Below are 70,165 nucleotides of genomic sequence, written 5' to 3' on the forward strand. Positions count from 1 at the left end.
TTCATGACAAAATCTCTCTTGTTCCCCTTGGAATGGCTGCGGGCAAGGGGAGACTAAAGCAGCATTCAGCCTGGGCAGTGGGCTAAACCCTTAGGTGATGCTTTGTGCTGAGCACAAACACACAGCGAGGGCCTGCAAAGCCAGCGGGGTGACAGAGACAGATGAAAACGGAGCTGAATTCCTGCTGTTTGATGTGGCACTGGAGGCACAGAGATCCAGGACAGCCAGCAGCCGAGGGGGAGCTGTGCCGGGCGCTTACCCCTCTCAGCTCGGCCTGTGACCACGGGACTGCTCTCTGCACGGCCACGGGGCTGAGATTTATTTGTATTTGTGGCAGCACCCAAAGGTTCCTCTGGGACCACTCTGAGGGCTTTAACAACTCCTGTTAAAAAAAGTACAATAGCTGAGCAAGAACTAATGAGAATAGTGGAGAAAGTGTGTGTATGCACTCACAGAACGCTGTGCACCCACCCTGGATCCTGGCAAACGGGCACAGGGATGGGTCTTTCTATTACATCAGTTATATACACAGAGATAAAAACATGATGTCATTTGTTTTCCTTGTGGATTTATTTCATAATTAGGAATGACACTTGAAACATTATCCTCTTTGACTCTTTCAGAAGCCTAGAGATTGCAAAATATGGCAAAAGTGGGATCAGTTAAAAGGAAATTAAATTCTGTATTTTTTACTTTTTGATAAGTATTATTGTTAAAGCATTAAAAGTATTGTGTTGCTTTTTAATTTTATTTTTGAATACTGGAAATGGAAACCATGGGACAGAAAGCTTTCTGATCACTGGAGGGTCAGGCTGGTATTACCAAATGAAATGCAGCTGAATTTTAGTGGGATTTGTGTCTCACTTTTACATGAAATGTCAGTGCAAATGACAACTCGCTCAGTGCCCAAAGTAACCAGGTACTGGAAAGAGGAACAAGTTTTAGGTAGACTATTTAAAATTACTTTAATTTAGCACTTCCTTAACTTAACTGGCTAACTAAGAGTTTGAATCTAGAAAATTTGTACTGAATCATTGGTACCTGCCCTTTTTAGTTAGGATATTAAATACCGCAACAGTATACCTTGGATTTTCCAAAATCCTACATTTGATGAGTCTTCCACCACTAAGGTAAATAAATTTGATGTGGACTTCCAGCATTAATTATTTCAGGTCAGATTTTTTTAATACAAAGCAAAATACAATGCACACACATCTTAAAAAATATTTGCAGGTATGTTAAAACAGATGTCACATGCTAAACCCACTATTGTTATCCAAATTCATGTATGAAGTCACAGGTTTTAATACAAACTTCTTCCCCGTGTGAGATTAGCATGTGAAATTGCTCACCTGACCCTGTGAACAGGCTCAGAAATTACCATCTCAAACAGACTGAATATCTTCAGCTCCAGTTTGAAGGATCAGACCATGAGAGAATTACTTGAGTTGGGATTACCTCCCTCTCTTACTCTTTCCATATTCTGCTGCACTGTGGAGGTTTGGAAATTCACATTTTCTAACTAAGGGACTTGAATTTTTCACTCCAAAGACAACGTAATAGTGCCCAAGCCTTTCTCAGTCTACAGCTTATTCTGCTCACATAGCCAGATAATAACAAAATGTAAATAATGCTCATTACCTTATATGATATTTTAAGAAATTTTATCTCGCTGTGTACATTGGTGTTCCACAAAGCTGCCAGTACTGGGGTTTGTTATGATGACCACACACATACAGCCAAAACTTTCAAAACTTTGGGTAAATCTAATGTAGATACATCAGACTAAAGCAGCCAAATATATCTTGTGATGATGGCCTTGATTAATTCTGATTGCACGCTGATGTGAAAATCAACTGCACCAGGAAATAACTATAAAATATTGAGATTTTTCTGATTTACTTTAAAAGATAAATTTACACAAAGATGAAGGTAAATATATTAACAATCACTTAGCTTTTAAGAATATTTTGTTATGGATAGATGAGACAGGGAAAAATTTGTACATATATAACAAGCAATGCAATCTGATTCCAAAGTCATCTAGAAAAATACTGAATACGCAAGGACAAACCATCCCAAAGTAAAATCCTCTGTTTGCAAAACAGTTCTTTAAATATTTCTAAAATGATCATGTTATGTCATAAGAAATACGGTATTTGCACTTGAATATGCAGAATTATTTACCCATAAGAGTACCTATAGCAGATTGCTGAGAAATCAGCGTAGAGTTAATGACATACTTTACTTTTTCTGTATCACCCTGCCTATTCCTAACTTTGTGCACTCAAGCGCTGCTCTTAAATAAAGTCACCACAAACAAGTTTGCTTTGATCTGCTCCCTTTCTGCTGTGAGACAAGTCTTTCCTATTTAATCTGAAAAATCACTCACCTTTTGGTATTACTTAACAGGTGTTTCATCACCACTTACAGTAAAACCCCAGCACTTTTTATTTAATGTATACTTACGTCTAGTGTGCAGACCTTAGTTTTGGGTACAATGAAGCCACCATGAACATCCAAGAGTGTGTTCCTTTTCTATGAGTCTTCCTTCCAGGCTGCCTCAGTAATGTGTTTGGCAGCTTTTAGAACACATCAAGATTAGCGTGTCAAAAACTGCCTTAACTAACGCTGACTTTACTTTAAATACAAACTGAACTTGTCTTGATTAGCTCTCATCCCTGCTCCTAAGCCCTCCCCGCTCTGACATCACAAGCCCTTCTCCAATACCATCCCTTAACCAGGCTGTAAAAACATAATTACACGAAGAGCACTACACTGAGCTGATAAACCTATTTCACATTTAACCTGCTAAGCCGTTGTTAGCTTTTAAGATGCTTGATGCATTCACTTAAAATCTTCCTGTTCCACCAAGAAATACAAGATGAGGTTTGGAACTGCTTGGCTCTCCCCTGTTGTGTTACCTATTCATACAGATTTTTAGGAAGGATGCACTTCTGACTTGGCAAGGAGTTATCCCAGAAGTGTGATACCCCAGAGCGGTGTATCCAATGGGATTGGGGGAGCTGCAAGGTGGAAATCCTGTTAAGCATATTGTGAGGCTAACACAGGGATCAGTTGGTTATACTGCTCAAGCCTCCAATTTACTCCTTAATTCTCACTGGCCATGAGTTGGCTCTCAGAACCAATGCCTAGAAATGGCAAGTTTGGAAATATCAGGGAGTGCTTAGCTTCTTCCAATGTCTGTGTCAATTGATGGGATATTTGTTAATCCTTAATCAGATGCCTAAAATTCATCAGGTGCTCACTGCAACGACAAAATATTGCCCCTTGTTCTCTCTGAAACACTAACACAGTGCCTAAACCTGGGGCAAATGGGCTCATTCCTACTGAAAATCACTCTCAGGGAATTGTTATCATTAGCAAAGGGCTGTAATTCTGTTCTGCTTCTGCACAACCTCACACAAAACAAATTCTTTTTTATAACAAAAAAGATATTGTTTTTAATGTGGGATTATTTAAGTGACTGTGACTGTAAATATTATTGTTGTAAATCCCATCGTGGCAATTTTGTTGCTGCCTGGACCTTCTTTATACAGAAGGAAATCACATCAAAAATATTGCTTTAAAAATCTTCTACTGGGTTTTAAAAAAAATGTTGGGGTCTTCCTTTTAAAAAATTAAATTATTAGAGACGAGTTAAAATAAACCGAGAATAATTTTCATGTGGTTGTGCAAATCTTTGCATGTGCAGGCAGACAAGGAAACAAAGGAGCATTCTAGGCTTAAAGATAATTTTCACCTTGTATTCAGTCCACTCAATCTGTAGCTGCCTATGACTTGAAATGTAGTGGGTAGATAGTCCTGAGAAAAGTTCTTTTACTGGGATGAGGCTGAAGCAGATGCTGTATAAGATGTGGGGTTGCCCAAACAAATAAAAGTAAAAACTTCCATCAGCATCCATTTTTTCATCAGATGTTTTAGTCTGTGTGAATCACGTTTCAGGAAAACCACAAAAAGTTCATTATCAGAAAAAATGACTTCCTGAGGCAGAAACAAACCCAGCAATATAATAAGGTTATATATTTATTTTTCCTGTTTTACCTAATGAGGGAAGTTTGGAAGGAGAGACACTGCTTCAGAGCATCTCTGGCATGTAGCCCTTGGATTCTGGCACAGCAGCAGGATTGCTGCGTGCTGTAGTGAACTGTGACAAACACAGTTCATAAAGATGCTTCAGTAGTTCCTCTCCAGAGAAAAGCAAGTTGTTCCTGACTGGATGTTGCAAGCCTCAGACAGGAGTGCATTTCTGAACCTCACTGTGGTCTGTGTGTCCCTCAGCATTCCTGTTCCTGCTGGGTGTCTTCACCTTAAAATGGCAAACCTCCAAAGGAGGGAGAGAGAGACATGTAGGAAATGAGTTATGAGAAGAAGAAATTAATGAGTTTTGGGCAGTTTGGGTACTATTCTAAAGCTGAATTAAAACCAAGGAGATTCTCTCAATTCATTTCCAAAGAAATGTTAACTGCTACCCATCTTTCTCAATTCCTGAAGTACCAGGATCTACCCTTATGCTCCCTTTTGACAAAATCTATGGCAGACATAGCTCAGCTGACAGCATTTATGGTCTTCAAAAATGGAAGGTAAAAATTGTATTAGACAAATTTATTGTCTAATATTTAATAATTGTCTAATAATTAATAGTTCAAGAATTCTGTTAGCTATCAAAATGTAGTGCTGGAATGGATTTGTAGAAATAGAGAACCTGCTAAACTAGAGCCTAAGCAGGTTTTAATCCATTCTTTCTAAACACTGTTTGTCCTATGTGAGGAAGCTGTGAAAGAGTGATAATCCCTGTTTCTCCTTATCAAGTTTACTGGAACAAGATAAAAATCTAGTTGTCTCCACTTTGATGGAGATACATCATGAAATGAACTGATACAGAACTTGATAAATGGCTTATTTATCACAGGTCAGCCTGTCTTTTTCCAACATGAAATCTGTGTTCAGACATATCAGATTCTTTAGCTAAACCTCACTTCCTGCCACATTTCCCCCAGAAAGGTCTAATCTAGAAGAGCACAGTTGCCACAAGCAAAGTAAAGAGGGTGTTCTGATGGATGGGGTAGGAAATCTGGGACCAGTTCAAGAATGAACTTGAACAGAAGCTGTGTCCTAGGATTAGAAACAAACACCAGACTTTGCAGTGACACACTGCCTTAGAAATGGGGTCTTGGTCAACAAGAAATTGAAAAACAACCAGAGAAGGGAACAAGCAAACCTGTGTGACTGTCACTGCAATGGACTGGCTGCACAGAATGTCCTTCAAGCTGGAACACTCCTTGGGAGTTGATTTTTTCCCTGATCCCCTTGGTTGCAGGGTAGATGATTTTGCTCCTTCCTGAGTTGCAGGACACTGAAAAGTGCCCACCTTTGTTGTTCCCCTGTACTAAATTCACACTGACAAGGTCAGCAGATACTGCAAAGGGAACAGGTTGCAACATGATTGGTTGTTTAGTGGAAAAGCATTCCATTTACTTCTGTTCTTGAGAGAATTTGGAGAGACTATGTGGATTACACAGCTCTCTTGTTCCTAAGGGAAATCTGGAAATTAATCAGGGAGAACTGGAGCCAAACTTCGGGCAAAACTGAAACTGCTCAATTTTGCTTAGTGTGGCTGATCTTAATTCCAAAATTAATTCCAATGAGTGAACCTCTGGGGTAGAACCCTCAAGTGTTAGCAAATACAGCTAACCCTTGAAAATTCCTTTAAATTCCTTTGAAAAGTCAATTGACCAAACATTGTAGAAAGAATACTGGGTTTTATGTGACCTTGGATCCAAATGGTTTAGAAGCTCTGGATTTAAAATCATACAAGTTGAGGTTTCAAAGACCTGAATTTTTGTTTGGCTAACATGGTGTAAAACAAGACTGATAGGTTTTGGTCAAAACTTTCAAACTGGCCATGTGCTGAAAGAGAAATGTATTGGTAAAATTAAATTTTAATGAAAGCTGCACTGGGCCGTGTTCCTGTAATTTATGAAATTTCTGGACATAGCTTTTAAATGGGAGTAATAATTAGTGAAGCAAATCACAATACACATAAGACCTTTAATGAAAGTATTTTATGGTACATATGTTGTCATATTTGCTTGTTTAATGATTTTTTCATTACCTTTTGTATGAGTTTAGGGTATTTTTGGATGTGGAAAGACAAGTTATGACAACATTGCTATCACATTCAAAAATAAAAGTGTTAAATAAATACTCTTTTTTAAAGTAACTTTTGAAACAACAGCTACAGTACAGGGATTGGATTCTATCACTAAGGATGACCCTAAAAATGGTTTATAACTAGCTCCTATATCTGCATAAATTTACTCTCTCTGGCAACACACATTCAGGCTGAGGTTCCACAGAGTGCAATGGGGAGTTCTGCTGAGCTATCCAGCTCCATTGTACCAGATGGTACCGTATGGAGGTAACACTGATCCTGTGACTCTGTTGATTTGTAATTAGGTTTCTAGTAATTAATATAGTTTGCAGGCCTTGCATGAACTCTGCAGATTGCCCATTCATGTAAATGATTAACTGAAAGGGGATTAATCCTGGCAGAAGTTCAACCAAAAAGAATTTTCCAGGCTGAAAATCTTCTCTATCAGTCTAGTATATTGTAATAGAGACTGAAAGTTAAGTTTGCATTTGTGTAGATCCATTTTAAAAGGAGGAACTTGATATCTGAGTGTTAAAAGTATCTGCACCATGTGTAAAAATGTACATTTGCTGCAATAGATCTATAAGTCACTTTTTATGGATTTCAAAATGCATATTCAATATGACATAGTAGTTGGAAAATCTACTTATTGTCACTACTATTTAATAGAAGGTAATGTAAATTCTGGCTTTAAAAAAATTTATGTGGTTTAGAATTCTACAGTTTGTGTTTAGCTGCCCATGCTGGAATATGCAAAGGTTGGAATTCTTATAGCTATAATAAATCAGTGACAACAGGGGCTGTCACACAGCTCTGCACACAACCAGTTCATCCAGCACTAGCCCTTGCAAGACTGTCACAGAATCCCAGGATAATTTGGGTTCAAAGGAGCTTTAAACCTCCTCCAGTTCCAACCCCATGCCCTGGGCAGGGATGCTTTCCACTCTCCCAGGTCGCTGCAAGCCCCATCCAACCTGCCCTTGAACCTGGCCTTGTCCTGCCCAGTGTGCAGCCCCTTCAGGTCAGGCAGGCATTCCCTGGGGAATGGTGCTCCCAGCCCACTGTGTGTGCAGTCTCTTCTGGAGGATTTTGTCAACCCTAAAGCCAGTCCCTGGGGCTCTGTGGATCACTTGGCTATAAAGAAATCAGCATCAAATCAGTGGTGACACGTTTGGCACAAGCAGCGCAGCATCAGTGCCAGCTGAGGGTTCCCAGCTGTTCAGGCAAGGCTCAGTTCCCTGCCTCAGTTATGAGGGCTCAAAGTCAGAGGATAAATGGAAGGGACAGAGCAGGAGAGAGAGGATGGAAGGAGCTGTGGAGAGCATGGTTTGGTGCATGTGGCTGTAAAAGATGAGGGCAGCAAACCTGGTGCTGAACCAGGCCACTCTTCCCTTACCCTGCCTTGGCAGCAGCTCCTGGCACGGGTGTTCTGAGTCAGCACAGCCCAAGAGTGAGACACCTGCACCTGCCAAAGTCAGTCATGGGCAATGAACATTTTTCCAGCCCCATCAATTCCTTGCTCCATGCAACTGCCCCCAAGAAATCGAGTCAAGCTAGAGAACCCTGCAGAGGGAAAGCTGGGGAAGGGAACTGCCACAGAAGCAAACAAGCACAGTGTTATTAAGTGCTGCAGGACTCAGATTATCCAAAATCTCTAACAGATAAATATCCCAAATCATTACATTCTATACAAATATTGGGCTGAGTGCCTCCCTGATGTAACTGTGATTGTATGACAGCAAGGATAGGTTTAGTCCAGTGTGTTTAGACTGTATTATTTTAACCAGATGCTTGGGGGTTTGTTCTCCTTTAGTGGATAATAAGGGCCATCCAAAACAGTTGCTGATTTGCTTGGGTTTCATTGAAAGAGACACTGCTAAAGGGAGAGGAAATCCCCAAAATGATACTCAGTGATTAACCACATAGAATATAGGATTTCAGTGTTTGCAAATCCTTTTTTTCAAATGAACTTGTGGCACTAATCCTCTAATGGCATTATTTCTTTGGAATATATGCCGGATTAAGGAGTCACAATGAGGCAAAGTACAAAAATCCACATTAATCTCTCCCCGATGGATGCTGTGTGGGATGCAACTTAAACTATTTTGTTCCAAAATTGGTTCTGTTCCTAACCTTGCCCCAGGTCTAGACAGAGGGAAGGGTAGATATAAACAAGTGTGACACTGAGCACTTGGCAGATGGTCACAGGCCATTTAACTGGATAGAAAGGGGAAGGCAACTATTATTTTTAAACTCCAAAAGCTAAGCCTGCCCTGTGCTGCCCATGACATGCTGCAGGAAGCAGACACAGGGCTCTGACAGGAGCAGGACACCTGTTCAGGAGTGTGGCAGGGAGGAGATGGACAGAGCAGCTCACAGGGCACAGCAGGGCCTGACTGTCGTGATATAACGTGATATAATGTCCACAGCACAGCCTGGGCCTATTGCAAAGCGCTGCTCGTGTTTACATCCCAGTGCAGCCACCTCACTCTCCTTACCCTGCTTTTTTGGGAGATAATCTTGTTATTACCCCTTCCCTCATAACTAATATTAAAAAAAGTAAAGATTTGCTTTTTAGGAAGAGGAGACCAGCTCACTGTGTTTCCCTTTTCATTGCATTGCAGGGATGCTGTCGTAGTGCCCTGGGGTATTGTCACTGTCATTCAACAGCCCCAAATGGTGAAAGAGCTTCTGAATTGGCAACACATCACCTGAAATACTGATGTCAGAGTATGTGAGTTAGTCCAGCCTAACCACTGTAACTGGTGCTTAGCATGCTTAAGGATTTCCCCAGTTTCACAGGACAGAGATTATCAAATATTCCCATTCCAAGTTCTCACTGAACTGCAGTGGGAATGGAGAAGTCTTGGGCCAGGAGAAGCTGGGACATGTTCAAAAACTTGGGTTGCTTGGTCTCTGCTTCATTCCCAGTCATTCTGTTATTCAGCACAAGCAAAGAACTGTCAAATTCTGTTCTTTACCTACAGAAATGCTGTGATTTTCCATTGTCTGCATAGCTGAGATGCCTGACACATGAATTAGCACAAATTCCTGATGTGGATAGAGGTCTGTAGTGAGATGCTGATTTCAGAAACTGAGACAGGACAGCCACCCCTGGTGTCAGAAAACTGTAAAGCCAACTTGGAGATCCTTTCTGTTTGGGAACAGAAGCATGGCCTCCTTTTCTGCAGAGAAAGATGGTTGATCACAATGGTTTTGTGCATTTCTAGCTGTTGTAAATGTTTCCCAGCATGGTACCTCTCATGGGCAAGAGGATTTTCCTGAAACTTTAAGTTTTTCTTCTCATCTTACCCTGTTGACTCCTTGCAACACCTCATTCCTTTGTTTAGTTTCACATGGAGTCAAGCCTGTCCTCAGGCTGGTGTCTGCTCAGCTGCTTGCAAAGGAATGGTTGGTTTTGTTTACCAGCTTTATCATTCCCCACTAAAATCACTCCAGTTTGCATATGTCTTTAGTGTGTACAGACCCGTGGATGGTCCCTTGTACTTAAGGAAGTATAAATTATATTGCACCAGGTGCAGACAAAGGTGAGCAGGAAATGATGAGGGAAATGGAGAGTTTGGCCCATGAGGGAAGAAGGGCTTGGCTGGTCTAGCCTGCAAAAGGGAAGACCCCATAGACTGAAAAGGATTATCAGGGCTAAAGAGATTTGGCATAAATGGCCATGAGTGGTTAAGACAGAAATTATGATGTTAACCATTGAGGAAATCAGACTTTAGGACAGACAGACAGACAAAAAAAAAAAAAAAAGTATACTGGAGTCTGAGGTATATCTAAGGTGTGTCCAATGATTGCGTTGTAATGCTGTATGATGGTGTTGCCCAGAAGATGATTGTGACTTCTTCTCTTGTGTCTCCTGTTGCCCAAAAATGATCAGGAGTGTCCGTCCTCCCTTTTTCTTACTGAGCTGTGCAACATCCAGCTGACAGCAGGGCTCTGCTCAGCCCCGGCACTATTGAGGACCAGCATGGACAAAACGGGTGGGAAAACAAAGGGCTTTTCTTCAGGTACTCCTGTAATCTGATCTCTGCGATGACTCAGCCTCTTCTAACAACAGCTGTCTCACAAACCATGCAGTGGTGGGAGAGCAGCTGCTGCCACTTCCTGATTTCTTCCTTGGGAGAGATCTAAGCTGGGACATGATCAGAGCGTTTAAATGGACTTGTCAGTCCCAGGAACGGCAGACTTTGGGAGAGGGTACAGAGGAATAAAGGCACCAGGAAAGAGCCCACAAGCCACTTATGCAGAGCTGCTGCTATCGAACTGATGAAGACAGAAACTTGTGACAGAAAACTGCACGGAAAGTTCCTGTTAAGGAAAGGAGGGAGGTTTTGTTTACATGTCATGGCTCACCTACCTCACAAACCCTGAAAGTGCTGTAAAAACTGAGAAGTGTAAAAGGGATCCTCAGGTGTACCCATGGAAAAGACAGGTATGTTCTTTGTTTAAAATAATGCCTTTCTACAGCAGGAAACCACAGCCAGGGAAAGCAGGATTGTAACTGTAACTGTGCATGTACATCGAGGTACATTGGTTTGTATAATTTTTGTATATCTAAGGAATACAGATGTGACAACACATTAATGCCAAATTTTAAACTGTGCCTCAGCTTTTTGTGGTTGTAAGTGCTGTGCTGTTGAACACTTGTGTCATGGCTCTGATGTATGGTTGGATGGAGGCAATGGTGGCAAATTCTCAGTGCATCTGCCATTATGAAAAATTATAAGCAAGAGTAAACGTTACTAAATCTAATTCTGTTTGCTGATCTCCTGAAAGATGACCAGAACTGCCAGGATCCACATGAAGAGGACAACCCAAAGAGTTCTCCATTTGGCTTTGTTATAAAACAGTTCCAAGGAAAGAAGTGTGCTCCCGAAGAAAGGAAAGAGCAGCCTTCAGCCATCAAACAGTTCTTCAAAGGCTTTGACTTTGGGAAATCTGAAGGCAAGGACAGCAGGGAAATTGAAGAAACAGAAATAAACAATGCTGGAGCTGATGATCAGAGTGAAAAGCAAGATCTCCCTGTAGAAGGTAAACCTCTATTTGCTGCCTACAATTTGTCCTCTAGCCAGGTTTTACTTCTGACTGGAACATTATCAAGGATGTACCTCGGATCTGATAGGTGCTAAGCAAGGAGTTAGAGCCACATTGCTGAGGAAGGGTAAAGCTTTTGGGTGATTTCTCTCTTGGTCTGCAATGTGAGAGTCAGTGCTGAAGGCAGCTTGTTAGTTCCAGAACTTATTTGGTTTTAGAGCCAAGCTTTGAGCAGTAGCTTGGCTTGTTGTGTTTAAGAGGGGTCTCTGTCCTGCTGTCCTGCTAAAGCAGTCTGAAGACAGCAGGAGCAGATGTTTCCCATCACTTGGCACTGGGCAGGGGGAGGGGAAGGGAATGGGAATCCCTCATGGATGTTATTTTGCACGCACAAGGATACTCTTTACATCCACTCCAGAGAAAATGGAACTATATTTCAAAAGGAGATGGAGGGTGAAGCTTAGAACCCCATCCTTTGTCCTAAAGGGTCTGGGTCAGTTTGGGGAAATGATAAGAGGCCAGCTGCTGAGAGTGGATTGCTATTTTCTATAATTTTTTGCTTTGCAAAGCCCACTAAAGCAGGAGTTACCTTACACAGGTGTTGTATGAAAATGCAGCAGGAGCTTTGTACTGATTTGATCTATAATGATCTTATCAGTGAGGTCGTTGGTCCACATTGATGGAAAACAGACCCTGCTTTATTGACAGATTTCATTCATTTCCTAAAGTCTTCACCTAGCAGCCTCAGGCAGGTTTTACACCTTGTGTTTATTAGCAGAGGTAACCAGGGCCCTATTTCTTTGTTGCTCAGATGGACTTTCACATCTTGCTTCTGAAGCAGAGTCACCATCTGGTGAGCAGAGATTTAACCAGTTCATGGAGAAACTGGGAAGGAAACCCAACAGCAAGAATCTGGACCTAAATAATTGTGCACTAAGTGCAGCAGATGTAACAGAGCTGGGTAAATGCACATTTTATTCAACTAATTCATGTATTTCTTTAATTTTTATTTGCCTGTTCTATTATTCTCTTCCCTTTCTTTTATATTAACATTTCATCTACTAGTCCCAGGTCCCTGAGGGATATTCATTAATAGATTATATAAATTATATAATGGATATATAAATATTGAAGTCATCCGTGTCTGTGAAGCAGATGAATGTCCTTAGATTCAAGATACAGATAAGAAAAGTGAGGTACAAATTGTCATGGCTTTATAATTCTGTATTAGTTGTAGAAAACATCTCAATATTAAGGATGTATTGGTATCCAGGGTATGTAGAAACATGCACACAGAAAAGCTTTTTCTTTTCTTTCCTTACAGCTTCTTTGCTGCCCTTTCTCCCAGAGCTGGAAGAGATCAGCCTGTCCTGGAATGGTTGTGTTGGAGGGACTTTGAAAGCCCTCACTGCCCATCTCCATCACGTGAACCTGTTAAAAGTCCTCCGACTTAACAACTGCAGGCTGACAGCTGAGGATGTCATCTCCTTAGGTACAGGATTTCATTTACATTTACTTCCAGACAGCTGGGGCTAATGTAATCCACCTCATCTCTTCCTACATCCTCCTCCTCCTGCTTCCACACTGGACAGAGCAAACTCCTGTTGTGCAGCAGTGGAAACTTGGGCTTATGGGTGACCTTACACCTTTAGGTAGCTCTGCAGAGTTCGTTCTCAGGGTGTGAAGCTTTCACTCTCAGAAGGGAAGAGAATCCAGTCCTATTTGCAGGAAAGAATATTTTTAATTTGGATTACTATTTTTTGCCTAGAAGCAGAGTCAGTCACAATAGGGTCAGTTTAGGTCTTGGAGCTGCAGTACAGGTGAGTGGTCATCATTAAAACCCCAATGGTCTTTTGGGAGAAGACTTAAAACCAGAAGTGCTGCCTCAGAGGTTTATGACTTGATGTTTTTCAAGTTTGGGAGAAGCTTATTCCTCTGCTTACTTCTTTGTTTGGAGTGCCTGCACCCTGTTTTCTACAAAGCATGAGATGTAAAGGTTTTTTAGGTGCTGTTGCACACTCAGGTTCTGGCATGGAGTCACCTCTGGGCCTGGAGTTTACCCTGGAGTGGATCTATGGTTTGTATTTAAAAGAAGGGCAAACACAATCAATTAGGAATTACAAAAGTTACTGCTTATTTTGTAAGTTCTAAAATGGGTCTGAATTTTAAAGCTGGGGTTTGTTTATGTCTTTCATATCCAAGCCTTTTCCAGGAAAGGTAGATCAAAAGTGAGTCATGCAATGTCTTGGGGAGGAAATAAGCATCTCTGCAAAAGCTGGTGAAAATAACTGCTCTGGTTTTCATGAGTGTGAAATCTGTATTTAACTTTCTAATATTTTTTCAAATTTATTTTGCTCTTTTTCAAACCCTTCTCATAGATTTGGGGTTTGTTGTTTGGGTTTTTTTTTCCTGTCTGAGTTTTGTTGGTTATTTTTCCAATTGATTTATTCTGGCAGGTTCTTCAGTGTTGTTTCCTTCCCAGTTCAGTTTAGCTTCTTCTGGGACAGACACAGAATTGATCACAGAACTTGAATTTCCAGTCAAAATGTGATGCCCTTGACACGTGGTATAGCAACAGTCAGTTTGCATTGATTTTGTCTGTGATTTTGAAAACAACTTGTGTATTTAGACCAGTCCTGGCTGTGTGACCTTGTCCATATCTCTCTGCAGAAATGTGGGCTCAGCACATCCTGCTTAGAATCAATGTCTGAAATATAACCATAACATGAACTTATTCTGTGTGGTTTCTCAGAGCTGTGAGAGGTGATAGGAAACCATTCCTGCAGTTATATTCCTTTCTTTATCTTCTGGGAGGAAGATGTGTCTGGAAATCTGTAGTCCTCATGTCAAACAGAAACAGGCTATGCTGCACTTCTCAACTGTAGAGCATTTCTCAGTATTCAACACTGAGACAATAGATTAAAATAAATGAAAAAAAAAATTAAGATGTATCCTTTCCTCTCAAAGCTGGATACTCACTTATGGAAATAATTATTTTTCTATTATAAATCTCTTGTGAAAAATTAATTATGAAAAATCACACAGACATGAAAGGATGTTGCTGTTAAAATACAATTCTCAATTATTAGACTTTAGATCAAAAATTGTGTATGATACTTTGAAATTGCATTTGCATATGGTCTGATTAATTGATCTTTTTTGGAAATGAGTTTATGCAAATATGCTCTGCGTCCCTCCTCTACAAAGGGGGTTAGGAAGTTGGATTTTACAGTGGGATGTTAGTATTTCAAATAAGCACTAACACAGTTCACACTGGCAGGTGTTAAGCCTCAGAAAGGCTGATTTTTTTCTGAATATAGTAAAAGTCAGTTCTGTCTGCCTTGAAATCATGGGAAAGTTAGTTTGAGTCAAAACAAAGCTCATCTTGGTTTCTTATGAAGTGAGTCAGAAATTCCTGTCAGAAATGAAAATTTCATGTTTCAGAAATAGTTGTGAGAGGAATTCTTTCATTGCCTCCAAAATGACCTGTGGACACAGTGCAGAGGCTGTTGGAAATTTCCCAAATCAAACAAAGCAGAACTCTATAGGACAGTAAATTCAGACTTGTCACTTACATTGATTTCCCTCTAGACTGAACTTTCTGGTCCCAGCACAGGCCAAACAGCCAGATGAAGGTTTGGGAACCTGAATAAGTTTCAGGTTTGTTTGCACTGTGACAATGACTTGTGATCTATGTTGCTCCTTAGACAATGTGAGATTTTATACAACATTGCTGCAGAAGCAATAATTCATTTCTTTAACAATTTTCCTGGCAAGACATTCATCATAAAGTATTTGAGTATTAAGTAGCTGACCTTCCTCTTTAATATATTCCAAACCTGTATTTTTGTTTGCACTGAAATTGATACATGGAATGAATCATTCTAGACTTCTGTTGCAGGAGAGGCATTTGAAATTGTTTCTCAGCTCGAAGAACTGGATTTATCATGGAACAGTAACATAGGTGGAAAACTATCACTGCTGACAAAAAAACTTCAGGAAAGATGCAAATTAAAGTGTCTGAAAATTACGGACTGTAACCTGACAGCAAAGGATGGAGAATCCCTTGGTATGTGTACATCGAGCTGGATTGAGACTGGCTTCACAAAAATTTATTTGACTTAGATAATGGCTGTATTTAACTCAATATTAGTCAAAAATTAATTTATTTCAAGCTTTGCATTGTAACAGTATTTATAATGTGAGGATTTAAAGCACTTCCTTCCAAAGGAGAAAGTTTTTCTGTCTAATCATATGAGGGAGGGTTGAGGAGACCTAAACCACAGCCTGGCTGCCTCAGTGGCCCAGGGTTTCTGGATCCTTTGAGACCTTCAGCAAAAAATGTGTGCCAGCATTTCCAACCCTAAGTGCTTAAAATTAAGCAGCTGAATATGTAATTAGCTGTGGGATTGGAAAGAAGGTCTGAGGATTGGGAATTTAGGCTCATTGGCAACCACTGACCACCCTTCCCTTCTGTTCTCTCACCATAGCAGCTTAATCCTGTGTGGGATTTTTATCTCATTGTGTGTTTTAAAAGGTGTTTGTTCAGTAAAGAGAATTCCCATGGCTCTCGTCTCCACTGCAGGAGGAGCCCCATATGTAACAGATATTCCCATATATTTTCATTAGAAAATTTTCTTTCTCTTTGTATCTCTGCTTTTTATTGCTCTGTATTTTTCTAACAGTCGTTATATTTTTTCACCTTTATTTGTATAAATGTTTTTCAGAGATTTTCATGATTCCTCTCCAGTCTTTATTTTACTGTGTTGTTTAGGTAGAACAGGAACTTAGCAAGTCTAAACCACACTGACAGGCAAACCCAGGTCACGTCTTCCTGTTTATCATGGTGCTGTATTTTCTATAGTTCCTCTGTATTTATTCTAGACAATTACCAGTTCCAATTTTCTTCTGGTTTTTTTTCCCCAGCTGAAATTCTAGATGTGATCCCAAACCTCGAAGTATTAGATCTCTCTATCAACAAAAACATTGGCTGCAGCATGAAGGTTATTGCTCAAGATCTGAAAAATGTGCCAGGCTTGAAAGAGTTAAATTTGCACATGTGTGGATTAAAGCAAGACAGCCTCCAGAGCTTAGGTTAGACTTAATGTTCAGAAAACTTTTTCTGAATAAATTGTACATCTGAAAACCATTTAAGAAAGGCAATGAGGTGGGATTTTGCTGATGGTTTGGCAGTAGTAATGGGCAATCATTATTTGCTGTTTGAAGATTGGTAAAAGACTACAGGGCCTTTCAGCAGGAGCTGAATTTATCTGCTCTGAGCTCAAGCTTGTGAAAGTCAGTGGGGAGAGTCACCCTCCACAACATTTATCTGAGACACAGCTCAGGGCTGTGGCTCCCTGGACATGCTTCCCCTTTCCCCAGACAGAACATAGACAAGGACACAGACAGGCCAGCTAACTCTTAACAAGCTAATCCTGCTTTCCAAAGGAAACCCAAATTCACCATTATCACTTACAGAGTGTCCAGTGAAGCCACATGAAATGGGTTCATTATCTGTGTCTCTCCCTAGTGGATGTGACAAAACAACTGGCATCAATTAGCACATCCAGCTGTAATTTCTGCAAAAGGCTGAGGATTGACTGGATGTAGGGGATGAGCTGGCCTCACCTTCACCTGCTCTCCCAGAGAAGAATGGAGCTGCATGGACAGGGAGGCTTTGCTGCATTACTGGGTGTCTGCTGTGATTATGCACTGAAGCTTAGCCCAGGAGCTTTGCCTGCAATACCTTGTGCAAACTTTGACGTTGAGGTAAATTGGTGCCAAAGCCGTGAGTTGGGCTGTTGTGGCAGCCAGTGACCAGCTTGTTCCCTTTTCCATTTCAGACACTGCTCTACAGCACCTTGCAGAGCTAAGGAAATTAGACATCTCCTGTAACAGAGAGATTGGTGGTGGCTTTAAAGCCTCAACAGCTCATTTGGCCAGCTTGACAAATCTGGAAGTGCTGGATCTTCACCAGTGCTGTGTCACAGAAGAGGACATGACTGTTTTGTGTAAGGACATGTTGAGGAAACTTGTTAAGGATCTTGGTTTTGCCTTCTTAAAATATTCAAAGACATAAAAGGTTCTACCTGGTGGAAAAGCTGATCTCAGTACTTTTTTCATTAGGCAGCTCTGAAAATGCAGTGTGGGGAGAGCTTTCTTGGTCAATATGGAATGGTTTTTATTCTGAACAAGAGGAAATCTCAGAGTGTCTGTTCCCATGTGGAACTAAGAACCTGAATCTGCCGTGGTTCAGACCCACAATGGGAATGTGGGAACTGCCACCAAGCACTGCTTATTTTTGATAATCAATAATTTTGGAAATATCCAGGGATAGTTCCCCCAGTGGTATAAGTTGGATGGATTAATGGTGGGTATGTGCACAGAAATGTAACTGCCTAGAACTCCCTTGGTGAGCTGCACACCAAGCAGAGGGTGATTTTAGGAGATCTTGCATTGCTGCTACTGTGTACTTTCTCTAGCCTGAATTGATGCAACTATAAACACTATTACAAAGAAAAAGACATTTCCCAATCAATTTGTGAGACAGTTTTTTTTTTCTTTCTGTTATCATAACTTGGTTTTTACTCTTAACAACAACAAAAAAATCCCATGACACAAAGCCTATATTGCCCACTTCCTATTTTCCATGACAAAGAATATAGCTTGAAGAGTTGATGATGATGATGATGATGAAGCTTTAGGAAATATTCAGTAATAGTAATATCAATCACAATTTATTTTTAATTTATTTTATAATAGAGAATAATAACATTAAGACAAAGAAGTTTCGGTTAGCAATGAAGGCATTTGGAAATTCCCTCCTTCATGTAGAAAATTTCCAGGAAGCCATGTTCTGACAATTTTCTACATAGTATAGAATACTTTACTTCTGAAACAGTTTTACTGAAAATAACAAGGCTATTTATGGTCTAAAACATTACTCACCATGAACTTGAGTGTAAAACTTGGCCTTGACTTTTGGATTGATTTATAAAAAAAAAGAAATTATGTCAGGCAAATATATGACTACACATTTGTTATGGATCAGTGACTGTCTAATAAATATTTCATGTTTTGTAGCCCAGGTGATACCTTTACTCTCCAGTCTTCAGGAGCTGAATTTATCCTCGAATAAAAATATAGGAGCCTCATCAGAGCCTCTTCTGGGCAGGCTCAGGTTCTTACCAAAGCTGAGATCTGTGACCATCAGCAATTGTGGCTTAGGTGAAGAGTCCCTTTCATCACTAGGTAGGAGTGTTTCTTTAAAGTGTGCCCATTCTCTGTGTATCCCTGTGGGACAAAGCATTCCCTTCTCCTTTGGCTGAACACCAAGGATCGTGGTTACATTATACCTCAGGTCCCCAGTGAAAAAGCCTGTGATGAAACCAGTGCTTTGTGTGACCAGGGTGCAAGGGAAGAGAATTGTGTGACTTCCTCTACTGTACCTGAGGGGATGAAGTTCTCTTAGTCCTTTGTCTGATAGTGAGATTTTATATACACCCTAATTTTGGGGAAAAAAGAAAAACATGATGTTATGTTATGCTGTAATCTGGATGGTACACTTCACTCAGTAGGGTAAAATTTTGAGTGAGGGTTTTTCACCTCACTGCAGGTGAAAATTTCAGTAGAAACTTTCTGGGGTAGGGTTCAGCATGGGGCAATGGAGGAAATTACTGCAGTGGTGCAAAAGATACTGCAAAGCCGTGAAGAAAAGTCCAATCTAACACAGGATATGTGAATTCAGCCTCTTTTGCCTACTTATTGCAAATCTCTGTGGATTACTGGCCTTTGATAGGTGTTCCATATGGCACATGAAGTCTTAGTACAGAAGGATTTCTAAGTTACTGTGCCTGGTGCACTTATATTTCATACTGTTTACTAGTGACATTAAACCTGGAGTAAGACTTGACTGCCTCCAGCATAAGCAGTAGCAAGCTAAGCTGGTCAGAGGTCCTTGCAGAAAGAGTATTATGTTTATACCACTACAGTTATGTAAGAGTGACACCATGGAAATCAGAGCTGTCAAAAGATACAGAGCATCTCACCTTAAATAGTGAGTTCACAGCAAAAAAATTGTAGTTTTAAATTGATATAAAATGGTCTAAAAGCAAGCTGTTGAAATAAATTCATTCAGTGTGCCAAGGCCAAGACAATAATGTAAATAGAAAGACAAAACTCCCTCACTATAAAGTCCTGATAAATTCTACAGGCAGAGCCTTCTTATTTTCTTTTGTCTGACTTTTATTGGGATAAAAGAATTTATTCTAATCACAAGCCATCAGGCTGTTAGGATCCTACTTACAGGTGAATTGCAGGTGAGGTGTCTCTTGAGGCCATGTTGTTTTCTCTTAGTAAGCAGAAGTTGCTGGTCTTAATCTTTTCAGCTGAGGCTGCCCTTCACCTTCCTGAACTGGAGATTTTAGACCTTTCTTGGAATAAGTGCGTTGGTGGGAACCTAAAGCTGCTTTTGGGAGCACTAAAGCTTGCAACAGAGATTCAAGTGTTAAGACTGAGCAGCTGTAACCTGGTGGATGAAGATTTGGCACTTCTAAGTAAGTATAACATGGTATTTACCAGCACTCAAGGAACCAGGGCATTTAGACCACAATTCAGAAGGGGCTTGTTCCAGGGATGGAGCACGTTTTTGCATAAATCAAATGAAAACATGGAAAATGTGGGAGTATTTTTCCCACAAAAGGCTTTCATTTTTCTGTGTGTCCTGGACATGCCCAGTAGAAAAGCAGAAAAGGCTAAAATGCAAAAAAATCTTTAAGCACTTTTATGTATCAATTAAAAAAAAATTTAAAAAGGCATCATTTAGAAAATGTAGGGTTTGCATCTGTTTTTTATATCAAATATTTAAAGCTGCCTCTGAAGAGTTTTATTTTGCTTGGATGCTGTTTTACAGCACAGTACTATAGAGAAAATGTCTGTGCTGACAGCCAGGAATACAGGCACTACCAACTCCCAATCCATTAGGTGGGTTTCTGGAGTCAGACTGCTGGGGGAGAATTAAACCAGAAATGTTTTCACCCACCTCTTAGCAGCTGCCAAGAAATACTGGAACATATAAAGGAATAAATTCTAGAATTCTTTAAAAAACTTGCTAATTTTATACTCTCCCTTCTGATTCTGTGGGCCTGACTCAAGGGTTTGAGTGTCTGACATTGGCATTACCTGTGTGACAACTGTAAGGCCCTGGAATGTCAAATCTGGAGAGGTGAAGCCTGAATACTTTTGAGTTTAAAAACAAACCATCACCCCTGATGGGTGTCTCCTTTGCCAGTCATATGTTGAGGATCCCTTTAGGGTATATTTGGCCCTCCCACAGTGAGAGGTGGCTGTTGTCATGCAGCCTCACCTAGTTTTGCTTTCCTCTTTCTAAATCTCCTTGTAAAGCCTGTCTGCCTCTTACAATTGAAGAAACCTCCTTCCAGCTGACTCCAAGGTTTTCAGGTTGCCACACACTCTTAATACTTTGTTCCTTTTGAACTGCCTGTGCTTTAAGTGTTGTGAACTCCTTCAGCTGTTATAGAACTGTCTTTCTGAGATCAGCAGCAAGTGGTTTTATGTTACTGAGGAGTTAAATCTTGCTCTTTGACTGCTGAAATAAGGTATTAAAATACCATTCTCTTTTCTGAGAAGCTTTTAAAGCAATTACCAGGATTTATTAGTTGTGTTTGTGTCTGTCATCTCTTGCAGCATCCCTGAGGCAAGATGGCCATTTAGCCAGATTGCAGAAGCTGGATTTGAGTTATAATAACAACATCTCTGACGAAGGCTGGGCTGTTTTCTGCCAAGGTTTAGGAGCATTCAAGGAACTCTCAGAGCTGGATGTGAGCCTCCGGCCATCGTCCTGCCGGGACTGCGTGCCGTGGTTCAGGGAGTTGTTGGCAGCACTGACACAGCTGCCAGCCTTGGCAGAGCTGGGCATGCAAAGATGGGCCCTCTCAGAGTCCCAGAGGAAGCAAATGGAAGGCTTTAATCAAGACAACAAGAGAAATATTCGTTTTGACTGTTGATGAAGGTTGGAGGTGTCTGGCAGGCCTTTTGGGAGCAGCACATGAACCAGGCATTATGTGTCTCTGACTTAGAAGACTGCAGTTTTTAATAATCTCTTGAATTAGAGAAAATCGTTATTTGACCTTCTGCACCATAGATCATTCCATTTAATAACATTCTTTCAGATTCTCTGGACCACCTTTACACTATTTAATCTTCATGTTGAGGATACTGCCAAGGCCACTGCCCACAGAGCAGTGCTGGGGTCAGAGGGACACACTGCAGGTTTGGCCATGGAGGGAAGGGCTGGGGTTTGTGTTAGTGCAGGTGGGTGGGCAGTGGAAAATACCTCTAACTTGAAAATACTTGAAACTTCCATGTTTTAAATTTTAGTTTCTTCTCCCTCCAAACTTTTGCCTCTTTGTGAATTAATTAAATCGTAACTGGAAGATTTGGCATCCATCTCAACAACTCAACATTAGATTAGTCCAGGAAGGAGAATACAGAAGGAGCTGGCCTGCCTCTGCTCTGGCCTTTGGTGCCATGTCATAGTGTAGATGAATCCTGTACAGAGAATCAGCATAAAATCAAGGTAAGAAACACTTAATTGGTGTCTTTGAAAGTCTCAGAGGCAAGGAAAAAACTATGGTACATTAAATCAGAGATGTGTCCAGCTACTTTAGCAAGAATTTTTGATACAGAGCAATTAATAAGTGCCAAATTCTGGCACAGTTACTTGTGTCATGGAGCATGTTAACCCACACGTGAGCTCCAGGACTGCAGTGGGATTATTCATTGGTAAGGTATTTTAGGAAGTAAAGGTATTAGATCTGCCCACTGAGTGAGGAGTCTTAGAGAAATCCTGAGGCAGCTTGAGGGATAAAGTACTGCTCAATTAGCTCTGAGCATCTCTACATGCTGCAGCAATCTCCTGGAGGAGAGGCACAACAGGATCATTCAGTGGCAATTTCCTACCTTGCTAAGGTTCCCCTCAGCAAGTTCTCTCCTGCAGATGCTGATCAATATTCAGCTTTCAGTCCATACAACCCTTCCAACATCAGCTTTTGCCTGTTCAGAGCTATAACCAGCAGCTGACTGTGCTGTGCTGATACCTATTGATCATTTAATCCATGATTTCATGTAAGAGTCACCCTGGACTTCCTGGTTCCACTTTCAGCTACACTTGCAAAGTGCACTTGGCTCCCCCAGCTTGGAGAAATGGGATTTCAACTGGAGTCTCTTGGTCAGGGGCAGCAGGGAATTGCTGAGTAGGATCTAAAACCTCTGAAGATAAAGCAAAGATCCCCCGCTTCATTTAGGGCTAAAAAGAGAGATTTTCAAGCAGTGACTTAAGCCAGGACAGTTGTTCTAATGAGGAAATACCATCATGTTTGTTTATCAGCATCACACCAACTTTTATCACTTGTCTTCATGTGATTTTCCTCCTCAAATCCACCTTTGAGCCAACTCTGAAGTTATCTTTTCTCTGGTCCATGAGAATTTCTCTGAATCCTTTCCCATTTGAACCTCTCTCTGCAGTTTAATGTCCATGTTCTGTTCAAATCTTCCTAGCTGAACTCAGCTTCAGTGTTGGGGTTTCTTGTTTTTTCATAGCTGGATTCCTCATTCTCAGCCCCAGAGCACAGGACACTGGCAAAATCTCCCCTGCTCCTGATCCCCCTGCTCAGTCCCTTGCCCTCTTACTATTCTGTCCTGCCAGTTGTGCCACTAAAAAGCTTTTGTTCCTCTTATCACCTCTACTAAATGTCTTGTCAATCTGCCAATCTGCACAGAAATCTCTCTTCCAATGATTTCCTCCTTGGCAGTTTATGATTCATCCTTTTCTCTGTTCTACTTTGCCTTCATTTAGGGTGAAAAAAATTTCATTAGACATTTCCAAACAATCAGAACAGCCTCAGTTACCCAGTGAAATGGAAAATCAGGACAGAGCCGTCCCACTTTGCTGCAGTCCCAGCTCTCTCCTGCCAATGAGCATATTAATGAGATTTCAGTACCAATCAAGAGCCAAACAGAAATGAGTTCCACGCCCTGGATGCAGATTCAGAGAGCACTACCTGCAGATGGAGGGAAGAGCTGGTTCAGAGACCCTGCCCTCATCACTGCCTCAGGATGCACCACCTTCCCTGAGGCCAGGGGAGGGAGAGCAGGACTGCAGTTCTGACCAGCCAGTTAAACTAAACAAAGGGTTCTGCTCCCACCCACTGCATTTTGTCCCTCACTGTGGCTGGCCCCAGTCCAGCTCCATGCTCTATATATACTGCAAATGAAACTCAGGGGCTTAAGGGGTAGCTGAGCAATACAGAAGAAAAACTAGACAAAGACATTGTGTGTGTGGGACAAACAGCTGCCTGCCTGTCAAGTGCTGTGGAAAGACAGAGTTGCACATAAATTTGGCTTGCAAGAATTGTAGCAATATTATGTTTGTCATGGTTCTTTTTAATAACAAAGGTGTTATGATGTGTCAGAACCAGAATCATGGTGGAAATTGCATCCTGCACATCCATGCTTTCAAATAAGCCTGTCCTACACCGACACATCCCAAACTGTCACCAAGCCATCTCGGACAGGAGCAGTACCACTGAGGAAGTGACAGCTTGCAGTCATCCAGAGTGCTGTAACTGCAGATTGCCAAAACATCAGTGAACAGTTTTGCAGAAGTGTGGAGATACCTTCAAACAGCTTTTGACACCTCTGTAAGACAGGATGGTGATGCAGGTCCTGGTAGAAATGTGTGTTCTGCCTGTCTGGAATCCTACTCTGTACTGCCAAACAAGGTACTGATCATTTCCACAGGTAAAGTCCATAAGCAAGGTTTATAAACTGTGATATTGTTGGGATCATTACTAAACACAGAGAAACAACATGAGTTTTGAAGCCTGAGCTTTGATATTACTCCTGTTGTGACAGTTCTGGCCTGATGCTGCACTTTGTACCTAAAGAGATTAAGAGTCCCTTCAGTCCTGCCTTTGGGAGCAGATGAAGTCCATGGAGTTTCCATCTTGCAGCAGAACAAGGTCTTGCCTCTTCTATTGCTCCTGCCTGCAATTTGCTTATGTCTTCTGGCAGACATTTAATTCCTTTATCTTGTCCCAACCATAATCTTTCTAATGACTCCAGGATAAAGTCTCTCCTTTGAAGAGATACTGAATTTATTTTCAGAAAGTCCAAGGCATTTAAAATTTTCAGTTCCTTCACCTCCACAGGTATCTAGACACAGTCATTAAAAAGATATATTATGTCAATTAAATGGTAATCTTTTTAGGGAAGAAATCTCCTAAGAAAATGCTGTGGAGCTGCATTACTGTTGATAGATGAACACAGAAAATTGTGCTCATTAATGTCACATTAGACCTCACAGTATGGTGGAAATTTTGGCAAAGACATCTGTGTTGTTTCCTGTGCTGGAAAGATGTCTTATGGGTTTAATTTTATTTCTTAGCAGAGACATTAGTCTGCTTCTTCATTTCCTTTGTATGCACAATGCAAGGGAGAGCAATTTAAATTAATGAAATCTGAAAGTGAGTATTTTGCATAAATTACTACTTCTGTAAATATAGCCTTCAAGAATAAAACTGCACCAGTGGAAAAAAAATCCTTGGAAAAAAAGGCATTGCATAATATAAAAAGTAAAGTGTGTTCTGAGCCCTAAAATGAGGATGTCTATGAATACTCTTACACTTACCATAGCCCAAGGGTGCATAATTGTTCATTATCAAATGAGCAGCAAATGTTCATGGAGTTAAAGACATTAACAATATCACATCCATTTTAAAATTGCCTTTTGCTCATTTTGTGACATACTGATTCTGTGCAAATACAGCTCTTATTTTCCAGTGTACACAGAAAAAAAAAGATGCAAAAAATTACAGCAGTTCTTCCAGTCAGGATTCCATCTTTGTGATTCCACACAAAGGTCAGTGTTCCCACGTTCGTGCTGTTTTCTCCCTGCCCGAATACTGAGATGCCAGCGATAATGAGGAACCCGGGCTCGGGTGTGTCCCAGGGGAGTGTCCCTTCTCACTGTGGTACGGAAAAGTGACACTTGGTTGTAATGGAGAACTTGGATTGTGCAAAAGGGTGTCAATAAAATAAAAATTAACACAAAGGAACAAATACATTTTTCACAGTGCACATTCGTTTAGGAATGGCATCAAAGCGTTTTTCACTGAGATCTAATGTCCTGACACTGGTTAAGCTGGTGGAGGATGCAGGTGCAGTGATAACGCGGTGTTCTTCACATAAACACGGGAAAGGGAAGGGCAGCAGCAGAGCTGGTGTGGGATCTCCTCCAGGCTGTCCAGACAGTTTGAGCACCCTCGTGTCAGGGAGATTCTTCAGTCCTGGGGGAAGTTTGTGCAGGAGACTGAGACAGACCCAGCACAGACCGCTCCTGGCAGTGCTGGAAAATGGAGCCCACCCCCTCCTGCCTGGGAGGACAGTGGTGAAATCACCAGAGGGATTTATTTACTGCAAAGGGCCAGCACAGGAATCTCTGAAGGAGCAGCTGATCCGTGTAACCACGGAAAGTCTCCTCGGAGACCAACCCTGTGCTCTGGGGTGCGGCGAGGAACCCGCCCTGCCCCGCCGCAGAGTCTGGGCAGCATCGGGGGCTCAGCCCGGCACAGGGGACACCGGGGGCTGCTGGCAACCCCCGCCCGCTCCCTCCTGCTGGCCGGGGCCACCCTCCTGGGGAGCGGGCTCCGGGACACCATCCTTGGGAACAGGCTCTGGGTCACCCTCCCTGGGAACGGGCTCCGGGAGGCCCTCCTGGGGAGCGGGCTCCGGGACACCCTCCTGGGGAGCGGGCTCCGGGACACCATCCTTGGGAACGGGCTCCGGGACACCCTCCTGGGGAGCGGGCTCCGGGACACCGTCCTTGGGAACGGGCTCCGGGACACCCTCCTGGGAACGGGCTCCAGGACACCCTCCCCGGGAACGGGCTCCGTTAGCGAGCAGAGCCCGGAGCAGCCCGGTTACCGGACTCACCGCGGGCCGCTCACCGCGGGCTGAGCTGGGGACAGGGGACAGCTGCTCGTCGCTCAGGTAAGGCCCGCAGGGCCCAGGTGCCACAGGGGTCACTTCTGTGTTAGCACAGATACTCTTATCGCTGAGTTTATTGCAGAATATGCTGTGCTGGAAGGGACCCACAAGAATAATGAATTTCAACTCTGAAGTGAACTATTAGCACGGCGCTCTAACTATGGCGCATCAAAAACGCACCCACCGTTCCTCATTCTTCTCCTATATCTGTTACTCCAAACCACGAGTTGTGACCCTTTCCAGACCGAGCCCATTTGTATTGTTATGCAGATCCCTCCTGGTTGCTAGGCTGCTAAAACGACGCAGTAACATCTGGTTTTGTTTTCCAGCAGGTCATGTCGGTTCTTCCAGATCTTCACCTGCAGTATGTGCAGGCCTGTCAAGATCTGAGCCAGCCTGAAAACCCCTTCATTGCTCGTGTGCTTCAAGAAGCTGATAAAAGTGATGAAATGTAAGAAAATAACAAATAGGGTGTTTCAGATGCTTCTGAAAGCCTTAAATGGGGTAGCAGGATGAGGAATAGAAAAATGAGAAAGTTCATGCAGTTTCAGGCTTAAACACAAATCAAATTTAACATTTACTGCTGAAGTTCTGGTCTGACTCATCTTGACATCATTTTGGCAGAAGTTTGTAGCTATATATCCTTTCTGGGCAGCTTTACAAGCAGTGAAATCAAAAAAAGTGAAAAATGTACAGGATGGTGCCTTTCTGTCCCCTAAAGAAGCCAAACCCAGTGTTTAGTCATCCTAACTCCCTTCTTTGTGTCTCACTCCCGTTTAAAAACTTCGTCTGCATACAGTTACCTTCCAGCTGGTCATGCTTCCCTGAGCTGTCTCTGAATCCTGACAAGCTATTAACCACCCAAATTCTCTCATTAAGGGTTTGGGTACTGCTTCTTCTTATGAACAGTGCTGGGATCGAAGTTAATTGTTCTTTTGGGGGATAAAACTGAGGAAATGAAATGGTTTGTGTTAGGCTTTGATCCTGAGGGCAGGATAAAGCAAATAAAGGAAGGAGAGCAAGTAAAAAGAAGATGATGAGGTAACCTCTGAGATAATCTTTATTTCCATCTGCCTTCCCCTCATCTTCATTATTCCTGCTTTCAGTGCATGGCCTTGCAGCTGAGCAGTGCCTGCAGAAAAGGCAGTGCTGAGGAACTGCTTGGCTCTCATCATCTGTCGAGGTGTTACCAAAGGAGTGGCAGCAGATAACCCTGTGCAAGAGCTCCTGTGAGGGCAGGCACGGGCACACCTCTGGTCTGGAGAGACAATTCAGTTCTTTCTATCATTTTACCACTCCCCATGTGCTTACATTTTTATTTTACTGCAGAAGTACAAAAGGAATCACATTAAAATTAGCTGGAAATAATCATCTGGTGCCTGTGCCAAGAGTTACAGATGATGATCTTGGAGTTCTTGTCTCTGTCTTAGAACAAGCTGCCTTTGTCACAGGTAAGGTTCTTCCCTATGTTTGACATTGCTGTGCTAATAGAAGAAAACATGATCAGCATTAGTTCATCTTTGTTTCTTTTTGTGAAGAGATCAGTTCAATGTAGATATGAATTCCTTATTCTTCATCTTTTTCAGGTTTGGATCTTGCCTATAATTTATTGACTGATGCTGGAGCAAAGACCATAGCAACATTCCTCCAGGTGCCAAGAGATGTTTATATTTCAGCAGCTTATAATTTATTTGTCTATAGTAATATTTATATTTGGTGTATTGGGGAAAAGAATGAGCTGATTTGGCAAAATTCCAATAACTTTGACTATCACATCCCAATCCATCCTACTAGAATCTCAGATTATATTCTCTGTGGAGATTTTTAATTTCTGGTGGAAGGCCTTTGGCTATGTGGCTGTGGTGCCCTGAGAAAAGAATGATGGAATAAACTGTGAAGCTTTTAGGCTCACAGTTCAATTCAGCAAAGGGGGTAATGGGTGTGTCAAGTGTGCCAAAGCCTTTGTTTCAGCTATTTTATAGTCTCTGATAGCCTTTTTATAGGCCTAAACATAGGGAATTTTAATGCAGCCTTTTTTTCATTGTAAGCACTGGGACACAGATGGAAAATAGGGAGTTGTCACCCTGTGCCTGTGTTCCTAGAATTTGAGGGGCACTGTTAGGTTCACAAAATGCCTGAATTTGTGCATCTGAGCTTGTACCACTGCCTCATGCACAGGTTCCTGGGTGGTTCCTGAGGCCCCATGAGGGCCCTCACCATGACAGGTTTTATGCCTTGCCCTCATCATCTGACATAATTTGGCATTCTTTAACTATTCTCCAACTCCTGAAGTGCCTGAAATGCTGCAAAGAGAAGAGTTTTGTATGTGCATCTCCTTTTTGGAAAGAACAGCTGTGTTTTGAAAAAAAACCTTCTCACTACTTCCTGCTTTGTTTGTTCCCAAGGAAAACTCCACTCTGCAGTATCTGAACCTGATGTTCAATGACATTGGCACAAGTGGGGCAGAGCTGATAGCAGAAGCCCTCCATGTGAGTATTTGCCTGGGAGATTTAGGCAATGGCATCTCCTTTGACATTTTTGCTTTTGAGGGCCAGTACTGGCTGTGCTGCCAGCATCAGAGCTGGCTGAAAGGGGCCTCTGTCTTTGCTCCATTCAGCATGTTGCTGTGTCACAGGGATTGCCTGCTTTCCCAAGGCACACTTCAGAACTCAGATTTCACACAAGAGAAAGTTGTACTGTGCTGTCATTAACACTTAATTATCTAGAAAAAGACGTAATTGTCTACAAAAAGCACAACTATTGCAGCTGGGGTTTTCTGTATTAAAAACACTATGCTACAAAATATATAATGCCATCATTATTTTTTTTCCATAAAAAATTAAATTAAATTTGCCTGTACTTTGACATCAATATTTGTCTTGATTCAAGATGTCTGAGATATGTTTTCAAAACTTTGCCTTACAGCAGCACCATAAACCCAAGTTTGTTATTTTTAACGTGGTTTCCCAAGGAAATGAGGCTTGTGTGTAAGATTTGTTGTGGTTGTGAAAGAAGACTCACATGAGCTCTTTCTCTCTCCTTCACAGTCTTTGAACCCTGAACTGATTTCAACTAAATTTGACAGGCCTCCAAAACACTAAGGCTGTGCAGTAGATGTGCAATGCTGGGCTCATACAAGGCTTACCAGATTTAAATCAGTATTAATGCAATTTGTACCTCAGGTGCCAATTTAGGCAGAAATATTTGTCTGGATTATTTTCATGAGTGTGATGAAATTCATGAACTTGGAAGAAACAAAAGTTTTCAAATACAGGAGTTTTGCTTGCAGATTCTCATGTTTGGTGCCAGGGAGGGGAGCCTGAGCCAAGAGCTGAGCCAGTGTTATCACTTAGACACAATTCTTCTGAAAGGTTGTTTTGTCTCTGTGTGACAACCAGCAAAATTCACATGAAAAAAAACCAGGACAGTGTTGTTTTCCAGGCCATCTTAAAGGAATATATATTCTTAAAAATTTTGTCTAGAGCAATCGAAGTCTTGTGCACCTGAGAATGACTGGAAACAAAATAGGAAACCAAGGTGGGATGTTCATTGCCTCAATGCTAGAAATTAATTCAACCTTAGAGAAGTTGGATCTTGGAGACTGTGATGTGGTGAGTAACCCAGTAAAATTATCAGCAATAAGACATAAATCTTTCAAGGGTATTACAAGGGTCCTGCAGTGCTTAATTAGGGGGAAAAGCCATCTGTTGTCATTGATTTTGTGACAGCCAGAGGTAACACAATATATAATATTCCAATATGTGCTTGGAAAAGCACATTGCATAAAGCACCTGTGAAGTCAGAACTGGGGATATTTTAGAGCCATTGTCTCTCTAGGAATTCAAGTGCTTGGCTTGCACATTTTCTGAGGTTTTTTCCTGCTGTTCCTTTCTGTTAAGCTAAGTCCTGTATAATTCATGGTGAAGAATGGACTTCCTATTCCCTGGAGAATCTTTTCCTTCTGAAGTGTGCAGTGCTGTAACCCCTGAAAGTCACTCAGCAGCTTTGCTGCTCCTCTCAGAGCTTGACCCATGAAGGACATAAGCACAGCAGTGCTGAATTGAGTAAAAAACGCCCAATTCTTGGACAATTCTTGTTCCTCCTAGAGCTGGGCACTGAGACTTCATACCCAATGCACAGGGAGACTCTGGGCGTTGTGGATTGCTTATAAAAATCTACATTTGTCTCCTGGAAATTCAGAATTTGCTTCTGAGCCAGAAGGGGGAATACTACTCAGAAAGTGTGAAAGTATTATGAATACATGAACAAGGAAAGTGTAGGCAGTGTAGGATTTATTCAAAAGTTTGGTATGTGTGTGCTTGGTAGGGAGTTGATAGAGTTGGTTTAAAATGAAATGGTTTTGGGTACAGACCAGCCTTCTTGAAAAGTTGCATAAATATAGAGAGAAAATAGAGGGAAAAATAGAAGGATATAAAAAAAATCTAAACTTGCCCAATTCATACTAAATATGAATTTATCTCGTGGATAAATGTTAGGGGAACACATATGAGCTGATTTTGCCTCATAAATCAGGGAAATCAAAATACAGGAATGGACAAGTATTTTTGAGATTCATTATTCTTGCTTTTTATTTTCTGAGTTGCCAAGTAATTTGTACTACTTAGTCTAATTTCACTCTGCTATTCCATAGGCAGTTGGCATTGGTGTTATCAGAAAATCTGTTACATGTCTGCTGTAGTCCCATCCCTCCAGAGTAGATGAAGGCAGAAATAATAGTAATTGTAATTTGATAGCTTGATCTGTACCTGAACAGGTTTCTCTAAAGAGTTTATTTATGTTCATTTCCAGGGCCTGCAGTGTCTGGTAGCAACAGCCATAGCCCTGACTCAGAACAAATCACTCAAAGCCATAAACCTAACTCGTCCTTTGCTATCCAGCAAAAAGGTATGTGAGGGACTGTGCAGGCAGCTCAGAGAGAGGGGCACAAGTCAAGTCAGTACTGATGTATTTATGGGCATCTGAACTGCACAGCTCTCTGAATTTCCTTATAAACTGGAGAGAGTGATTGCAGGAATATTGTTTTTCTCTTTCTGTGCCAAGTTTTGTGCAGTCACCAACAGCGCCTGTTTAACTAGAAGGTTGAATTTTTAGAAATTTCTTTGTTGGTACATTTGTTAAATAATGGGCTAATGGAGAGGGGTTGGTATTGGAGAAGCAAGTGTTCCTTCTGCTGTTAGAACATGGATTTCCTGCACTGTTCAGCAAACTGAGGGAGCCATGCTGTGCAGCAGGAAATGAGGGGGAGCACAGATGATGCTGTTTACCTGAGCCTAAAGAAGAAAGACACTGCAGCAGTGTTTTTCTTCTTTTCTTTATCATAAGGTGCTGTTTTGTGGTTATTTTTACACAATATAGAAAATAGAACAGTATTGATGACCAGATCTTGCAGTTAATTGCATATCTCCCTTGTACGGAGGCACAACTGTACCTTATCCTAAAGTCCAGCTTAATAAAACTGAGTGTATCTTTCTAGGGAGAATCCACAGTTCATATAGCTCGGATGTTGATAAGTAATTCTTCTCTTGTGGAACTACACTTGGGCAAGCATGAAATGAAAAACTTTGGTGTAGAGCGACTGTGTGAGGCCCTTTATAGAAACTCCAGCCTGAGATACCTCGACCTTAGCTGGTGAGAGTGATTAAATGTGGCACATTAGAAACTCATTTTCTTACCAACTCAAAAAAAATTAAAATGTGCATCTCTCTCTCAGTAATAACATAACCTGTGATGGTGCAAAAGTTTTGGGAGAGCTACTAAAAAGGAACAAAACCCTGAGGATCCTGGATCTTGGTGCAAACCGAATAGAAGATGTCGGAGCCATTTACCTGAGTGAGGCCTTGGAAACAATGAACATGACTCTGCAGGCGTAAGTATTTGCACAGCTTCCCAGAGACTGCAGCTGAGAAACGTGGGCTTTGCAGTGCCTCAAATGGCATCTCAGCTTTGTGTCTTCACACGTTGATCAGAATAGGAAAGTCAGGAGGTTCCAAATGTTTTAGACAATTTTTCTTTCTTGGGGAAAAAAAAAAAGAGAGATTGGGTGGGATTTCTTTACTGAGCATCGGTGTCTGCTGCCGTGTGAGGTGCTCCAAGACCTGTGAGACACCCTGGGGTGCTGGAGGTGAGCCCCAGGACTGCTCAGAGCTCTCACAGCTTTCACACTCACTCTAAGAGTGAGGCAATTGATCTGTTCATTCTTTCTTCATCTTTGAAGTGCAGGTCCCTGTGGTGCACAAACGAAAACAAGAGCTGTAGGTCTTCAGAATTTGGCGATAATCAGATTCCACCCTGGGATAAGGCACTATATTTGCTAGTTCTGATTTTCAACACTTAAGAAAATCCTCTGTTTAAGTTCTCTTCCGGGTGAAGCCAGAAGAGCTGTAATCTCCCCATCAGGGTGTCTTTTCAGCCGCGTTAAACCCCCGCCGGCAGGATGTAAAAGCTGATCAAAGGTGTTACCTGAAGCCATTAGTTTTAAGTAGCAGACTGAGGAGGTGGCGGCTGCGAGGTGCCTCTGACAGCCTCGCAGGTTCGCTAATATAAAAATAACCGCCACTTCACAGAGATCAAAGCTCAGCCTGGATAAATGCCAAGGTTTGGGCTTCAAAGCAGACTAGAGATGAGACCTGGCCACCACGCAGCAAAGTCACTGACACTGAAGAACTCAGCAGTGAACAACCTGGCTGCAAGAGTCAGGAAAGTGCTCTGAGAAATAGAGTAACTCCAGAGGCAAACTGCCTTTGGCAGCCTGAAAAGGATATTAGAGTAGGACTGGCTTTGATACAAACACATAATTACATTATCAATGAAAAATTCTATGTATGTATTATATATATAATAATAAGACTAAATCATAGTTAAATTCTTATTTTTAACTAAGAGATGGGAAATCTATGGTTTGGCACTCACTTTCTCTGTTTTCTAGGTTGTCCATTGTAAGCAACAATATAACTGGTGAAGGACTTGTAGCTCTTGCAAAAGCAATGCAACCCAACACGACACTTTCCCATATTTACATCTGGGGGAACAAAATTGATAAAGACACCTCTGTGGTAAGTGTTTGGTTCTGAACTCGCCTGAGAAGGCTGGGGTTTGTTTGTTTTAATTTCTTTCCATTGTTGGGAAGACTACAGCCATTAGTGAACAAGACACCTGATTGATTTGGGATTTTTGATGTGGTTATAATATGGTGGTGCTGGAAGGAGAGCCCCTGGAGATCAGCACACTGAAGGGACTAAGTGCCATGTGCTGTCTTGCAGAAATACCACGTGTCAAATTCCTGCTTTTCTGCATTCCAGGCGTTCTGGGAGCTGATCGAGATGGGCCGCCTGCAGCTGGGCTGCACAGACGTGGCTCCCTACGAGGCGGACGGGGAGGTTCTCCTGGCAGAGCTGTCCCACGGGCTGGGCAAGCACCGCTACTGGAGCCCGCGCTCCGCCGCCGTGGCCCCCGGCGCCGCCAACGCCAGCCTGCAAATCGTGGCTGTCTCGGAGTATTTGTAAGTGAGCAGAACCCCGAGGCACTCCCTGTGCCGAGCTTTCCCTTCCTGCTTTCAGTAAAATAGGTTGTATCAGACTTGCTGCGTGTCCTTCCTTTGGGGTTTGAGTCTAAGAGGGATCTACACCTGCTTGAAATGGCAACAGAGAGAAAATATCAAACAAAACACCTCAAAATTTGTTGCTAGATAACGTTCCATCTATTTGAAGTCTGTAACAATGAAAAGCTTTGTACCCACGCTGACAAAAGCAATACCCAGGATTGCTGCTGGGCAGCAGATCAGGTGTCCTGCAGAGTCAGATTCCTGCTGAAGCTGAGAGCTTTGGGTAAATCTATTTGTTAGCACTGTTCTCAGTATCCTCTTTCCTTTTCCTTAGCAATTGCATCCTTTTCATTTTCTTCCAATAGTGACTTTTTTAAAACCAAGGTAAGTGAACTTCAGCATTAAGCCATAGCCATGCTGGAATTTAAAGCTGGTGAACCCACTTTGTTGGGATATACATGGAATTTTGATTAAATTGTAGCACATACTTGTTTCTTATACTACAAATAGAAACCATCACCAAATCTGGTGCCATTGTTTCTTCTCATCTCATGAAATCTACCTAAAACATTTGTACCATTATAGCCCTGTGGCAATTCCTACACGAGTAAGACAACATATGCATGTAAAGGTAGTTAAACATTGTTTAATGGTTTGGACAGACTTTGTGTACGTTTGGGAGTCACTCTGCTGGTTTCCTTTTGCCATTCACTCTGGAAACTCTCATCCCTGCAGAAGTGACTTCATTTATGCTCCTGAACAGGAAAAGTCACCAAACAGGACAGCAGAGCTTTGCTCCAAACCTTTTATTAATGCAATCTTCCGCTCCTCTAAATGTGCCTGTTAAATGTTAGCATAAAGTACCAGAATGATCTGTGACTGTATGTACAAGGTCAAAGCATGGGGGGAAAATGCGAGAAAGTAATTTCAGTAAAAATAGCTGGGAAGCAGCAGTGTAACTGCTGCTGTTCTGACTCTCTATTATCACTGTGGTAGTGTAGAACAGGAAGACATTTGGACACCTCTTCCCCAGCTGGAATGACCAGGGCAGAGCTGGTGTAGGTGGAGGTTTGTTGTTTGGTTGGTTGGTTGTTTTTTTTTCATTGCACCCACCCTCAAACACAAATTATTCAGGCACTTGCTGCAAGAGCCCCTGGTGTCCTCAGAGGCCTCAGAGCTAAGCCCAGAGCAGGTCTGTTTGTTCTGCACACCTGCACAGGGCCCTCCCAGCCTGCAGTCACCCTGGGGAGCACAAAGTCCACACATCACCCCTGGACAGCCAGTCTAGAGAGGAGCTTCTGCTTTAACTCTTGCTCCACAGGAAAGATGCAGCAACGAGAACTGAAGTTGGGGATATACCAAACATGGTGGTTTGAGAAGAATCTGCACACTATGAGCATTCCTAAATTTTGAAATAATTAGATAAGCCTGTGTGGGTACTTTTCTGAGTGGTGCTGCTCTGGATCATTGCAGGTGACATTCTGATAGTGTCAGTGCTGACACACTGGTGACAGAATTTCTTGCTAAAACACCACTACAAGACTCAGACAGGTATTTTTTCCATGCATCTTCCTTTCCCTTGCCAGATATATGAAGTTCAGTCTAATTTCATTGCTCAAATTAAGTCTTAATTTACTTGAATGAATAACATTTGTTAGTCTGAGGTGGTATCAGGTACCCAACTCTACAAACAGCAGTATGTTGGTTTTCATGATGTGATAAGATGGCAACAATACCACAGTCAAAATATATCAGGTAAAATGGCATTTAAAAGTGCTGGTGTCTGTGTTTGAAGTATTTGCACTCTGTCTGAACCCTTGTTTAACAGCAACTTGTTCAGCCCATAAAGCCCTCTTCATTACTGACAATAGCCATAAAAACAGCTCATGTGTTACAGTTTTCTTTGATATTTCTTTGTAAGAAAGGGCTGCAGAGGAATTCCTACTACTAAAACAATTATTTGTGCAAAACCCGGTACTACTCAAAGAGGCCTGTGCCAGAGACTTTTATTTCTTCCTTTCTCTGACCCTGAAATGCTTAGAAAATATATTTTGTGTTCTTTGGAACGAGAGAATTTACATAGGCTACATTTATTTTGCCATGTTCTTCTGAGTTATTCAGAAAGTAAAGTAAGCATAATCCTGCTCTGAAAACCATTTTTTCAGCTTTCAGACCTCCCTGTACCTCACTGAAAGGCAGCATTTCCCCCCCAGTTTTAGAGGAGAGGCAAATGAAGTCAAGTGACTGCTCCAGCAGGACAGGGGTGCAGCAGAGGTCCCCCAAATCCTCCTGTGTGCTCCAGGGGCTCCCATGGCCCTCGTGCCAGGGTGGTGACAGGGGCTGTGTCTGACTGGATCCCTCCTGCTTTTGTTGCTACCCCTTGCAGTTATAAACAGGAGACACAAGGTGAGGGAAAATTATAAAACAAGTTTATTAAAGTCTAACATAAAACACTTCAGGCTAAATATGTACAACTCCCTCCCTTCCCAGGGGATTATAAAATTGAGAGTTGAGGTATATACAAATAACAAAGGAAAAATTGTATATACATGACAGATACTTTAAAAATAATTTAACTAAAAAAGACAGTTATTAGTCCTTATCTGAACTTTGTTCTGCAAGGCTTATTGAGCCTCTCCGGGATCACAGCCCTGAAATCCTTCATGTGGGAACTGTCTGTACTTGAAAATTGTTTTGTAGCACATGATTTCAGAAAGGTTGTCATGCTTTGTGCCCTCTTAGAGGCACTAATTTAGAAGTCAATGTGATACAAAGAGCTATTCTCACCTAAGGACTTCCAAACAGTCAATTCAGAGATTCAGAGATGTAGATAAGCTATTCAGGCAAAACTTGCACCGACTTCAGTGCAAAATTGACTGAAACAGCAGTGTGACAAAACATCTCATATTCTTTGTATTACTCTTAACAGAATTATTGAAATTCCTTTTCTTTTGCAAGGACACATGACTAAAAAGATTCCATGCTCTCCCATATTAATCCCTTACAGAAATTACCAATACTGTTATAATCCTTGTACTTCAAAATGAACCCTTAAGCCTAGGACTTACATGTGCAGCTGATTTCCATGCATCTATTGGCAAAAGGTACAGTCCAGACCTACAGCCTGAACACACCTACAAATATATATATATATTTATATATATTTATTTATTTAAAATCTATATTCTAGTAAATGAATACAGTTGGTAGAGATCATACCTCAGCAGCTGAGATATCTTCACAAAAGATGAGGATAAAAATCAAGATTCTCAGATGGGGACTCAAGAGTGCAGGTCACTAAATTATTGCTCCAAGCAAAACTACAAGCCTGTGTATTCTATTAAGAAAGGTTAAAATTGTTGTCTTGTAAAAAATAATGAATATCTTCTTGTCTATAAAGAAAACTAAATGACTAATAAAGCAACTGTTACTGTTATAAGTATCTAAACAAATCCTGTATAAATCTAAGCACTGTATTTTTTAAAAAAGTCTGAAATCTAAGAATACAGTAATAAGCTATAATTTTAGAAATATAAAACCAGTCCAAACAAACACTGTTATGGAATGCATTTTCTATGTAGGAATGTAGTTATTGTTTAGGTTTCTTTCCAGAGCTATTCTCTCTCCTGGTCATTTCTCCTGGATGTGTTTATCCTGAGCTGCTCTTCCTCCAGTACCAGCAGCATATCATTAGTTTGTCTTCCAAAGCTGTTTAAATATGCAAGTTATCAGTTTTTTTCTTTCTCAGCACTCATGACTAAACCTATCCCAAGATTTCTGCTCTACTTTCAGAGAGAGACAGCAAAGAGGAAGCTTAGTACAAGCTACATACAGTCAAAATCCTGATTTTGTGATTCTTCAGTCTTAAAGGGCAAGGCTGAGGAATCCCTCAGGGGCTACACCAGCTACAGAAGCTGACAGAGACAAGAGGGGACACAGAGGGAAATGCCAAGAAAGAGAATACTAGAGAACTTTATCCTTTGTCATTGCCAGCATTATGAACATCAGCTGTTCATAAGTGTTGTGGGACAGACAAGCAGAGAAATTAAAGTAATTAGCTCCAGTAGGGACAGTGTAAAAGATTCCTGCATTAGGGATGTTCCTGTTGAACATGGCTGTACTCCTGCTGGCCATGGTAGGCTTCATCAGCAAATCCACCATGTATTAAAGCATAAAATGTGACCAAGCAGCAGGTTATAGACACGCCCCATACTAAAATGATCAATGCAAAGCAGCAAAAGGTCTATTACTTTACAAATACAAACATGTAGGAAGAGAAAAAAAAATTATAGTCACACTCAGGAGTCAAGGGAGCATTTTCAGACTCTTTAAATGAAATCCTTCAAGAAAATTTTCACAAGTCTGTTTGATTAAGGTGCAGATTAATTATTACTCCATGTAGAATGGAATCAGTAAAGAGGTATCTTCTATGCTCTTCTATTTATCAGCGTCTGGACACAAGGCATCGGTGGAAATAAATGCTAGCACCAAGGAAATAACCAACAAAGGACAGCTTTAAATGCATTGTTGGTACAGTATCACGACTGTTTCATTACTGTTTGATGATTACATAAATAATGCTTACAATTGCTAATGGCACCAACTGGCAAAATGGAGTAGAAAAGTACTTCTATTGTCACCTAGTCTTTTATGACCCTACCAAGACATTAAAATGTTGCTTTTTAAATATGTCTCTTGCTAGTTATAAAGCCTGTCTTTACCTGGGCCTTGCTAGGTACCAGTTTTGTGCAGTTACTGTGAACAAGTGACATGAGAGGTAAAGCAATACAAAAAACTTTAATTAAAACAAGTCAGTCAAACTCTAACAAAACCTTGCTTGGAAGAATATCACTCTGCTCCATTGTATTATTCTTTAATGCCTCCTCATGTAGTGTTCACTTATTATTTTCACAGTGAAGGGCGGGATTTATTTCCTCTTTTGTACCTCCTATCTAGCACAAGAAGCAGCACTACAGCAAACAAAGGGATTATGAAGCTCTGATTCATGCCTCACTAATTAACTCACTGCATCTTTTCTCCTCATCTACAACATGCATGTCCCAGCTCTCCTTTTGTTGCTGTTTGTGCCAAACCCAGGGTGTTTTAGAGATGTGAAAAATAAATCTGAGACAAGATACAACAATGCTGGATTCACTTCTACAAACAAACAAACAAACAAAGGCAATTCGTTGGAAAGAAGACCCAGGAGTATCCATGCCATTAGGACCCTCCCACTTGCCACACTTCAGACAAAAGTTAACCCTCCTTTACTTTTCTTGTCAAGAAAATACACTCAAACCTTTCCTTCTGGTCAGGCTCTACCTGAAGATGGCACTTCTGGCAGGCAGCAGCAAATCTATGCAAGCAGCTCAGCAGAGCACTGCCCTGCCCTCATCATGGACCATTCTTGGAGTACAGGCTTACTAATACATCCAAATTAGGATTTTTCCCTACACCCCTGGGTTAATCTTCCTAAACTATCAAATATGGCTTAAAATATCTGTTCTCAAATGACATTGTGACACATCAAATCAACAGGAACACGGGAAAAGAACTCCAAAGTACATGAACATATGTAACAGAGAATTCTTAAGGCAGGTGTCGCCAGAATCATCTCCTGGAAATCAGTGTTAATCACAAATAGAAATCTGCTTGTAGATTAGCACAATTCAGCACTGCACAATGGAAATGCCTTACAGGTGTTTTTACACAGAGGAAAACAAAGAACACATCCAATTCAGACAGCATGACTGGTCGTTTGATTGTGTTCATTTTACCAAACATTTCCACGTTCACTACCAAACTACCTGGATGGCTCTGCACTGCTCTGTCAGTACAACTGCTGCAGGAAAATAAACTGAGGTTCTGAATATCCCGTCACAGCAGATCTCAGTAATGTTTCTGATGAGGGGGACTGGCTCCCAGTCACAGGGAGCAGCATCTGGTGGTCTTCAGTCCCAATGGGGAGAGGAAGTGCTAAAGACATCTCAGAGGGTTTCACATCTATGGACTCCGATAAAGGACTTTTCTGACTCTGAATGGATTCTTGTTCATTGAAAGAATTATCAAGTGCAGTAGAATCAGGAGAAGTTTCAGGTCCTGTAGAAACACAAAAAACAAACCAGAAAGAAATGTTCAAAAGCTCATGCACAGATTCTGTAAATTCCCTTTGCAATGACTGCCAGAGCCAACACCTGGTGTACCACAGGCTGGGATCTTGGTGCTTCCATGTGCTGCAAAGCCAGGCCAGCTGTAAGCACAGTGTAAGCACTGGGAATCACCTCTGCTGCTGCTTGTAGTGTGACAGCTCAAAGCATGATGCATTTCAACCTGATCTGTACTTGGCATGGTACCCTTAACATCACAATGAACAAAGGATCTTTGGAAAAAAATGTAACCATGAAAGTTTCCTTGAGATTTTCTACCCCAGAAATTCTCAGAACCAGAGCCACACCCAAGCATCCTCCAATAACTGAAACAGCAGTGTACAAAGTATCATTTCTCTGTAAATTTCTTTGGAAGACAACATTTTAAAATCCAGTCACTTAAAAAACTACTTTCTATTCCTAATTGAAACCCTGTTATTGGGTTCCTTGCTGTCTTCCTGCTGGAATGCAGCCAGCCACTGCTCTTGGATGGCTCTCTGATTAAGCCACATCGGATATCTGACCCTTCCTCTAGCAGAGCATGTTCCCAAGGCTGTTATTTCAGGGCTGAGGCGCTCCTGGCTGCCTGCTGTCTCTCCATGAGAGCTGGCCTGCCTTGGCAGCTCTCCCAGATCACTCTGGGATCACTCCAGCTCTGCCAGGCCCTCTCCATGCTCAGTGCTGCCCTGCCCTCAGCACTGGTTGCTGCTGCACTGGGGCCTTCCTGAATTCCAGGCTGTCTCTGCACAGGGCTCGTTTTCTCACCCTCTCCCTCCCAATCCAGATGTACAAAAACACCATTTGCTCCCTCTTCCCCATGACAGAGGCAAGGGATTTACAGTCAATACACAAGGATGGGCAGAGGACAGTGTTGAACAAGGCTGGATACAGATGCTTTTGGCCCTAAAAATAACTACTACCCAAAATTCCTTTGTTTTCTAGTTTTAGGCCTGGATGAGCAAAAATATTTATTCAGCATGGAAGGCAAAAAAGCTGATGTGGTTTCCTAACTTCTCATTGCACAAAGAACTCACCTGTGTGAACTTTTGTTTTGTGCTTCTTAAGATTTTTTATATCTGTGTAGGAATTTCCACACATTTCACAGATAAATGGTCTTTCACCTGAAAAAAAGTTTGGTTTGGCAGTGAGAACAATCTCGATGTTGAAAAAAAAATAGAGACACAGGATAACAGATTTCAATGTTCTATTTTGAAATACAACTTTGTAACTCTTATTTTGTCTGCGTCTCTAGTAGAATAAAATGATTTCCGGAATAATAGTTTAAAACAAAGCAAGAGGACCCAAACATTTTAAGTGAAGCCTAGATCATACATCAACACCTACGCTGTGGCACAGATACTACTCTGAAGGCAATTAAAGAAATTAATGAATATTTTCTTTACATTATGTTATCCAAGAGATACATAAATTAAGAAACTGTTCTACTTTCAAGTACAGACCAATACACCGTATTTTAAAGGAAAAAGAGTAAAAGCAGATAATAATTTATGGTGCAGGAAGCAGCTTGTCTGAAAACTGACCTGTATGGGACCGAAAATGTTTATTGAGCTCTCCAGAGGAAATGAAACTCTTTTCACAAATGCCACAGATATATGGCTTCTCTCCTGAAGGAAACACAAGCACGCTGTTATTTCAACACATAAACCAGCACGCACATTAGGAACAAATCAAAACGAAACAGAGATGATGTCCAACGGGAGAAAGCCAGAGGGATCAAAGGGAAAGCAACACGAGCGAGGAGCTGGATGCCAACTCCCCGTGTGGATCCCCGCGGCGCCCGTACCTGTGTGCTTGCGGGAGTGGGTGATGAGCGAGCTGGACACGGCGAAGGCTTTGCCGCAGCTGTCGCACACGTAGGGCTTCTCGCCGGTGTGGCGCCGCACGTGGTACGTCAGCGTGCTGGCCTGCGCGAAGCGCTGCCCGCAGCGGTCGCACACGTACGGCTTCTCCCCGCTGTGCTTCCTGCAACAACAGCAGCCCCAGGGCCACGCTCAGAGACGGCGCAGGGACGGCTCTGCCCCCTCCTCCTGCCAGCACCAACAGCGGGGTCTGGCGGGAGCTGCAGGTCCTGTGAGTGAAACTCACGGCCAGGTCCCTCCAGGATCGGCACATCCTGAGTCCCGCAGCAGCCGAGCTGAACCCTGCACAGGGTTCAGGGGACTCAGCATGCTCTGCACTTCAGGGAACTGAAATATAAGACTGTAATTCCTAACACGGGATGATCCTTCCTGCTCCTGCCAAAAGCCCCATGCAGACAGCACCAAGAACTTCTCTCACTTCCCACCACAGAACTCTCTCCTCTCTAGTGCTACAAGTAGTTTTAAAACAAGGATAACCAGACTCAGGTTGTACATTTATCCAGCACAAATCTCACTCTTAATGAGCAAGCACTTCCATACAATTATTCTGTTAGGCATTGTGAGAGGAGTCCCACGAGTAAAGGAGTACAAATTCATGTGTAAGTCTTACTCACACTGGAGTAAATGTTTCTGTTTAAACAAACGCAAGGATAAGCATTTGCAGGATCTCACTTGGGCCTACCTGGCGTGGATCTTTAAGTTGCTCGAGGTTGCAAATTGCAGGTTGCAGACATCACATTTGTAAGGCTTCTCCTCTCCATGGTGCATCCGGCTGTGGAACACCAGCTGGCACTTCTGGGCAAAGCCTTTGTCACACAGTTCACACTTGTATGGCTTCTCCCCTGGTGAAGAAAACACCCTCAGTGCTCTCTGTATTTACATAAGAAAGCTTTGCAACCCACGACCTGACCAAAGCTCAGGTGTCTGCTCTAATGCTTCTTACAAATAACATCTTGGAAAATCCTGTAATCAGTCCACTGAAGTGGAACATGCCAGAACACAGAGGATAATAGGACTATCTTTTAACACATTATGTTTGGGTTAAATAAAAAAAGTAACAATGTTCTTAATAGTGCCAGCTTCTCCATATTATTTTAGGAATGCTGCCACTTCAGTTTCAGACTCTTTGCTGGTTATGTCTAGTCACCATTCTGAACATTTAAAATGAAGAAATCATCTGCTTTTTCTTGCTTGTCTGACACCAACAGGTCTTCAACATACAGTCTAGTGCTCCCTAATTTCTGATTAATGTCTGCTGCAGAATGTGACAGGTACTTCTCTGACTATTCATGTCCTTTTAGTGGTGAACTGTCTCCTGTAAGGGCTTGTGCAACTCTGCAGTCCCAGAAAGTATAAAAATGCCTTTCTCTGCCACTCTGTGGCAGTGCACAATCAAACCTCATGAGTAAACAGTGTACATAAAAATTTCAAAAGTAAAAGTATTAGACATCTAGCATGCCATTGAGCAATCAACACTATGGAATTCTCTCCCCACTCTTGCAAAAATTCCCAGGACAATACCCTCAGAGGTACAAAGTACAGCTGGCATTCCTACCAGCACTGTCCCTGAATTCTGCCATCAAGCTCCACCTCGTGTGGGAATCTTTGGTTAGACCCTGGCTGACAGAATTTGAAACTCTCTCCCTGCGTCACAGGAGGAGCAAGGTGTCCTCCTGCAGTGTTCCTCAACATCTACATTTTCACAGCTTCCTGGAAAAACTGTGACCTCTGCTCAGAGCTCTCCAGCATACAGAACATATGGAAAGACAAACACAGGATTTCTCCCCTGCATCCTCCCAGGCTCCAGCAATTCGTTGTTCCTCATCTTTTAAAGACAGATATGCTGGATTGAAACGTTTAAGTGCTCCTAAGTGGTTTCTCTGGATGCTTGATATGACACAAGCTCCTGGTTATGTTACTGAAGACAGAGATCATAACACCATCACACATTTCAGCTGCACACCTACGAAATAAAATCCCAAATGTTGTAGTAATTCAGCAAACCTCCTACCTTTTTTGAAGACCCTATGGGACAAGTTATAAGACTGAATATTTTGCTCACTCTTGAACATATATGATGTTTTGAAGTTAAAAAAAATGGATCCAAGATTCAAGAGAAATTCTTGAATCAAGTACAGCTGACTTTTCATACTCTACTGACAGTAGTTTTTGGCCACTCCACTGCTCCACAGAGCTAAAGGACAGCCAGCTCTCCTAAGTGTGCTTCTTTTGCATTGATGGACATTTAGTAAGCAGAGAAATCAGAGAAAGCATCCAGAAATCAGGATGTTCAGACTAATAAAGCCCTCTCTAGCTACTGAAACCACACTTTAGAACTGAAAAATGCTGAAACATTTCATGTTATCAGGATACCAGGTCTACCCCTGCATGCACAGCGACAGGAGACAAAATTTCAGGAGGCAGAAATCAGAATCTTTCTAGTCCTACCCTCCCAGGCTGTGTGTGATCCCAGGCCACCACAGCCCACGAGACACGGCCAGTGGCTTACCTGTGTGGGTTCTTACATGTGTTTTCAACTGGTTGCACTGGGTGAAGGCCTTCCCACAGAGCTGGCACACGTAGGGCTTCACCCCTTTGTGTATCCTCATGTGCCGCCGGAGGCTGCTCGCCTCGGAGAACACCTTCCCACAGGTGTTGCACACTGGCTTGGCTTTGGAGAACTTGTGGTCCAGCTCCTCCCCGGAGCTCTCCAGCTGGTAAGAGCCCTTGTCACTGGCTATGTTGGACATGCAGTGCTCCTTCAGGGCACAGCTCTGCTGAGGCTTTGCCTGTTTCTGTTTGGCTGCCATGCCCTGGGCCAGGACGTCCTGTGCCGCCAGCGTTTCGCTCGCCACCACCGCTGCCAGCTGCAGCTCCGAGTTATCGCTGCCCTGGGCAGCCTGCTCTGTTATGTGGGTGGCCAGCTTGTTTGCATCTAAAAACATCTCAAAGGATGTGTTCTCAGCCACCTCGTTCTGATATTGCAGGGATTTGTTCTCTGTGCTTTTGGGGGGGCTGAAATTCTTCTTTCGCTTCTTGGGTTGAGGAGATTTCTTTTCTAAAGCTGTTTTCTTTGCCTGTGGTTGAACCAGCTCTGCAGCAGCAGCATCTTCCTTCTCCTCCCGATTATTGTAATCTCGGAGAGTCAGGAGGCAACTCTGCTGGTTCATCTCAACATTGCCAGTGATACTGGATGTCTCTGTGGAAGAGGGATTAGCAATAAAAGCAAAGTCTTCCATCTTGATCTTGCATTTAGTGACCACTTCTTCTACTTTGAGATAGTCGGCAGCCTGGTGAATCTCTTTAACATTCCAGCTGCAAGGAAACAAGACTTGGGTGAAACATTCTGGACAAAGCAAACATTTGTTCTGCACCAACTGTATCACAAACAGACACATTGCTGCTGAAGAGTTACACTGTCAGAAAATGTAACTTTGAGAACACACAGCAACAGTTAATTTCTGGGTGCTGTAGTGCCACAAGGCTCTAAAATGTCAATTATTCCTGAACTGCAGGTCCGTGTCTAGTGGGGTCTGCAGACCCTCACACTGGGGGTTTTATTTTAGTTACATGCCTCTTAGAATTTTAAGTTAAAAGTCAACTTTTAAGGTGATGAGGCAAGGCATGGGCTTGTTGGTCCAAACAGCTCAGAAATAACAGAACAAAGGGATAAAACATTGGAAAAGAAAATACATTAAAAAATACCATTTCATAAACCTTCTGGCCAAAGTCTCAGATAATTCACTAGGAGTGCATTCACCTCAGCACCTCTGTGGCAGGCATTAATCTTGTTTTATAAAACGATTTGCAGACAGTCTTAATTCTGTATCAGCTGCACACAGAAACCAGTAACACCGAGGAAGTCCTCATTTAAACCACTACACTCTATTTTTCAGTTCCTGCCACAACACCTTGATGGTTGAGGAAAAAATGATCTGGAAAAGGTATCAACATGTACCATGAGTGCATTTATGGATTTACAGCACTTTAAAGAGAGATTGATGGCAAACAACCTCATTGTAAAAATAAACAACTTGCCCCAAATTCTCCACATGAATACTGTTTCAGAATCTTGTACTACGTGAGGGCTGGGTTCAGAGTACCCTCCTGGTGCCACTCATGCATCCACCACCTCTGAGGACAACAGACTTTGCAGGCAGACCCTGAAGGGTCACAGGACAATGTGACAAGTGTCACCTACAGCAAAAGAGTTCTCTCTGGGCCAGAATGGTACTTTCACCTTCCTCCTCCTTCAGAGATCCACCTGCTCAGAAAATTCAGAAACTCTCCTGCTGCAGCCCCAGATGCACATCAAGAACTCTGCACAGCTCTGCTCATATGTAATTGGCAAAGCATCCATCACTAACTTCAGTTCTGCTGCTGTTAATGCCTGTAGCTAATTAAAAAAAACCACTCTGCATCTACGTACTTAAATTATTGAGTATGAGATTTCACACTTCAGTAGAAAAAACCAGTTTTTAAGCCTGCATTTGACATCAGACATTGAGAAAGAAGTAAAACTCCTGGACTTGCCACTTCTAAGTAGCCACACCTCCCTCATGACAGATAAATCTCTTTCACTGAGAAAAAGGCACAGAAAGAAAAAAGCATCCTCACTGTAGGTGAAGCAGCACAACAGGTACAAAATCAGTGCAGTAATGAGGGAAAACACTTTTTTGGTGATTCCTTTTGAGCAATGCAATATAAAATTTTATGTAACAGATCATGCAAATTCTAACAAATGTGACTTTTAAAATTATGCCTATCCTCATCCATGCCTCAGACTTAAGTCTCCACCACATTCACAGTTCCTGTGTGTTTCTGAAGTAAAGGACTGCTGTAATTCAGCCCCAGACACACACTCGTCCTCCCCTCTCCTCGTAATCATGCAGGATGTTTATTTTCCCCCGGAGCAGACAGAAATAGCAGGAGACTCAACTATCAATAAGTGAAATATCAGACAACACACCTTTATTTTGGCACTCACATGTCATGGGGTATTTTAAAGCACACAAACAGGTGAACTTCAAATCGTTAATATTCATCATATGCACTACTATTTGTTCCTCCAGACCTTATTACAAAAAATCCAGTTCTGCCTTACCACAAAGTTTATTTCCCTATTCCCCTTTAATAGGATGTTACCTGTCAAGGTTTAAGTTTCCTGTATAGATAAATTCCAGGAGCTTTTGGAATCCATCAGCTTTCACTTGAGTCTGATCCAAGACAACGTTGCTGTCAGATGCGTCTCTGTAGAAGGCCCCGAAGTACTCGCTGAAGGAGGCAAGCACATTCCTGTGTGCTTTGAACTGGAATTCCCCGATGACCACGGTGCAGTCGCAGAGGAACCCGGCCTCCCGCTGCTTGTTCAGCCTCTCCAGCAGGTGCTCACAGTGATGGGAATACTGCATTTTGAGAACGCACTGCAGACACTTTCTGACCTGCGAAAGCAAAAAAAACCAACCCAAACCAAACAACAAATCAATGTACGTGCAAGATTTCACCTTTTTCATTCCTTAACACAGTTAACGATCATAGAGCAGTCGGTGTTCGGACCTGCCCGTGCTCGCTCAGGACAGCCTGGCAGCAGAAGGGACAGCGAGATGGTGGCTGCTGCTCGACCCGGGGCGCTGCGGCTGCAGCGGGGGCGCGGGCAGAGGCCGTGCGCTCCCGGCGCCCCCGGGATTAGCCCGGCTAAGCCCGGCACTTGTCACACCGTGTCACACCCGGGCCCCGGGGAGCGGCCCGAGGCTCGGACCGCGCGGCTCGGACCGGCAGCGCTCAGCCCGCGGGGCGGCTGCTCTGGGCACCAGCACCGGGGGTGCGGAGCGGTGCCCATTCGGTGCCGCCGCGGGCCCCGGGCCCGGGCTTTGGGCCGCCTCGGCAGCGAACGGGGCGCGGGACCCGCAACCCCGCGGCGCCCCCGGCCCGGCCCCGCCGCCGGACGGGACGGAGCCCACGGAGCCCGCAGCGCCCTCCCCGCAGCGCCCGGCCCGGCCCGGCCCCGCCGCTCCCGCGTTCCCTCGCGTCCCCCCGTGCCCCCCGGCCCGGCCCGGCCCCAGCGCCGCGACCCCCGCGCACCTGCGGACGGGAGAGAGGGTGAGCGCTGCGCTCAGGCCGCCATGTCCCGGTGACGCCGCCGCCGCTTCCGGGACGCGAGTTCCGGCCTCCGCGACAGGGGCGGCTGGCGAAACCAGGGAATAAAACTGGTTTATTATTCCTGTCGGGCCGAGCCAAGGCTTTGAATAAAATAATTCTGGCAACAGAGTTGAGAGGCCGAGAGCAGTGCGAGGGGGTCAGGCAGAAAAAAGAAGCCGCCTCGGCTGGTGTTTCCGCCCGGTTTCGAACCGGGGACCTTTCGCGTGTTAGGCGAACGTGATAACCACTACACTACGGAAACGCCGCTGCCATCACGCATTTCAGTTACATCCCTAATTCTACTCTGCCCCGCCCGTCCCTGCTGTCCCACCCTGCCTGTCCCTGCTGTCCCCTCCCCTCCGTGTCCCCTCCTGCCCCGCACCGCGCCCGGAGCCCCGCGCTCAGCCGGGACCTGCACCCCACGGACCGCGCCAAACGCCCTCGGGACCCGCAGCCTCCCCCTGCCTCCGGTCCCTCGCAGTGCAAGGTCACCCCAGGGCGGGTCTCTCTCGTGTGCCGGGCGCTCCCCACCCACGGCAGTGACAGCGTCCGCGGGAACCAGAAACTTCACGGAGAAGGGGAATGTTTGGCGCTGCTGGCAGGCAGGACGGGAGAGCTGCGAGCTGGGCACCTTGTGTGACACCTGGCAGCGTCGGCTACGCAGGCCTGTCCTAGAGCTGGATCTGAGGAATGGGGAAGTGACTAATTCTCCGGGATTTTCTACTGCACCAGAACTGAAATAACAGATCTTGGGAGTAGCTACAGAAAGGAATGCGGTTTTGCCACTTTTTGCAGAGGGTAACATGAGCCAAACTCCAGCTGGTGGAAAGATACATCCTTGCAATCTTCTCCGATGCTGTCCAGATTGTGAACAGGTCAAATACATTCCCAGTATTTTTTTCAAAACAAAACACATAGTTGAAGTGTACACGTTCCCAATGTCCTTTACCTGGGACATTCCCAGTATACCCTGACCAAAGATGTTGGTGGGATGCCAGAGATGCTGGTGTTGCCATGGAGACTGGGGTGGAAAAGTATTTGTCCAATACCACTGCATTTTGTTTGATTCCTGTGCTTATCCAGAAAAGCATGGGATTGTCATGTCCTGGGGAAATGGGAGCCTGTGGGGAGGAAATGGCAGAGCTCTCCACCTTCCTGACATTATGGTTCAGAATCAAGGGTTTAATTTCCTGAGAGCCTCTTTAACCCTCCTCATTTTGGCACAGAGTTGGCAGGAATTGGCAAATTCTGCTCCAAATCTATCATGACTGAAGCATAATCATGTTGCCACAAGGACTTCCACTCCAGTCCTTTCTTGTATTTTCTGGTGTCCTCTCCCCCGGAATTAAGCTGAATACATGGTCACAGGTGTTGAGGTGAAAGTCAGAGTTTCTCCTAAGAAGATTTCATTTTGGACAGAGGGCTCCTTGCTTCCCTCAGTGACTTCCAGCCCATGCGGATTACTCTGACAGAGTACAGGGAGGCTAAGCCTAAAAAATGTTTCTAAAAGAGATGCATTTTTGTAACAGATTTTCTTTAACTCTTTCTGGAGAAGAACCCAAGATTACAGCTACCAGGGAGCAAGCAGGGAGAAGCCTGTGTTCATAGCACACCAGTAAAAATCATAACATCTAGCACAATTTATTCCTTCTTAGTTAGTGAATACATCTTTCTGAATAGATACAAAATACTTTTTAAAGAGGCTCTTTACCAGACCAATCCTGCACAGCATATGTGCAGCTAAAATTGGGAAGACCAAGAGCTCTACACTACTGTTTCACACTCCTTTGCGCTTGCAAAACGCCTTGCTTTTCCATGGAAATCTCAGGGTGGAAAAACAAACACACAAAAGCTTCTCTGAGGCAGCAGAGGGGTCCCAGGTGATGCTCCGGGGAGCACCGCGGGAAGCATCCGCCTTGCACAAAGAGAGGGCAGGCAGAGATGAATAAAACCCATCACCCAGCACAGCATGGGATGGGGAGGAGGGGGGTGGTGGGGCCGGCACAGCCCTGCTTTGGGGGGATGGTGGGAGAGGAATGGCCTGGTTCCTCATTCAGAGATCCTCTAGTGGGACAGGATGGACATGAACGAAGGCTCAGTTCAGCTCACAGCATCAGGCACCAGTCTCCAAATCCTGATACCAGCTCCTAAATCCTGATACCAGCCCCCAAATCCCAGGCACCAGTCTACAAATCTCAGGTACCAGTGTACAAATCTCAGGTACCAGTGTACAAATCTCAGGTACCAGTCCTCAAATCCCAGGCAGCAGCCCCCAAATCCTGATACCAGCCCCCAAATCCTGATACTAGCCCCCAAACCCCGCTGCAAGCCCCAGGCCCGGCTGCGGGTGCCCGGTGCTGCCCCAGACCCGGCCGCTCCATGCGCGCTCCCTTCCAGGCGCGCTCCCGAGAGCACGCGGCCCGTTCCAAACTCCCGCCGCCCCCCGCGGCCCGCCCCATTGCCCCCTCTCAGCCAATGGCAGCGGAGGATGGAGCCTCTGTAACCAATGGGAACGCGGAGGGCGTGGCCGCAGGGTATAAGATGCGGACGCGGGGCATCTGCGGCCTGTGCCGGGGTAAGCAGGCCCTAGGGCCAACTAACTAACCCTAATGGCGGCTGCCCCCCTCACACCCGCCCGCTGTTTTACTCGCTGACTTTCAGCGGGCAGAGGGAACGGCCTAAGGGAAGGGGTACAGGGATGGGGGGAGAATAGTTCCGGCCTCAAAAAAAGCCAGCGAGGGGGTTCCACACCCCGGCCCACCCTGGGGTTCCTGTCCGTCCTCCGCTACCAGGGATGGTCCCGCCCTCGCCCCTCGTGGAGGCCGCGGTCGGCGGCCTCAGCGCCACTGCCGCCGCGAAGAGTTCGTCTCTGTCAGCCTCGGCGGCGGCCGGGACCAGAGGGCCGGCCCGCCCACCCACCCTGAGCAGCCGGGGGACCCCAGCAGAGCAAAACGGGCGCGGCGCCGCGGGCGCTGAAAGTCCGCGGCTCCCTCAGACGTGGAGTGCGCGGTCGGCGCCCGCCCGACACCCCCAAACCCTCTCACCCTGCTGGGAGGGGCCGGGCCCGCGGTCGGGGTGTGCGGGCGGCCCCCGGCTCTGCTGGGCCGGCCGGGTACCCCGCGCTGAGCCCCCGGAGCGTCGGTCCCCGCCGAGGGTTGTGGTGTGCTCCCCTGGGAGTGCGGGCGGTGGGAGAGATGCTCCCGCCGCCGCCGAGATCGGATCAGAAGAGCCCTGCGGTGAAGGAAGCTCAGAAACGCTGAATTTCATTCATCGAGTTCAAGAAACGTTGAATTTTATTCATCGATTTTAGCAACCAGAAGCTGAATTTGTGAAACGTGAGAGACAGAGCATGGGCAGCTGGGGACAAATACTTGGCTGTAGTGTGGAGCAAGGGTTGTGAAAAGGTGTTGTGGCTTGTCCTCACTTAGCAACTCCTCTTCCTGTGCTCAGACTTTGGCACTGGCATGAGGAAAAGCTCTCCAATGTGTGCCAGGGGCACGGCACCGAACCTGCCCGCTCTGTGCCAGGGGCATGGCACCGAACCTGCCCGCTCTGTGCCAGGGCACGGCACCGAACCTGCCCGCTCTGTGCCAGGGCACGGCACCGAACCTGCCCGCTCTGTGCCAGGGCACGGCACCGAACCTGCCCGCTCTGTGCCAGGGCACGGCACCGAACCTGCCCGCTCTGTGCCAGGGGCACGGCACCGAACCTGCCCGCTCTGTGCCAGGGCACGGCACCGAACCTGCCCGCTCTGTGCCAGGGGCACGGCACCGAACCTGCCCGCTCTGTGCCAGGGGCACGGCACCGAACCTGCCCGCTCTGTGCCAGGGCACGGCACCGAACCTGCCCACTCTGTGCCAGGGCACGGCACCGAACCTGCCCGCTCTGTGCCAGGGTACAACACCGAACCTGCCCACTCTGTGCCAGGGCACGGCACCGAACCTGCCCACGGAGGGCTGAGCCCCAGCACTGTCTCCCTGAGGGAGGAATGCCCAGGGCCCATCCTGTGCCATCACAGGAATTGGCTGCTCAGTTGCCTCTGCTGATGGTTCTGACCGTAGCTAAACCTTTTGGTGTTTCTGCACCTGGCATCAACCTATTAGAGAAGGTTCACCAGACCTGCGGGCACACGTGTGGGACACAGACATAACCCCACAAACTGGGCTTGGGCATCATCTGTGCTCATCAGCCAACTCTCCGTTAATATCTTGAGTGTTTGACCAGTGCCATCTTGTGGCCTTCTGTTTTTTTCCTTCCGCAGAGGATGGAAGTGAAGTCGGGTACTTCATTTTTTTTTTTATTCTGTTTGAAAGAAACCTTCTGCGGCCAGAATAAACAGAAACAGGAGAGGCTGACCCCACACACTTGAAGATATGTAGGGCCTTTCTGGTACTAGAATCTGAATTTGCTTAATAAATCTGATCCAGCTAAAACTAGTGCTGGCTCTGCTGATGGTAATGTTCTTTCTTAGTTCAAACAATTGTGTTTTCACTGTTTTATCTTGTTTCCAGGCAACAGCTTTCACTTAGCATCAAATACTTCATTTCAGACTCTCAACTAAACATGCAGAGCCAAGGTATTTCATGTGCTTAGGACATTATATTTCAAATGAAACTCTACTTACAATTGTCTCTCTGAAAAAAACTCTGGTCTTCTAAATATACCTGGTTTGGCAGCATTTTAAATGATTTTTTTAGCTGTCCCTTCTGAAAGGGGTGGTAAGCTGAAATTGCCAAGTTTCTGTAGTCATAATAAAAGTATGTGCTCTGCAGATCCACAAGCCAGAGAGAAAATGCTAAGGAACTCAGAACTTGGTCTACATTTGTTTCTATTTATTTATGGAAACAAGGAAAACTGCAGTGTGACACTGTTGCAGAGAGGACAACAAACGGTACAGCTTGCTACTTCTTCTGAGCAGCCTGCCCAGCTGCCCTACCTGCCCCAGTGAAACCAGCCAAAAAACATGCTCATGTGCCTTTTTAGGAATGCAAACAGAAGCTCTCAGCTCTTTCACTCCTGAAGTGTTTAAAACCATTTGCAAGTGTGTCAAAGGAATTGGATACAATGTTTCTCCTCAGATCAGATAGGGAAAAAAAATCACCTTACAGCCAGCAGTAATTACCTACCCCAGCAGGAGCTCCATCTTGCATCATCTGGCATTAAGTCAATTTTCTTCCCCCAGAATGTAAGTGCTCATCTTAATCCAGATTTGTTTAATTTCATAATATTTTTTAAATCCTGTTTATGTTTGGGGGAAGAGGAGCTCTTATGCTTGGTGGAGTTATGAAAGGGCATTACTGAGGTTCACACCCCTCTGTTAGTTTGGGATTCAGGGTTGCACGTCCTGGGTGCTCAGGACACAGCACCGAGTGCTCGGGAGGTTCTGTGGCAGAGGTTTAGGCTGACCTTTGAGGGACAGCTGGCTCAGGGCTGTGTAGGGTGGGCATTGCTGCCCTTCCAGGTCAGTCCCACCACATTTGCTGTGCCAGGCTGGGTGCAGGGACAGTGCTGTGACCCAGCCCTGCGTGTCCTCCCAGCAGGATGGAGTGGCCTTGCTGCACTCCTCTGTGCCCGGGGTTCCCTTCCTTATGCATGGTCATATCCCGGTGTTCTGTTTCTGAGCACCCAGAACTTTCTGTCCCTGTGGGAAAACCGATCCTCTTCTGTGGAGAACCTAGGGAAAAAAATCAGCAGAGCATGGATGAAATCCTTTAGGGGATCTCTGGAGAGGTAGCAGTACAGTGCTTGTGCAAACAGCTCTGAGGGTGTTTTGGGGCCCCGAGGGGATGAACACACCTCCCCCATTGCCACATTTCCAAGCGCTGTTTCTCCGGGTGAGGTCTCAGCTGCGGTGCTTGTGGCACGCAGGGTCCTGAGCTGTGCCCCTCTCCTGGCTCTACCCTGACCTCTGCTTTCAGTCACCTCTCAATGCCACAGTCCTTCTTCACTCCCCTTACATGAAAGCAGCAGGATTTTATCTTACACTGCTTTCATTAATCTGTTCCCAGTGTAGGATTTAGCTTTCTTGCATTAGTTTAAAAACAATCATGTTTTTTTGGGTTGGATGCAATGTGTCAGTGCACAACAAGCAAACCAAGGAAGGTTTAAATCAGTGCAAGAGCTTTGTAAGGATGGACAAGTATAGATTCACATGGTGTGCCTTTGTGTGCAATTTGCCATGTATTTGAAATGACCAACACAAAAGCTGAACTTTTTAAACTTCTATTCACTTTCAATTCTGCTAAACAATTCCCAAAGTTGTTGGGAGAGGTGACAGCACACACAGAGTTTGTAAGAACAGCACGAGCAGAGTTAACATTGTACTGAGATATTGAGTCTAACAACACAGTTCAAGTTGACCTTGCTTAAGAGGCAACAAAAGGTGTCTTAAGGAAAAATAATAATTATCAAAGAGCAAAGAATGGTTTAATTCAAAGGCTGTTTAACCTCCGACAGGTCTGGCAAACATTAATAGAACCCTACTCTAATTCTGTTTGTAGATTGCCTCAACAAGGGGTACCTTCAAAATGTGGTTGGATGTGGTGTGTAAGGATATTTCTCAGGAAAAGGAACAGAAGAAGCATATGTCTCAATTATTTATACATGAGTAATTTAATGGTAAAGTGAAGACATGCAATCAAATCTTTGTAAATGTTAAAACACATGGACTAAAGATGGTGTAAGAATATAATAACTTTCTGTGCCTTTCTTTGCCCACTTTTCTGCATTCAACTCAACACACCCAAGCTGGGAAATTATTTTATCCAAAAGAAGTTTGGAAAAATCAACCCCAGGAAGTGCCAAACCTGTGGCACCAGAGCCTGGGAGAAGCTCTGTGGCTCCTGGAGCTGTGCTGGGTGACCCTGCCGTGCCCGTGGGTCGGGTCAGGGCCATTTTCAGCCAGATCCTGCCTCTGCTCGGGCACTTGGGGCTCAGCTTTTCCTCCTGCATTTACAGTTCTCAGGCTGCAGAGACATGATCGTAACTTAGGCCCAATGGTATTTTAAATTTAACCATTATTAGTTAATTTTCTAATATTTGTGTGTACTCAGCTCTGGGTGAAGCCTTCCAAACCCCCAGATCCGTACAAAATGAAGATGTCACAAGTTTGTGTTCGTGTTTACTTCCCAGCTGGATCAGACCTAAAAATGACAGTGGCTTAGGGGTAGCAGGATTTTTTTTCTACCTCTCTTCGGTGAATTGAATTTTGTATTTCAAAGATTTCAATAGGAAGAGCTGATCCTCTGTGGCTGCTGCAGCCTTTGTTCCGCACGTCTAATCTGCGCCCTTATCCCCTGCTGCTGATCCCATTTTTCCAACGGTAGATGGCAACAGCCATTCATTTGTAAAACACCGGAGAGGAACCCGGTGCCTTAACACAGCTTAATGTGCAAAGAGGGGAATTTCAGTGAAACTATGTGCAAATAGTTGGTTGTTTTGGGTTTTTTTTGGTGGTTTTTTTCCCCCCTTTTTTTTTTTTCAAAGTACAAACAAACTGCTATTAAATGGAAACGTTTGCAATTTAAATAAATGTTTCTAATGGAATCTAATTCAAAGGAAAAATTAAAAATTTAGAAAATGTTATTTAAGCCTCACAACAAGGCACGAAAATGAATTGTCATCCCTATGGAAAAAGTATTTAAAAATGCATTTATCAATGTATATTCTAGATAAACTGAAAGATTAAGAAATGTTGGTTAACTGCAGATTTTTATTCCCTTTCAAATTTGCTCAAAACACTACTAATTTGCAGTTTATGTTTGGTTGAGAAAATAATTGATACATATGTTTGCACAAATGAAAGAATTTTATTTCAGTTCTATCCTGTTTAGAATTCACCTTGGCAAAGTATTTTGACAATTTGATCCCATTGGAAACAGTGTCAGAGATCAGCATTTGCAGATATTAAATTTTACTGTTGCCTCTAGAAATTCTTTGTATGATTTGAAACTAGATGTGCACACGTCAGGCTTTCTAGTGTGTTGTAGGATAAATTGCTTTCCATATTTCTCATTTATTTAAATAAATTTACTGCTTGCTTTTGTGGAATACACACTTTGTTTCCCAAAAGCGAACGTGGGAGTTGTGTGAGTGAGGAAGGTAATAATCTGTAACAAAGTTATAACCAAGTCACAGGACTTTTGGGAATTTTACAGCTGCAAGCCGAAGTTCTCGTGCATTATCACAGCGTTCTGGTTTGCCACGATAACGAGTTTAAAGGCTGGAATTTCTCTGTTTTTATTGAAAAGATAATCAGACTTCTGTACATTAATGATGGGATATTGGCAGCTCTGATAATTCCATAGGAAACATTTTCGTGCCGCAATTAGTATTTTAATCAGGTTTTTTCTTATTACTGTATTTGGTATTATCTGAGTTGTACACTTGGGCGCTTCACTGCGCTCCGTGGGGGACAAAACAAGGCAAGAAGGATGAAAAGTGACTGAAATGAAGCAGTGAGAGGGGGGTTTGGTCCCAGGACTGCTGCTGACTCCGGCTGTGCCCTCCTGAGCTGCCTGGATCCGCCCTGTAGCACGGGGGGAAGGACCCGGTGCCCTTTGGGGCTGGGGATGGAACTGCAGAGCAGCTCCTGCTCTCCCCCTGCCAGGGGCAGCAGAGCCACCGAGCCCTGTGGATTCCGGAGAGCCCGGGCATAAAACTGTCCTCCAGCTCGGAAACTTCCAGCAGCAGCAACATTTACCAAACCACCGTGCTCAAACTTATCCTCGCCGGTTCTGAGCCTCCTAAAGAGCAGAATTCCATCACTTCTTTCATCACTCTAATATTCCTTTAAACAACTGTATCATGGGATCCATTGTACTTAGCTGTAGTATGTCTACCGTACAGCCCATGTTTTTCATCACAGGAAGCAGCTTGAACTGCTTATAACACAGGGAGCAGATATTTGTCTTGTTTTAGAGCAGCTTTATATCGTTCAGCTGGCTTTACAGCCTCTTCTGTGTCCGAAGATAAGTCCGTTTAAGGGTAATCCTGAAGTTTTTATCTCCTGCATCGCCAGCCCACACTTTCGTTACCATTCTGCATTTGCTGCTCCAGGCAGCTTTGAACAGCCTGAGCTGGACAATTAAGGGAGTTAACTGGCAAAACTGCTAATTTCTCCCTCTTTCCTTTCACTCTTATCTCGTATTCTCTAAGGTACACGTCTTTATCTACATGTTTCCAAGAAGGTGTTCAATTAATAACTCAGACAAGTCAGAGCTGATAGGATCTTTTCATGTATTAATTTAACTCTTCCTTTCAAAAGGAGTGCCAGAAAAATCACTGTTTTCATGTTTTCTCTATTTATTCTGGCTGGATTTTTTTAATTGAAGTTGCATGCTGTAGTCCTTTGATTCTTCTCCCAAGAAATTATCAGGGATTACAGTAGTGGCCTTACAGGTATTGGGGGGTTCTCACTGATGTCTTGAATAGTGGCTTTCTTCTCTATTAATGTTGATTTTAATTTGTTTTTATTTACAGCAGGAAGATAAACCCACAGAGTTAGCCAGGCAGGATATAGAAATATTAGGTGGATTGTTGCTCAGTTTATGCTTGGGTTTTTCTCTGATAATAAGAATACAACTTAGCTGATGAGTGAAACAAATTTAATTTTCAGTGGACAATCACAAGACTTGTCCAAAGGCAGATGTTTATTTGGTCTGTGAATGATTTAGCAGTTACAGAGAATGATGTTTAAATTCCATTCTTTCATTAGACATGAAGGACAATCAGGTTTAAACTTGCAATAAGAGCTAAGTTATTTGATATTAGAAGAAGAAATCCTTTTGGCTCTTATCTGCAGTTTGAATTGATCTTGCCCTGAGAAGAAACCCTTGTCCTGTGAGCTGTGAGATGCAGAAAAACCACAGTCCCTGTTGGCTGGAACTGGAGATGAGGAGTCCCAGCCCACAGAGCAGCAGGTTGTCTAGTGAACATGAAATGAATAAATTTCCCTGAGAAAACAGGTAACCAAGTCACTAAAACATGATGTTCTATACTAAAAAATCTTTAAAACCCCTCTCAGAGAGCCTGTTTTTTTTGTTTTATTGGAAGTGAAGATAATGATTCTTTATTGGTGTTTTTAATGCCAAAATATGATTTATAAAGTATTTTATAATTTTCTATTCCTATGACTTATAAGTCCATGTTCTAATTGCTTTCAGAGAGAGCAGCCACCATGAATTTGAAACTACATAGATGGCAAATTCTGAAAAATGACAGTAAAATTCTTCTGATTTTCCTTGGGAAATCACAGGAATCTTTCAGTGAACAATTGCCCAGAAATAAATGTATAGCATCTATAAGTAGTGTTACGCAGTACAAAAATTGTTATGCAATACAGAAAAAAATACCCATTAATAAGCTTTTTGATATTGTTCATTTTTCTTCCAAGTTGATTTTTCATTCTGCAAGCATGAGGACTTTCCATAAGGATTTTTTTCCCTCAGAAATGCCATTTTTAATGTAACCAATTTACACCACCAGGACACAAAGCTGGTTTACATCCAGTGAGGATCATAAACACGAATTGCTGACCCTGTGATTAATACAGTGGTTTAATTGTCAATCTATTTCATGGAAATCTTGTGAAGAGAAAGTTCAAGCTTAAAAGGCCGAGGAATACAGCAGTTCTGGAATATTCCCAGCATTTTGCTTCTATTTCCAGGTTTATCTCAGTAGTACCACCAAAGCAGGTAACACAGGAAGCTGCAGGTGAATTCCTGGCTTGGCAATGTTACTTTAAAATATGACTTAGTCTTTTTATAAAGCCTGTTCACATCATGTTTTAAGTGTGCAAGTTCTGGTCAACTGTCTCAGATAGTTCAGGATTTTTCAACTTGAAGAAAAAAATATTCAAGAAAGAACATTATTTTAAAAAGTGGAAGCCTACTTTATCAAAGCCAAGCCCTGCAACATTTTATTTCCCTTTTTAAAAAATGTATAACAAGGGCTTTGAGTGTTTTCCATCTTGCAGTTTGTGCAAGGTAAATTGTGCATTTTAAATGAGCCCTTTCTAACAATTAAGAGATGTGTACTTCACTGGTTGAAGATTTGGGAACCAAATGTGAAAGCCCAAGGAGATTTTACTGAGAGCTCACTGGTGTAAAGCAGATCCTGGGCTGTGCCCAGGCTGCTGCTTGACGAGGAGGGATGTGTATGACAGCCTTCCTCAAAGGAATGCTTCAAGGACAAAATGAGAACATTTCCACAGGGTGCAGCCATCAATCAGCACAGGGATGTTCCTGTACACCAAGTACAACCCAGCAGAGCTTTAGGTGACCTTAAAGCACTGGCCAACATAGGAGCTGCTCCAGTAATTACAGATTACATTAAGGAGCCAGTAAAAGCCAACAGCCAACTACCAGGCAAACCTTTTATACATTATTAAAATCATATCCTTCCCAGAAGATTCGAGCTAATAAAATTGAAGTTGATAATGCAATCAGTAAAAAGCAGGTTAAAAAAAAATTCTCCTTTGTTGATAATGTCCCAAGAAATTCTTTTTGTTTATATAGTGCCTAATATACGTAAGTGTGGAAATAATCCCTCAGGTATATTAACAGTTTCAGTTGTACATTCCCTGAGACTGCCTTGAATTTTTTATAATTACATTTTATTAAGAAATAATTGTTATATACCAAGTGTGGCTTGCACTTAGATTAAAGATTAAAGACTGCAGTTACATAATATTTCAGCGATTAAAATATAGAACAATTTTTAAAATATGAAATTGGAAGGATTTTTCTCATGTATCAAGAAGCTAGTTTGCCTTCCTGAGCAACTGCCTTGGACAGTTTGTTACAGGCCCTGAAAAATCAGAAATATTAGAGGTTTGACATCAAAAAAGGAAGAGGGGAAAAAACACTTTGTAGGTAAGGAGACCAATATTTCCTGCTAACATTTTTAATAAATCATTTATGGGTGGATATATTCTATGGACTCCTTAAAGGAGTCCAGGTGTGCCTGACTCTCAGACCAAAAGTTTCTGAAAACTTGGCATTTTGAGGGATTGGCTGAATCAGAAATTTTCTTATTGGCCAAGACATTGTATTTATTTTATTATATAATAGAACCAGGGTCACCTGTGTTTGAGAATTGACACTCCACAGCAGCTGCTTTTGTGAGGTTATTGGTCAGACTTTGATTTCATATGACTCTTAAAATGCTAAAACAAGGTATATACTGTTCCCTTATATCTTATACAAAGTTTAGAGAAAAGGTTAATATTGAGGAATATTCTATGACCGGATTAGTTTTCTGTTTCTGTGAGCCTAAAGGGTCTGAGACCCAGCTGTAAAACTGTCAGCAACCGAGTTGAGTGTGCACTGAACATCTAGAACACAGCTCAAAGCAGAATGTGGGCAGATTTTCTGTGTGATTAAAGATAAATATGGCCAGGATAAATCAGTTTCATGATATATTTTACACACAGAACACTGTAGCTGCAACAATCTCTCCCTTCAGTCATTAGCTGGCATGGTAGAACAAGATCCAGCCATGCCGAGTGAGGACCTGTGTGTTTTCTGTTTCTTTAGGTCTCCAAAAATGTTAAATTGTTTCAAGTTTGTGCATTAGATCACAGCTATTACCTAAAGAAAGAAGTGCTGCCTGGTCTGCTCCTGGGGAAGGAAATACTGCTTCCAGCAGGAGTTAACTGTGAGTTTGTCATTCTTAATTTAGGCAGTTTGTTACTGCAGGTCTGGATATAGTCTTAGCTATGGCTTTTGAACAAAAATTGCCCCAATAAAGTCTATTTTTACTTTTTAGAATCAGATTCCTTATTTCAAAACCAAAATGTAGGTTCGTATATTTATAAAAAAACCCCAAAGCAACCCTCTTGCCCCTGGCCTGATTCTTTGTTGTTCACTGTCTCAGAAAAGTTGTCTGAAGCAGCAAATAGATCAAGGAGTAGCAGCACAGCAGACCAAAGTCAGCCCATGTGCAGGTCCAGTGCAGTCCTTGGAGCAGTGCCTGCCTGCTGGGGCTGAGTTTCTTCTCTATCTTCCCTGTGTGAGTAGAGATTCTGTTTCAGCTCTTCAGAGGTGCCCAAGAAAACTTCGTAATTGATGTTTTCCACTGATTTTCTTTCTCTGCTGGTTCTGTATTTTGGTAGAATCGTGTTTCCCCAGCTTTCAGATGTGTGCTTGGACGCTGGAAAAACTCACTCTCATGCATAATGAAAGAGGAAAAGTTACAGAGGAGAAATTTCTTGGCTGGAGTCTCCATTCCTGCTCTGTATCTTGCTCCACAAGCTCCCACAGCAAGTGAGTGGTAGAGCCAAGAATAGAACACCACTTTTCTGACACCCAGTCCAGTGCCTTAACCCCTGTCTCCCGTGAGAAATTTTGTTTCACTTTTCTGTGCAGTGCAAAGATAAGATCATATTTTATTTTGGTGCCTAAATTGATCTCTAGGGTGAGTGAATAAAGTTGGGAAATGGCCAGAGAATAACACAATGTAAATAGTGAAACGTAAGGAGGTTATATATATAACACCAGAGCTTCTCAGACTGCTGTGTGTCTAGATAGAATTAATTAAGACCTGTATGAAACATTTGAGTTCTTTCAGGGTTGTTTTGAGCACATGAGGACTTCTTCAGTGAGAAAACAGGATTTATTTTGCTCAGCTGGATTTTGTTTGAGAGCAGCCAGTGGAGAAGTTCTTTGCTCTGTGACATGAAGTGCTTTTTCCTCCCTGGTAGCACTTGCTTTGTTGGGATAACAGCAGGTGTTGTGTTGTCTGTTTGGGGATAGCAAAGGAAATTTGGGAAAAAGATGGAGTTAGCATGGGTTGATTACTTTGTCCTCTAGAGTATGAGTTCTGACAAATCAGGGAGGTGTCACCTTGTGCTCAACTTCAGGCAAAGTAAGAGCTTTTCTTCCCCAGCTCTTCCCAACATGTGAGCAAGAGGCAAATGCCAAGTGCCAGAGGTGAAACCTGGATCCCACTCCCTTTTAAAAGCATGTGAGTTTGAAGTGCAAATATTGGGAAGATTTCTTTCCAAAGTCTCTTCATTCATGATGGAGGGGTGTGTATGTGTGTATTCAGGGAAGAGAGATTGCTGTAAAAGGATAGGAAAGAGCTCACTGTAACTTTCTGCCTGTGTAGCTTTCACTGTATTCTGCCTGTTTATTGTTTCTATACAGGCATTTGCAATACAAACTGCTGAAATGCATTAGAAAATGGCCCTGCATTATTGCAGGTACCTGGAATTGTGGGTGCACACTCAAATTGCTGGGGACAAGATGAAGCGTGACCTTACAGCAGCACTGGGACAGGGGCTTCCTTCCCCACTGATGGCAAAATAACACATTTCCTTGCTCGCTGGCTAGAAATGATAGGGAACTTCTTGGCAATGCTTTACACTTGGGAACTCTTTATTTCTCACCACTGAAAGATTTTGTGGGAACACGCCAGTTTCAGTGAAACTTCTATAATAAAATGTTTCTTTTCAGGCTAGGATTTAGAGGGGGGTGGGCTCTAACCCTGATCTGCTTCTCTGGGAAGAAGGATTTAACCCCCAAAGTCTTCACATTCCAAGAGAGTCCTAATTCTCAGTTATGATGATGTTGGAGTGTTTTTTTTTTTTTCCCTGAGCTTCTGTAAAAATAAACAAAACCCCCAAACAACAAGCAAATCCCACTTCTAAGGCCATCTTGTTGTGATTGAGAGTGCTTCTGAAAGGATTTCTGGGATGAGAAAAATTATTTTCCTTCTCTTTCAACTTTGCACCTCACCACTCTGTCATGAACTTTGCATGTGAGATTTTGCTCTTGATGAATGAGCTCTCAGCCATAAAGACTGCTGTGAACTAGGCTTAAGGACTTTCCTGAAAAATGGAAACCAAAAGGCTAAACCACAGTTACCTTAGGAAATGTGAAGAAGGAGAAAAATGAGATGTTTGCTCTCCTGCCTCTTCTCTAGGGTTTTGTCACTTGTTCTTCACAGATTCTCCTGTGCAGAACTGGCAGCTCCTGCTCAAATATGAGACGTGGCTGGAGCGTTGCTGTGTGATCAGGGAGGGTCTCAGGGGACTGGCAGGTGATGGGATGGCTCTGCTGGAACTGAGCGCCTCATCAACACCACCGTGATGCTTCATCTGAAAGAAATCACCAATTGGTTCTTCACCTTCATGGGCTTTTTCGGTTCCTGAAGTCAGGAGTGCCAGCTGCAGTGTGAAATAAATGTAAATTCCGTCATTGTTCCTTCTGGAATCTGATACCTATTGTTATTTACTGCCTGCTATAGTTGTGGCTATATTTTTTTCTTTTTTTGGTCATTATCTGTGTGACAAGTGAAAGAAAAGAGCTGAATTTTGAGCTCAGATAAGTGTGGATGACCAGTGATTATACTCTGCCTTCTTCCAGGCAGCAGACACCAAGAGGCTTCAGAGCTGTCAGAGTGGTCACATCTTTACACGGAGTTGTATCAAAGCGAAAAGTTTAAATCTTAAAAATCACTTCACATGTACTCATCCTCCTCTGGGGAATAAAATTGTCTAAGAGCTGTTTAGTGTGCTCTTATTATGATGATGAGTGCAGAGTGAAAGAAACAAATGGGAATATTTTACAAAAACTTGCAGAGATATTTCTAAAAAGAATTACTCGGTAGTCAAAGTATCTCGACACTGCTATTGATGGGTTTTTAATACACATTGGCTTTAAGTGCCATGGATTCCTTTGGGCATTGCCTATCTAGCAGCAAGTTCTGAGCAGTGCTATCTGTTCTCGTGTCCTAAACAGAAGCAGCAGCACATAACACACAAGGCAGTAATTCTGATCTGCCGAAGGAGGAGCTGAACACCCCGGGCTGTGTCAGCTGCAGGCGCTGTCTGTGTCCCTGTGTTGATACAAGGTCCATGTGTGCTCTCACAAAAGCCTCCACAAACTGAAACAGCAGCGCTCTGAGGATGCTTCCCTACCTCATATCTCTCAGAAATGGCTTCCAAATCAACCCTGAGCGTAGCTGAATAAAGTCTGGCAGTGAATTTGTGCTTTAATAGCAAAGATTCCTATGCACAAAGTGATTGAGAAGCACTTTTCAAAGAGGACAAACATGGTTTGCCTCAGCCAGGGTGGAAATCCTACAAAATTCCTAATGAAGGATGGTAACAGAATAGAATATTTTGCTGGGTGCTGGAGGGCAAAGGAAGTAAAAAAAAGATACAATTTTTCTAAGTGATTCTTGTGAGTACCTCAAATTTGCTTCTGATGAAATATTTTATTTGCTATTAATTTTAATAAATTAAAAATATTTTTCATTTCTAGGTAGTTTCTGCTCAGTCTTTGAACCTTGAGGCTGAATTAATTCCACAGCGTCTGGAAGATGGGGTTCTTTGTTTTGGTACAATACCCACACTATAACCAGTCATCATTTTCTGTTCCTTGCTCTCTTAACTTTCATTCTTTATGTGACACTATTTGCATTTTAGCTCCAGCAGGCATCAAATAAGCTGTTTAATTAAAAATGTTATTGGGGGTCCAATTTAAGATCAAAGATCACATGCTATCAGAGATCCAGTACTTTGATACCACAATAATAGGTACCTTAGAAGTAGTCAGATGGGTTAGATTAGATAGTAATTTTATTTTAGCTTGTTTCCTTTCTCTTAGTACTCATTCCAGATACCATAACCTGCTAGAAGTTTTAAGAAGAAGCAGTAATTTTTAAAGTGAAAAGTAAAAGCCTCCCAGTTTAAACAAAACTGATCAAAAATTATGGAAATAGGAAATTGAGACCTTTAGAATATATAGGACCAAAAGCATAATAAACATTGACTGGGAGCGTAATCCTGAATGCTAACAGAAGTCCATTTGTTGTAACAAACATTTTGTCTAATTTATTCTTCAAATGTATTACTGCCAGAAAGAATAGAATTTTCAGGCTTTAATGTGTTGATTACTCTTGAACTTCAGCTTTAACTGCTGGTAGTGTCTCCCACTGAAAAGACCATTTTAATTATCCTTGTCATCCATCTCAGCAAAGTCCATGCATGTGTATTATTTACAGATCATTCTTTAAACTGCTAACAAGAGATAAAATTAGGCTCTGTTGCCATCAGAGCACAACAACAGTGTGTGAATCTGAGCTCCTTGCAGGGCTCTGACACAAAACTCAAAAGAAGAGGCGAGGTTGGTTCATTCCTTGGCTGTGCATCTGCACAGTGAGCGCTCAGGTCTCACAGGACATCAATCACCTCTGCAAAGGTGCAAGAACCCTCCACTTCTAACCCAGCCCACGGCAGCTAATGGAGCTGGCAGCGTGTTTTTAGCTTTTGTTCTACTTCTGGATTACTTTGATTTTAGATTAAGTAATCTAAATGTCTGTTTGGTGGAGTACGCTTTTTTTATTATTATTATTATCCTTTCACATTTATAAATTATTCTAAGAGCTCTTCCGGCTAATAAATCATAACGAGGTTGGTTCTAATGCATTTGAACTATCAGCCAGTATGTGCAGAATGTTATCAGTTTTTGTGTGTTACAGATAGCAGAGGTGGAAAAGTGGTTTTCGAATGTGTGAGCTACAGCAAAGATTTTCCATTTGCTTCTGAGCCATTGCCTTTGTGCCGTCTCGGGGATTGGGTTGAAAGGGAGGGGCTGTGATCTGCCAGGAGGGACCGTCCACAAAGCTTCCTTTGGCACCAATGGAATCCCAAAATCCCAAAATCCCTTAACTGGGCAAAGCTCTGTGACTCCCCCAGACAGACAGCGGAGCAGAACTCCGGCTCCTGCTTCCCAACCCCCAAAAGACTTTAAATGACTTTCCATTTTTTTTTTCTTTTTCTTCCCCGAAGTGGCTTTGGAAACACGGCAGGAATGCAAATAAACATGTAAAAGAGTCAGCCTAATCGGGCACATGGTTCTCAGAAGTTCATTACTCTTCGTTATCTGAAAAACTGCAAATAAGAAGGGAAACGCCAGCAGGGCAGAGATGCATTGTCACATTGCAGACTTCGTGTTAGGAGGGATAGTTGTGAGTGCTAACAGAAAGCCTAACAACCAAAATTCGGTACTTGGGTTCAGCCTTGTGAATGGACACTATTTTTAGAAATGAATTAAATTGAAAAAAATCCTTATTTTCCATGTAAATGGACAACTTGTTGAAATTCAGAGGCAAAAAAACCTTGGGTTAAGTGTAAGACCCACAATTCGATTTGCATGTTGAGTAATTCAGACTGTAATAGAAGCTTTGTCATGTTAAGGTTAGGTCTTTCCTGTGGCTGTTCAAGTGGGCTCTGAAGACTTTTTAACGTGTTGCAGGATATTAAGGGGGGAAGGTTTGACCTACATCCATTTTTTTCAGACCCACTTCTGCAGGTTTCATCACACTTCCCGTGTCTTGCATGTGGGACATTGCTGAGGGCAGGATAGGTGCCCAATTGCCTACATACAATTTCATCAGGAAAGGTATATGATTTATTGCCCTGTAAAGGGTTTTGACATGAAGCCTGTGAAAAGCACTATATAAATGCCAATACAATATAAAACGTCACACAAATACTTTGCTCATTAATTCTGACCCTGTGCTTTTGTACTGGAGAGAAATGAGAGTGAAATATGAATGTGTTCCTTATGCTTTAAGGGGAAAAATGGGGCTGTGGATTTTATAAAGGCTGATGTGTTAACCTGCCTTTGTGCTTCCTTTAAAGACAAGCAGCGAGAAGCCCACTCCTGCCTGGAAGTTCAACCATGAGTGAAAGCAGACAAAGCCCTAAAAAGGAGAGCCCCACGTTTGTGATGACAGTCCTTGGTCATGACACAGCTTTCACCACACAAAGAGAGGGTTTCATTTTTTCCTTTCAGAATTCCATTTATTTCAGCACTACCAGCTCGGGAAGCCTGTCTGCCATCATCCCATTACAATTTTACTCCGTACATTTTATCATATTATCTTTAAACAGATTAATATCCAGATCTTCCCCAGCCTTCATGGCCTGTTTCAGAATGTGGCTTCAGCCGAAGCAGCTGTGCTTCCACCAGAGTGTTTTAGTGACTTGCTAGAGCTGAGCAGCCTCTGTTGTTCATCTTTGCTTTGGCCAAAGGGGACATAAGCTCCTCAAAGCCCAGATCTCACCAGTCCCCAGCTCCTTCCTTCTGGAAAATCACTGGGGAGGTCAGGGAGGAAGGGGAAGGATATTGGACATACTGGAAAATCTTTTATCCTCTGCAGGGATTTTCCAGCCCTGCCCAGTTCACTTTGCAGAATGGGAGCCAGCCTGGCCCAATGAGTGTAAATCACAAAACTCGTGTGTCTGATCAGCTGAGGTTTTCTCTCAGGTGTCCACCCACCTTCATGGTGGGACTTCAGTTTTTTAAAATGTTCATGCATCACCTTTAACTATCACTGTGTACTGAGTAAAATTTGTTCCATTCCTTTATTTTGATTTTAGGTTGCTTTTCAAATTCCTTCCCCCTTCTGTGTTTCTCTGTGATTTCTATTCTTTCTATTTTTGCTTTAAATAGGATGTTCACTTTCTGCTGATCTTTGCTGACATTTTTCCCTTTTGATTTGCAGTACTATTAATTGCCCTCTGTTCAATGTTTTGTCTACATTCAGAACATGTTTGTTTTTCTCTAGTGGCCCATAATTACTTTCCTCCTCCTACTCTTTAATTTTTCCAATTACATTCTCCACTGATGCTCCTTAAAGAGCAAGAAATACTGGGGGTAACCTCCTGAAGATATGAGGATATGACATTTTTGGCCAGAAAGTGCTTTTAGTCTTGGAAAAGATCTGGGGCTGGAGATATCGACTGCACCTCTATTTACAGGAGTAGATCACTTTTTTGGTTGCAGTTAAATAATTTGTGAGGCCAGTTTTGTGTTCAGGGATGGTCCTGCATCGCCATCTTCTAGTGGGACTGAGGACAGAGGCAAACAACCCTGCTGTGCTCCTTAAAACAGAGACCTCCAGCTTTTGGGTTTAGGGAAGCCTCTGTCCATTTCAGGTACCAAAGCAACACAGGAAATCTGCCAGGAAGCAGAAAATCAGGTTCAGTTCTCCGGTGTCCCCATTTACCACAGTGGCCTCCAAGCCGCTCTTTCAATCTTGCCTCCGGCCCGTTCATTTTCCTCTGTTTTCCTTTCAGCCTCAATGTTGTGGAAATCCAGGTCCTTCCTACAGGCAGAAACAAGATCTGCTTCATAGTTGGCACCCCGCACCATTTTCACAGGGAAACATTTCCCGGCGAGTGCTGTGCAGAGCTCTCCGCTGCGCCGTGCGCGTCCCCGCGCCTATGAATGTGTTTCATTCTTGGCGGCCGCGTGTTTTCAGCGGCGCTTCCACCAGGGACAGCCTCATTCCAGGCCTGCTGCGAGCCCCGAGCCAGCTCCGCTTCCCGGCAGGCGCCGGTACCGGGCCCTGACCCCGAATCCCATCCAAAGCCGCTTTTTTTGGGAGCCTTTTCTGCCCCGTCTCGGCGCGGGGTGCGCACCCGCCTGCCCGCGCCCTGCAGTGCGGAGCGGCGGCCGCGAGGGGGCGCCGCAGACCGCGGGGCGGCGCGCAGGGGCGCGCAAGGGCCGGGCCGCCCGCGCAGGGGCGCGCAGGGCGCTGCGGGAGCGCGCAGGGCCGCGCAGGGCGCTGCGGGAGCGCGCAGGGCCGCGCAGGGCGCTGCGGGAGCGCGCAGGGCCGCGCAGGGCGCTGCGGGAGCGCGCAGGGCCGCGCAGGGCGCTGCGGGAGCGCGCAGGGCCGGGAGAACCCCCGCGGCCGCCGCAGCACCCGCGGCTGCTCCGCGCTCAGCCGCTCCCAGCGGGTCTCTCCGCCAGCGCGGCCCCAGCAGCGCTCCCGAGGGGCGGCGGGGGCTCCGCGGGCGCTGCCGCCCCTCGAAAGTCGTTCAGAGGCAGCAGCGCAGGGCGCAGACAGCGAGGCTTTGTGCAGGCGTGTGCGTGGAGCACAGCGCAAAGCAGGGAATAAAAATAAAGGAAAGGGGGAGAGAAAAGAAAAAAAAAAAAAGTGGTCAGAGTAGGTTTGTTAAGGAATCCGGTAAGTTATAGGAAGCAAAATTAAATGTCTGGTGCTTACACGACGGCATGTTTTACAAGGGAGAAGGAAACTGTGCAGAAAATGCATGGGCTTTTATTGTTGGATTTCATTGCCTGTATTGTGGTGGATGCTTTATGCTACGGAGAGCAAGTTTAATTGAACCAGATCGCTGATTTCATATAGTAGGGGGCATGGGGTGGGTTTTTTTGTTTTGTTTTGTTTTCAGAGTTAACCGTTTCGGGGACTAGAGGCAGGCAGCGCTGAGCTCCACAGCTCCGAGTTTCAAGCCAGCAAATAAAAACACATTACATAAAAACAAACACCGAGCCCAGTTATCAAAGCCTCAATCTCTAGCTATTATTTTCTCTTGTATTTGGTGCCTTTTTTTTTTTTTTTTTTTTTTTTTTTTTTTTTTTTTTTTTTAAATCACATCTGTCTTTCCCAGCCTTTCCCAGGACTGCAAAGCAAAGCCGACAGCTTCCATGTGACCACCTAGGACAGGAGGCATTTTCTGCTGGGAAACTTTGCAGTGGTTTTCTCTTTTCCTTCCCTTCTGAGAGCTCAGAAAAGAAAACGTGCAATCTTCCCAGTGATTAAAATCTCCGTATTTGTCTTCAGACTTATCGGGTTTATCCAAACTTTTGTGTGTGTGTGTGTAGCCCCCCGCCCCCCCTCCTGTGCATTTGTAAAGTAGCCCCATCTAGCAATGATAAATATCCCTGTTGATCACTTGATTGATTACCTCTCGGAAAGGTCACGCGGGCTTGCAGTAATTTCCTTTTGCCTAAGGCTCCCTTTTCACTTTTACTCCCGCACGACAGCTCCAAGTATACAGGATCTTTATTTTTGATTTTTAACCCCTAAATAGCTCCCCGAAAACAATGCGTCGGTGAAAAGAAGGAGGGAAATCAGCCGGCGGCTCCGCGCTGCCCCAGCCCTGCCGCGCTCTCCCGGGGCGGGTTTGGGGAGGGAGAGCCTCCCTCCCCTGCTCTCCTGTGGACTGAGAATTCGGATTTAAACAACCAGACAAGCTATTAATTTACCCATGCTACCCAGGGTCCTGAACCCAATTAATTTCTAATAATTACAGCCCAAGGGGGCTGGAGAGATCCCTCTGCCTCTTTCTAGCCTTGCCACTTCGCGGCACCGAGGTCAGCATATA

The 70,165-nt window shown here is 43.5% G+C and overlaps 3 protein-coding genes, 1 long non-coding RNA gene and 1 other non-coding gene across 7 annotated transcripts; 2 read left to right on the forward strand and 3 right to left on the reverse strand.

Moving 5' to 3' along the window:
- The first annotated feature begins 9,149 nt into the window (after positions 1-9,149).
- On the forward strand, positions 9,150-24,384 carry LRRC31 (leucine rich repeat containing 31). The gene is made up of 10 exons (XM_063408301.1): positions 9,150-10,628; positions 10,973-11,227; positions 12,039-12,188; positions 12,552-12,719; positions 15,129-15,296; positions 16,154-16,321; positions 17,071-17,238; positions 18,311-18,478; positions 19,615-19,782; positions 20,933-24,384. Exons 1-10 carry the CDS (start codon positions 10,616-10,618, stop codon positions 21,250-21,252), a joined length of 1,746 nt encoding a protein of 581 aa, XP_063264371.1. The 5' UTR covers positions 9,150-10,615; the 3' UTR covers positions 21,253-24,384.
- A 1,742-nt stretch (positions 24,385-26,126) lies between these two features.
- Positions 26,127-39,034, forward strand: LRRC34 (leucine rich repeat containing 34). Of its 2 annotated transcripts, XM_063408302.1 has the most exons (12): positions 26,127-26,296; positions 26,623-26,744; positions 27,623-27,744; positions 27,880-27,944; positions 28,699-28,782; positions 29,776-29,904; positions 31,103-31,198; positions 31,788-31,942; positions 32,025-32,180; positions 33,240-33,366; positions 33,613-33,812; positions 35,328-39,034. In XM_063408302.1, the coding sequence occupies exons 2-12, from the start codon at positions 26,629-26,631 to the stop codon at positions 35,329-35,331; spliced, it is 1,254 nt and encodes a 417-aa protein (XP_063264372.1). In that variant the 5' UTR covers positions 26,127-26,296; positions 26,623-26,628; the 3' UTR covers positions 35,332-39,034. The 2 variants fall into 2 exon arrangements, with proteins under 2 accessions (XP_063264372.1, XP_063264373.1); XM_063408303.1 differs by lacking the exon at positions 35,328-39,034 and having other exon boundaries at positions 26,131-26,296; positions 26,626-26,744; positions 33,613-33,889.
- Positions 36,262-48,113, reverse strand: MYNN (myoneurin). The gene is made up of 8 exons (XM_063408300.1): positions 47,962-48,113; positions 47,026-47,321; positions 44,390-45,195; positions 42,563-42,722; positions 41,805-41,983; positions 41,542-41,625; positions 41,035-41,121; positions 36,262-39,953 (listed from the first exon to the last, which is right to left on the reverse strand). Exons 2-8 carry the CDS (start codon positions 47,289-47,291, stop codon positions 39,685-39,687), a joined length of 1,851 nt encoding a protein of 616 aa, XP_063264370.1. The 5' UTR covers positions 47,292-47,321; positions 47,962-48,113; the 3' UTR covers positions 36,262-39,684.
- Positions 48,114-48,207: 94 nt separating this feature from the next.
- Positions 48,208-48,280, reverse strand: TRNAV-AAC (transfer RNA valine (anticodon AAC)). Its single transcript has one exon. It is a non-coding gene; the product is annotated as a tRNA-Val (tRNA).
- Positions 48,281-51,644: 3,364 nt separating this feature from the next.
- LOC134556087 (uncharacterized) lies at positions 51,645-53,955 on the reverse strand. 2 transcript variants are annotated; one of them, XR_010081555.1, is made up of 3 exons: positions 51,961-53,955; positions 51,761-51,828; positions 51,645-51,727 (listed from the first exon to the last, which is right to left on the reverse strand). It is a non-coding gene; the product is annotated as an uncharacterized LOC134556087 (long non-coding RNA). The 2 variants fall into 2 exon arrangements; XR_010081556.1 differs by having other exon boundaries at positions 51,761-51,861.
- Positions 53,956-70,165: the final 16,210 nt, after the last annotated feature.

Source organism: Prinia subflava, chromosome 11 (assembly GCF_021018805.1).
Source record: "Prinia subflava isolate CZ2003 ecotype Zambia chromosome 11, Cam_Psub_1.2, whole genome shotgun sequence".
In the NCBI taxonomy this organism is placed as follows: Eukaryota; Metazoa; Chordata; class Aves; order Passeriformes; family Cisticolidae; genus Prinia; species Prinia subflava.

Bases quoted from the DNA above. Each gene is read 5' to 3' on its own strand.
- LRRC31 (XM_063408301.1), top strand. The intron at 11,228-12,038 runs GTAAACCTCTAT...TTTGTTGCTCAG, and splicing joins GCAAGATCTCCCTGTAGAAG to ATGGACTTTCACATCTTGCT. The intron at 16,322-17,070 runs GTTAGACTTAAT...TTTCCATTTCAG, and splicing joins AGACAGCCTCCAGAGCTTAG to ACACTGCTCTACAGCACCTT.
- LRRC34 (XM_063408302.1), top strand. From the start codon at position 26,629: ATGTCGGTTCTTCCAGATCTTCACCTGCAGTATGTGCAGGCCTGTCAA. The intron at 27,745-27,879 runs GTAAGGTTCTTC...CATCTTTTTCAG, and splicing joins ACAAGCTGCCTTTGTCACAG to GTTTGGATCTTGCCTATAAT. The intron at 32,181-33,239 runs GTAAGTATTTGC...TCTGTTTTCTAG, and splicing joins ATGAACATGACTCTGCAGGC to GTTGTCCATTGTAAGCAACA.
- MYNN (XM_063408300.1), bottom strand. From the start codon at position 47,291: ATGCAGTATTCCCATCACTGTGAGCACCTGCTGGAGAGGCTGAACAAG. The intron at 42,723-44,389 runs GTAAGCCACTGG...TTTCTTCACCAG, and splicing joins ACATGTAAGAACCCACACAG to GGGAGAAGCCATACAAGTGT. The intron at 41,122-41,541 runs GTCAGTTTTCAG...ACTTTTTTTCAG, and splicing joins ACATTTTCGGTCCCATACAG to GTGAAAGACCATTTATCTGT.